This window comes from Polypterus senegalus, chromosome 1 (assembly GCF_016835505.1).
Source record: "Polypterus senegalus isolate Bchr_013 chromosome 1, ASM1683550v1, whole genome shotgun sequence".
NCBI classification, from domain to species: Eukaryota; Metazoa; Chordata; class Cladistia; order Polypteriformes; family Polypteridae; genus Polypterus; species Polypterus senegalus.
In genome coordinates, this window is record NC_053154.1 from 101,301,115 (window position 1) to 101,373,203 (window position 72,089).

General features: G+C 38.0%; 3 protein-coding genes across 3 annotated transcripts; 1 reads left to right on the plus strand and 2 right to left on the minus strand.

The window, feature by feature from the left end:
* Positions 1–2,375: 2,375 nt before the first annotated feature.
* Positions 2,376–19,184, minus strand: LOC120530106 (protein FAM180A). The gene is made up of 3 exons (XM_039754281.1): positions 19,003–19,184; positions 7,967–8,061; positions 2,376–3,396 (listed from the first exon to the last, which is right to left on the minus strand). Exons 1-3 carry the CDS (start codon positions 19,112–19,114, stop codon positions 3,061–3,063), a joined length of 543 nt encoding a protein of 180 aa, XP_039610215.1. The 5' UTR covers positions 19,115–19,184; the 3' UTR covers positions 2,376–3,060.
* A 1,301-nt stretch (positions 19,185–20,485) lies between these two features.
* ndufs3 (NADH:ubiquinone oxidoreductase core subunit S3) lies at positions 20,486–36,428 on the minus strand. Its single transcript, XM_039754292.1, has 7 exons — positions 36,322–36,428; positions 29,299–29,364; positions 28,611–28,708; positions 25,602–25,751; positions 24,683–24,808; positions 24,303–24,422; positions 20,486–20,753 (listed from the first exon to the last, which is right to left on the minus strand). The coding sequence occupies exons 1-7, from the start codon at positions 36,374–36,376 to the stop codon at positions 20,586–20,588; spliced, it is 783 nt and encodes a 260-aa protein (XP_039610226.1). The 5' UTR covers positions 36,377–36,428; the 3' UTR covers positions 20,486–20,585.
* Positions 36,429–63,009: 26,581 nt separating this feature from the next.
* kbtbd4 (kelch repeat and BTB (POZ) domain containing 4) lies at positions 63,010–71,661 on the plus strand. The gene is made up of 4 exons (XM_039754303.1): positions 63,010–63,210; positions 64,475–65,078; positions 65,389–65,492; positions 70,362–71,661. The coding sequence occupies exons 2-4, from the start codon at positions 64,475–64,477 to the stop codon at positions 71,220–71,222; spliced, it is 1,569 nt and encodes a 522-aa protein (XP_039610237.1). The 5' UTR covers positions 63,010–63,210; the 3' UTR covers positions 71,223–71,661.
* Positions 71,662–72,089: the final 428 nt, after the last annotated feature.

The following is a 72,089-nucleotide window of genomic DNA, read 5'->3' on the forward strand; positions in this document are numbered from 1 at the left end:
GAACGAGGAGATCGTTCCTCCCCCACACTATGCGACTCTTCAATTCCACCCGGGGAGGTAAACGTTAACATTATACAAAATTATTGTCTGTTATACCTGCATTTTTATCACTCTTTAATTTAATAATGTTCTTTATCAGTATGCTGCTGCTGGAGTGTGTGAATTTCCCCTTGGGATTAATAAATTATCTATCTATCTATCTATCTATCTATCTATCTATCTATCTATCTATCTATCTTAATGCCTCCTTATTAGCAGTAAGATGTAAATGACAAAGCAGCCAGCAGTTCCCCATCTAGCTTGTTTCTGTTTACATCTGTGTGTGTGTGTTCATCATGCACTGTTTGATTTAATAAAACACTTAAGAGAAAAATGTGACAGACTGAAAATTATCTGTTTTATGCTTTAAATCATTTGGATGATACCCTTGGAAAAGAAAAAATCTACAATATAAGAACCTTACATTGCAGACTAGCAAGCCATAAAACTAACTCAGGTCTGAGATTGGCAAGGATTGGTTTCTAATTAAGCAATTGGGTTGGAATGAAAACCTGTACCCACGACGGCTCTCCTGGACTGACATTGCCCACCCCTGTCCAATACTACTTGAAACTGTAAAAAATCATATTCTCACTTTGAGGATCTGTTCAAAACTTTTTTAAAAATATGGCAGGATAACATTTTAGAATAAGCTTCCATTTTGGGGAAAAGGATGCCCTTCTTTTTCCAGAGTAGCTTGGCTACTCTCTCTTTCTCTTGGGTGGGGGTTGAATTTTGATTTGTTAAATTTGACTTGACTGTATGGAATGTTTCTGATTAAAATCAATAAAAATATATAAAAACAGAGCTTCTTAAACTGCAAAAAATATTATATTTGAAAATGAGACATTATATGTAAATTTTTTTTAATAGAAATTCCGGTATTAATACAGAATGAAAACGAGACAATATATGTATTTATTTTAAGGAAATACAGTTAAGAACACAGAATGAAAACGACGTTAGCTGTAACTTTTTTAAATAGAAATATTGGTATGAAAATACAACAAAATCAAGTCGTTAGATGAAGATGAAGGCGCAATTCCAAAATGCTGTTGCCATATCATTTTTCTTCATTTCAGAATCATCTTTTTCCAGGATTGATAATTTTTCTTTCAGCTTAAACTGACACTGTTTCAAAGAAAACTTGGAGAAGTTCTATGAAACTCGAACAGTGCGGTGTCCACAACACAACTACCCACGAGGATGATCGGAGTACCACTGACTCAGAACTCAGCTATGTCGAGCCTACATGCTCGCCGAGCGTGCCCGGGACTGCTACAGACTCGAAATTTCACAACAGACTGTCTCTCTCTTTGAGACAACTTAGTGCAGGGTCCCCGAGACACGGAGCAGAAAGTGTAGGAGCAGGATTAAGTATTTTTTGCATTGCATTATTATCTTTGATGGCCATTTTTGTCTGGAAAAACGTTCATTATACCGATATCTACATTTCATTAAAACAAGATTTGCTTAACATGATGTTCTTTGAATGTTTGTCCAGGCCCACAAAAAGTATTTGTTATTCTGAAAATTTCGCTATTTGACTATTTGCTATAACAGGATTTAACCTGTATTGTGTTTACAAGAATCACTTTTGAATGCTTGGAAATCCCTGCAGTTCTTTTGTCTGGCACCTCCAGACTCACCAGTATGAGAAAACCCTCACACATATATACAGTTCAACTTGCCTTGATGACTAATTATGTAACAGGTCAAGCTTTTTGGGGTTCCCTCCATTTTTGCACTCTAGACCCAAAAAATCCTAATATTTTAGGCCATTTTAGGCCATATTCTGTGCAGAAAATTACACCCTTATGGTGAAGAGTAAACCAATAGTTTTCTTCAGCAAAACTGACCAGGTGGATTTGAAGTTGTGCATGCCACATTAATGTACCCCAGGGGCTCAACAGAATACAAGAGGACAAAGTTACTCCTTTTTACAAAAAAACTGAAAAAATAGTGATGAATAATATAGGCACGTGGAGTGTCGTTTCATGCTATTTTGAGGTTGCTGATCATGAATATAATATTTCTGATATTCTTTACTGGTGGTCCCAGCCCTCTAGGAGCCACTCCGAGAAGGTTAATAATGGCAAATTTCAAATATAAGCATGTGGGGTAACATTTTAAACTATTAAGGTCTGTGATTATGAATTTCATTTTATCCTTTACTAGGGAACTGTTCCTCTATGGACCTCTATTGGAGGGTGAAAACTGACAAAATCTATTAGAAATGAGAATACTTAGACTTTAAACATTTAAATTGAAAAACACATTAATATGTCAAATATTTGATGAAGCCATTCTTGTTTATTATGTATTTCTACCTCATGATATAATTTTTTACATTTCTTATGAATATCCCAAATTAGGTTCGCTTATGCTAATTCAGACTTTTTTAACATTTAAGGTTGATATTTGCCATGTCGACTGAAGGTAAGCTGGATATCTGATGACATTATTACTCTTAATATTAAATTGGCTGACTCTTTCATCCAAGGCAACTTACAGCATTTGAGATACAATTGGTTACATAAAGTGTGACATTTACTATATAAGATAGATATTTGGCATATAAGCAAGTATTTGTTGTATAAGCTAGATATTTGCCTATTGGCTATTTAAGTGTGTCGTTTTTCACATAAGCTTGATCTTTGCCATTATGGCAGGCAAAAAACAAACATCTGAAAAAAGACATTGTTACCTTCTGTAAATAAAGTGTTTTTACATTTGGCATCTTAAAAATTTATACAAAATAACAATTGAAATAAGAAAAACAGAGTACACCTTTTGGCAAATGGCACCCGATACAAAATCATCCACCACACTGCATCTTGGTCCAAGGGGCAGTTCATTAATCTATTATTGAAAGGAGAAAATTAATATAATTGCAATGATCTCTATTCTGAGCTGACAATTTTTTGACAGACATCCAGGAAGAAACTCAAAACCCTGCTATAGGCAGGCTAAAGGACAATCAACGGCGCAACGCTAAGGATTCTGCCATTACTCTCCAGATCAGTGCAGAGATTTCTTTTTTAAGTCCAGAAGAGTTGCATTCGCCAGTTGGACAAAGATGCCCACCCATGCCTGCTTCTCCTCCTCCGTGTGACTCAAGTGTAGCTGGTAGGCTGAGTAGACAGTTCCCAGCAGCAGCTGCTCAAATTTGTGCATATTCAGGGGGAACACCTCGAGACTCACCTCCATCCCCAAATCCTGGAGGGAAGCTTGGCTCTTTGGCACGTGGTCATTCATGAGTGCAGTGAAGGATCGACCACGCTCCATAGATGCCAACTCCTCATCCTGTAGTGAGATGACGTGATTGGCATCAATCTTGAGGCCGCCCAGCAGGAACTGAAAGATCATTGAATAGCTCTCAGTTGGGACAACAGCAGAACAAACATCAACCTAAAAGTGACATTCTTGAAGGCCTATATTAAAAGTAAATGACAACTCGCACACATAATAATTCCCATCACAGAGCTGTTGTTATACTGTACATTGACGTGACCAACATATTAAAGCTCACATGCAATGAATATGATACACAGACTGTATTGTAGTTCACTTTGCCCTAAAGAACTTTTTTTCCATCAGTTTAGACCACCCATTGTCCCTTCTCAGAGAACAGGCTGACAGGTCACAAATATCCCAGACAAACTTCACTCTGTCATTCCCACTGTGTTGGAAGCCTTTAACTGACCAATGAAGTGCTGCATCCAGTTTACATATGGCATGAGTGCATAGGGTGCATATGCATCTAACACAACATGTTATAAACAATAAAAGGCAATTTGTGGCAGTGTCTTGTTTTCCTAACATAATCGAGACACTTTAATGCACTCAAATGCTTCCGTTAGATCAGATTATCTTGGGGCATAACGTGAGTTACCACAGCTATGCTGATGACACGCAGCTGTATTTATCAATAGCACCTGATGACCCCGACTCTGTTGTTTCACTAACACAATGTCTGACTTGTGTTTCTGAATGGATGAGTAGTAATTTTCTAAACTAAATAAAGAAAAAACAGAAATTGTAGTGATTGGCAATAATGGATATAATGAGGTTATTAGAAATAAACTTGATGCATTAGGATTAAAAGTCAAAATGGAGGGTAACTATTGACTCTGACATGAATTTTAAATGACATATTAATCAGATTACTAGGACAGCATTTTTCCACTTAAGAAATACAGCAAAAGTTATAACATTGCAAGATGCTGAGAAATTAATCCACGCTTTTGTTTTCACTCGACTAGATTACTGTAACGCACTTCTCTCAGGACTACCCAAAAAATACATCAATCGATTGCAACTAGTACAGAATGCAGCTGCTAGAATCTAAACTAGAAAAAGAAAATCCAAACACATCTCTCCAGTTTTGATGTCACTACACTGGTTACCTGTGTCATTTACAATTGACTTTAAAATACTGCTTATGGTTTACAAAGCCTTAAATTATCTCGCTCCATCTTATATATCGGAATGTCTGACACCCTATATTCCAAATCGTAACCTCAGATCCTCAAATGAGTGTTTGCTTAGAATTCCAAGAGCTAAACTTAAAAGAAGTGATGTGGTGGCCTTCTGCTGTTATGCACCTAAAATCTGGAATAGCCTGCCAATAGGAATTCACCAGGCTAATACAGTGGAGCACTTTAAAAAACTGCTGAAAACACATTACTTTAACATGGCTATCTCATAGCTTCATCTTAGTTTAATCCTGATGCTCTGTATATTCAATTAATTATCATGATTATTCATGATTGCTCCAAAATCCGTACTAACCCCTACTCTCTCTTCTGTTCTTTTTCCGGTGTTCTGGAGTGGCAACATGTACCACCACCACCTGATCAAAGCACCGTGATGTCCCTACATTGATGGATTAAAAGCCAGACGTTCACATGACCGTCATCATCAAGTTCTTCCATGAGTGTTCTGGTGTATGAAATCTGTACATTTTGGTTTAAAGCAGGTTTTCTTTCCTTACACCCTACTTTTATAACAGTTGTTCACAGTACAAATTTGGTATTACAGCCTGGGAAAGGATGCTGAGCTGATACCTCAGGCTATTGATTACTTTACGGATGGACATCTGGGATATCAGTTGGGTTTACGGCCTGGGAAAGGAGAAACTGAAGCAATATCAAAGAACTTTATTACCTGGGGAGCAAAATTCATCCATCATATTGACAGCCAGCCAATCAGGTGCATGGAACATTCATGTGTTGTGAAACCACGTCATGAAACTTCATAATAAATATGCCTTGGTTTGAAAGCAACGTCAGACAGAGAAAAGCAAAGAGAAGAAGGAGAAGAAGAAAGTACAGAAGAAGAAGAGGAACTGATGAAGACGGCACTGGTCATCAGAAAGGCATCATGAACATCGATTGCTAAATCAAACGCCTCCCTGGGACATTCATCCTTGTCATCTCTACCTTTTTTCGTAAGCTTTTCCCAAAGACTATATATATTCAGACTTTCAAATCAGTACCTATTTTTCTAATATTCCAGTGGTATTATTATTATTCTTGTAATAAATACCATGCTGCTTTTAACTTTCTATGCTTTGTCTTAATGTCTAGAGTGATTCAAGTAATAAGTTAGATTTCTTTGAGCACCTGGTGACAGCCGGATTTTTGCCATTATTTCTGTGCTGCAGGGTTTATAAGGCTGAGAGTAAGGGCGCCACTCAAAAGTTAGGGACAGTATGATAAAGAAGGTATTATTGGCTGATAAATGGCCCATAGTCAAGAGTGCTGAGTCTCTGTATGTTTAAATGTATTCTTGTAGACCAAAAGTAATATTTATGTCTGAGATATCACTAAAACATCGTATGTTGTTCGTGCCGAAAATAAGTAAGTCTCTTGAAGTGCTGAGTGACAGGCTGTTGTGTGGATTAAAGTGCTAAGGGTTAATCAGTGTGTGTGTGTCATTCATGGGGCACTGTTGTGGTTAGGGTCTGTGTGTGTGTTTATCTATGTGTGTGTATTCATCTTAAAGTGAAACAGTAGACCAACATAAGCTTTGAGCTGCATAATTTGTATGAAAATGTGCTATATAAATAAACATTGTTGTTGTTGTAAGGGCACCTAGTGAGAATGAAGCTGTTTATATTAGCATACAAGTCATCTGTGGTGCCAAAATGAAGCTGACAATCGTCAGAACTGCTCTGGCTTAAGGCCACATAAACAAAGAGACAGAGAGAGCATAGATTTATGTTTTTCCACCTCCTGTTACACGCACACTCTGTCAGTGACTAGCAATCTGCTGCGTTGCCAGAGATTGGGTTTTTTTTTTATTTATTTATTTACTAGGGGGCTTCGCCAACCTGCTCGCGTATGTGGATTTCAATTTCACCAAAAAACATATCTTTTAATTCTGGTGGATACACCTCTTCACCTCTTCACAGTTATAATCATTAATATTAAAAGAAATATACATTTGAAATACATCAGTCTGTGTGTAATGAATGAATCTAATATACAAGTTTCATTTTTTGAATGGAATTATTGAAATAAATCAACTTTGTCATGATATTCTAATTTTATGACCGGCACCTGTATACAGAACTTTATCACCCCCAGGACACTAGATGGCCCAGGCTCAGATTCCTACATGGGCGCCCATGGGTATTGTAGTCTAAGAGGACAGCCCTGTTGGGTTCTGTGGGGGCCACCAGAGGGAGCTGCAGGATTGGGGACTTCCAACGTCTTGGGAATTCCACCTCACCTGGAAGTGCTTGCAGTCTACAAGGGTGGAAGAACGGAAGCAGTCCCAGGGTAGCCACAAATGAAAGCCTCTTTGCCCTTTTATCTTGTGTCTGTGCCTGTTGTGTTGGGTGTTTGTGGAGCTGGAGTGCCCCCTATTGTTCACGTCAGTTAACTACTCCTTACTTTTCAACTCAAAAAAAAAAAACCTTAAAAACCATAAAAAAATTATTTATACTGTGTTTATGATTTTGCAATTGCAATCAATTTAGCAAAGCTGTATACAATACAAAGCTCTGTTGTTTCACTCATCACTGCTTTGGGTTGTGATCATAGGGAACACACACAAGCACATTTGCTTTAGAAGATCCATCCATTTTCAGTACCCTTTTAATCCAGTTTATGCAGGTGGATGTGACAGCTGTCATATTCACACATATTTTATGAGTTTTTTCTTTTCACATCAAAATTTCATTTCTGTGGTTTCTTTTTTATTTTACCATAATTTGACAGATTATTGCTGCTTGCATCAGTACAGTCAAAGCTATTCAGTATTATAAGCCCTAATGCCAGATTTAGCTTCTCTGGTTTGCTCCACATCTCTGATTAAAGCCTTGCCTTCCTCATTTTGGTTCCATGTTCTTTCCTGATATCCCAGTTTTGACCTCCCGATTGCATTTTACTTTTAAATTAAAATTTGCACTTTCCCAGTAATACTTGGACGTGTTTTGTGTCTCAACAGCAGCAGAAAGAAGGAACCAGCCATGGGCAGAGTCAAGTGAAGTCAGTGACCAGGCATGGGAATCAAACTTGGGAGGCAGCGCTAGGATTGTTTATAATGTGGCCATTGGTTTAATACCAGCAATCAAATCAGCTTTATTCTGATAACTTCATGGTGATTTCAAGAAGTCCATGCTTGACATCAATATTTATATTCACAACTTCAGATAGGTTGCCAGAGATTAATAATTCTGTATGTGCAAATGAAAATAATTTAACCATGGTAATGAGTCCCCTTCTGTGATAAACAGTGATAGTAGAGGGGGAGGCAGAGAAAAAATAAGGAGGCAAGTGGTTTATTTTTGGGTTAGGCTACCTCCCCTCCATGACCCTAAATCTGGACTAACCAGGATTAGTAAATGGATGGATAGGTGAATATGCACTATGCAGAACATGGACAACAGCAGCTTCTCATACATACAGAGCAGTACCTCAAACATCAAGCGGGCGTCACTTGCATCTTTGTGAAATACCAAGGTGCTCTCAATGTCTCTGCTTTTCTTGAGAGAGAGGATTTCAGTGGGCTCTGTGAACAGAATCGTGACCATTATTACTGAGAGTGCTCTACAGGTCAAAGCACTGGACTATAAACTTCAATCCTTTCTTTTGACTCGCTGAGTGATCCTAAGCAGGTCACTTTACCTGCTCGTACTGCACTTTTAAAACACTGTGCATCATGTAAACCATTAGAACATTCTTTGATGCTATAAATTGTTGTTTAAAATAAGGGTGGTCATTATGGACTTCCACAGAGAAATTAATCCCAGCGAGGGGGCTCCTTCATATATTTATTTACCCAAAGACATTTACAAGCCATAAAGGTTCATTAATCTGCCAGGTTAAGATCCATGCTGAGATCACCCAGTGATGGGGGTCGCAGTCCAGCATGCTTTGGCCACATTTGATCTTTAAGAACCACAATGTTCACAGGGGTTTGTTGTTCTCAAATTCCTCATGAGAATTCCCTGCAAATTACTTGACTTCTTTAGATTCACTTTATCATAAAGACTAAATCTTCAGGATATTCATGCATTGTGCTTTTTATTCCCAACATCTTAAAATGTGGAAAAGCATTTCGGCACACAAGATGGTATCATATTTTCAGCGACACTCTTAATTGAGACACCTTTAATTGAACTCACTTCTAAATTTGGCCCTCTTACATTTCCCTTTTTCCTCACCACGCAGGAGCCGAGCGGAACATAAATTCTCGTAAGAATAGAATTCCTACCAAAGTGTCAAAAAATAAATTTACTATTCATGAACTCAGTTAGCTCAAATCGGTGTTGGGTGGATGTGCACTGGGAACTGGAATATGACTAAAATTGCTTTAGAAAGGCAGCCAAATCCCATAATTACTGATAATTTGCTGATACCTTGATATGTTCCTGTATATCAGTTTAGTTTTATGTGTACAGTACTGAAAATGACCTGAAAGTGTTACAATAATTTTAAAGACAGTGTGACGGTTAGTATTGGCATGGGTACTGCTGGTGTAATGTTTGCATCTTCTTCCTGTATCTGTATAGGTTTCCCACCTTTAGGCTCCCTGCCATCATATTGCAACAAAAATTGGGGGCAATTCTTAAAGCAGTAGCTGCAATGGGTGAATATGAAGGACTTCTTGGGTATTCAAGACTACAATAAAATTCATTAAGGACCAATCAGCCTGTAATTACAGCAAAGGAAAAAATTACTAAAGAACAAGTGTGATACTCATGGTCGAAAGTGTGGTGGTACCAGTGGCGGCTCGTAGCTAAAATTAGTCGGGGTGCTACTTCAGAAAATGTTTAGCCTTTGTTTTAAAATTGTGTAAAAGCAAACAAACATGTATAAAAAGAAAATTTATTCAGAAACTTGATAAAATCCTAAAACAACAAAATCAAACATTTTTACTTACTATAACCTAAATTGTTATGGTTCAAGCTTGATCTATTCATTTAAAAATGAAATCCATTCTTCTTGTTTTAATTTGCGCGAAAAGAATAATAATTTTCTCCTTGATCTCTGGATGACAACTGAGGAAAATTTTCTCAATTGAAAGCACTGCAAGTGCATTTAGTCTTTCCGAATTCATAGTGCTTCTTAGAAAAGTTTTTATTCTTTTCAATGTTGAAAAGCAGCGTTCTGCCTCAGAAAACAAAAGAATCAAATAGAATAGCTGGAAGCAGGATAATAATCTAATTGTACACTTTATAACATTCAAGAATATGGTACACGATTTTTAAGCACAACACACGCGGAGTAAAAAAAAAACTATCTTCCACCAGCACGCCAGGGTCGGCACTGCGGGAGCTACAGTGCTCTCTCTCCCTCGCAACCAAGAGTGCAGCTTCCGATGTGCGCATGCGCACAACTGCCAAACACCACGCCGCTGGAACTGTGAAGCGCATAGTTCCATACAAAGATTATTGTATCTTTTTCATAAACTGGGGGATGGCTACTAACATAAAGCTTAAGGATTATATATTGTACAAGTATAAAGAAAGAATTAAAGAAAAAAGGACTCATTATATTAAATGTTATCGATAATATCAAGTGGAAATAGGGCGTGCTGCAGTTCCAAAGTGCCTATACGCGAGCCGCCACTGGGTGGTACGTAATAGAGGGTCTTGGATTATTAAATCACACACAAGTACAGATAAGTCACAGAGTATTCGATTTTGTCTTAACCCTCAGAATGAGTCTTAACTGCTATTTAAATGCTAATGATAATTATTATATACTTGGCAGACACCCTTATCCAAAGCAACTTACAAAAGTGGATATGTTACAGATTTTTAATGTTGGAGCATAGCAAGTCACAAGCAGGGACTAAACTGGGAACCTTAGGGGCTACAGACCGCCAACCTATCCATTGTTTGATTATTGACAGTAATGAGACTCATAAAGCAAGTTTATTTTTGTGAATGTCATTCAGACAACAGCTTTCAGCTTAAGGCCATGTCTCATTTTTAGTTGCAGGCATCTTTTACATAATCCCAATCATGTAGTCTGAAATACCCAATGACGTAGTCACATCATTCTGCAACTTTCCCCAAAAAAATCAAACAAGTTTGATTTTGCCTTAAGTAATAGGGACAAACTTTATGTAAGTTAGAGAAGAGGACCATGGATAATCGTTCAAAAGTGCAATACATACAACACAGCAATGGTGAGTTAGGAAGGTATTTTAGACCTGTCAAATAGAAGATAGACTTATCTGTCTAATGTCTAGTGTTGTACCTACCATGATAGAATGGGAAAAAAGAGAAAAATGGCAGAGATTAGAGGTGAATGTGCTGCCTGACGGAGCTGGTGCCTTGTATAGCCTTCACCAGCTCCATCAGGCGGCAAGTTATTGGTTTCCAGAAAAAGGGACAAATTTTTGATACTTTGGAAATTTGAAACTGTGCTACTGGGTCAGCATGTAGTCACCTAATTTGACATCACAGCGATTTTTAGTCATGTAAACTGACATCCTAAAATGACAAGCTCGTCAAGTTTGACATCCATCTGAATAAAAGTACCGTAATGTGACATCAGTTTGATAGGTTCAGTGCAGAAAGAAGAAACAAAGGGACCTACATTTGCTTGACAGGCAAGCCTATTGATTATAAAGTTGGATTTTAAACCACCTGGCCAGTAGTTCAGTCCATGCCTACCCTCATATTTCCCTCACAGTGTGGCTCTGTTCCAATTTTAAAAAATAAACAAATACAAGTACAATTAACTGGCAAAATAAAACACCCCAACCAAAAAAAGGGAAACACTTTCTACTGAAATCAGGTGTTGGAATGCAAGGCCCCCAAAAACAGGCCTGGAGCTCACAGTTGGCCTTAAAGCTCCAGCTAATCCTGAGCCTAAAAATAAAGAAGCAGGCTTGTGGAGTGCACAAATAAAAAGATGCCAAAGCCTATAAACCTAAAAAAAATGGTAGAGGGGAACCACAAAACCCCTAGCTCAAAGAACCCAACAGAGAATCTAATAATGATAATAAAAAAGGTTATTCATAAACATTTCAATTCCAGGGCAGCACGGTGGTGCAGTGGTAGCACTGCTGCCTCGCAGTTAGGAGACCCGGGTTCGCTTCCAGGGTCCTCCCTGCGTGGAGTTTGCATGTTCTCCCCGTGTCTGCGTGGGTTTCCTCCCACAATCCAAAGACATGCAGGTTAGGTGGATTGGCGATTCTAAATTGGCCTGGGTGTGTTTGTGTGTGTCCTGTGGTGGATTGGCACCCTACCCAGGACTGGTTCCTGCCTTGTGCCCTATGTTGGCTGGGATTGGCTCCAGCAGAACCCTGTGTTTGGATTCAGCGGGTTGGAAAATGGATGGATGTGTAGTGTCAGATGTAATATCTGATTCTGAAGGGTGATATTTCATGGTGATGGTCAATTTATCTAATACTAAAGTGATTTTGATTAATACACTCCATAGCTCCATATGCACAAATCGTTCAACTTAAAATCTTCAATCGAGTGTATTTATCTTGTTTAGAATTGTACAAAATTGTTTCAAGGGCAAGATTCAGCCAACATTGTAATCGAGCTCCAGCCTCACTGAGCCACATGTTCTGGGGTGTGCACCAAATTAACAGCATTTTGGACAAAAATCTTAGAATGCCTATCCGACAGTCTTGGTGTCACAGTCCCTCCTAATCCAATTAACAGCCGTGTTTGGTGTACTTCAAGATGGGCTTAAAATGGAGAAGGACAAACAAACTGTGATTGGCTTTACCTCACTACTAGCATGTACTGTAGACTTAGCTTATTCAACTGGAAGAATCTCACCCCATCCCACCACTTTTAAGTCAGTGGGTAACTGATGCTCTATATTATTTGAAATTGGGAAAATTCTCACTTAGATGATCTGTTCAAAACTTTTTAAAAATATGACAGGATCTAAGCAATAAGCTTCCATTTCGGGGAAAAGGATACTCTTCCTTTCTTGTTGTTTTTATAGAGTAGCTTTGGCTGTTGGCTCTCCTCTCTTTCTCTTGGGTGGGGGCTGAATTTTGCTTTTTTAAATTTGACTTGATTGTATGGAATGTTACCTGCTTCTAATTACAATCAATAAAAATACATTTAAAAAATTGTGATATATTTTAATGTCTGGTGCCACTTGAAGGTTTTCTTATCACTGACAATGTTGGGTCTGTTGTTAGTGTTTTGTCCTGTGTTCCTAGAGGAGTGACCTACAAGATTGTGCCATCCAGTTCACCGACACATCGGGATAAAAGGTCACCTAAGACCTCATTTCCTTATCTGATGTACAGATACAATATCTTAAAAGAGAAAAGCTCTAATCGCTACTCTGTTCTCTGCTTCTTTCTTGGTTTTGACTTCAGTTTTTGTCTGGTTCCGTCACAATTTTTATTCCTTTCATTGTGAGTTTTACACGTATCTCCCAGTTTGCCTTTGAAAAGGTCCACCTGTCTCTACAGAGTCAGCACAAAGCGTAAAAACATGAAAATAATTCAGCAATTAACCTCCCATCATGCTTAAAACCCTGGATAAAATGTCCAGACAGACCCAGCTGCTCATCATGGTGGCTACAATAGCTTTAAGATGACGTTCCAATGACTCGGTGAGAGAGCTTATGGTTGGGGTCCATTTGACAGGAGCTTCTCTGTTGAGAACTGCTCATTTTGCTGAAGTTCACAGGAATCATAGTGATGGTGATATCAGAAAGTAAGTCAGCGGAAAAGGGACAATGAAAGCAATGTGATATGTGCTCATCCTGTGGTTAAACAATTTTATTCTTATTTTATATTTTATTTTGGAAAACCATAACAATGCAATAGCATTCTACTAATTAAACAAATACTGTATCATACAGATATGATTGTTTACTTTGCATTAAATACAAAGTAAACAAATGAAAAATAGAAAACAAAAAATAAAACAAAGCAAATTGAGATTCAACCACCAACCATAAGAAAGAGGAGAAAAGACAAACTGTAGGTAAAAAGGAGAAACGCCTGTCTTTTTTTCTTGAAATGATAAAATAATTAATAACTGCAGGCCCAACATGGTTACTCTAAAATAGCATTTAAGAATTCTTGCCATGTTTTAAAAATGTTTTGGATATGTCTCCTAAGAGAGAATTAGATTTTTTCTAATATGAGATAATATAAAACAACGCTTACCCACTGAGTTAAAGGTGAGTAGGGATTCTTCTGTTTAAGCAGGATCTATCTGTGTGCTAGCAGTGTGGTGTAGGCCGTTACAATCGATTTCTCCCTATGCACTTTGATGGCATCCAGGATAACACCAAATATGGCTACTAATGGATTAGGAGTAATTGCGACACCAAGACTGATTGAGAAGTATGCTAAGATTTTTATCCAAAATCATGATCATTTAGTGCATTCCCCAAAACATATGGCCTAGTGATGCGGGAGCTAGGTCACAGGTTCGGTCTTGCCCTGTACATTTTGGACAATGTTAAGCAAAATAAATGTGATCAATGAAAAACCTTTATTTAAAATCTGGAATGCTTGGCGCATAGAGAATTAAGAGTGCATATTCTTTGGACAACTGAGTAGTATGTTAAGATTTTTATTCAAGATGTTATTAATTTAGTGTATTCACCAATGGCGATGCTCACAGGTTGGGATAACTGAATTCCATTCCTTTTCTAAGATGCCAATTGAAAGGTCCTTTTCCTACCATTTCTTATGATTTTTAAAGTATATTTGCTGTGAAAAATGCTTTGACGAAATTCGCTGACCAACAGTAATAAGGAAGATTTAGAGTCGGATTTAATTTCCACCGCAAGTCAGGCCAATGTGGACTTATGAATTTCTGCAGATTTTGAAGATTTTATTGTGTGTATATTTGCTGCCCAATAGTGAAACTGAAAGTTAAGTAGTGCCAGGATGCCTTCTGCTTCAGATCTTTATAGAATCATCTTTTAAATGTGAGCCATTTTAAATACCAGATGAATGATAATATAATTGAATCTAATTATTTAAAAACTGCAGTGGGCTGGCGCCGTGCCCAGGGCTTGTTTCCTGCCTTGTGCCCTGTGTTGGCTGGGATTGGCTCCAGCAGACCCCCGTGACCCTGTAGTTAGGATATAGTGGGTTGGATAATGGATGGATGGATGGATTATTTAAAAAACATCATGTGTATACAAGGATTCTCTGAAAGATATAACATCTTAGGATGTTTTTAATTAATTAATTAAACTAGCCAACCCACGGCGTAGTATATGCCGCATAATTATTTATTGATGGGTGAACACTTCCTGAAAGACACAGTTGTCCAAAAGGGGTGGGTTTGAGGATACAACTGTGAGTGAATGAAAAGATGGAACTCTGGAGAGAGCAACATACAATTGATGAGCATCAACAACATTTTTTCTGAGGTCCTCAGAAATCTCCTTTGTTCATGCCATGATACACTTCCACAAACGTGTTGTGAAGAGCAGACTTTGATAGATCCCTGTTCTTTAAATAACACAGGGTGCCCACTCACACCTGATTGTCATCCCATTGATTGAAAATACCTGACACTAATTTCACCTTCAAACTAACTGCTAATCCTAGAGGTTCACATACTTTTGCCACTCATAAATACAGTAGTGTGAAAAACTATTTGCCCCCTTCCTGATTTCTTATTCTTTTGCATGTTTGTCACACAAAATGTTTCTGATCATCAAACACATTTAACCATTAGTCAAATATAACACAAGTAAACACAAAATGCAGCTTTTAAATGATGGTTTTTATTATTTAGGGAGAAAAAAAATCCAAACCTACGTGGCCCTATGAGAAAAAGTAATTGCCTCCTGAACCTAATAACTGGTTGGGCCACCCTTAGCAGCAATAACTGCAATCAAGCGTTTGCGATAACTTGAAATGAGTCTTTTACAGCCCTCTGGAGGAATTTTGGCCCACTCATCTTTGCAGAAATGTTGTAATTCAGCTTTATTTGAGGGTTTTCTAGCATGAACTGCCTTTTTAAGGTCATGCCATAGCATCTCAATTGGATTCAGGTCAGGACTTTGACTAGGCCACTCCAAAGTCTTCATTTTGTTTTTCTTCAGCAATTCAGAGGTGGATTTGGGTCATTGTCCTGTTGCAGCACCCAAGATCGCCTCAGCTTGAGTTGACGAACAGATGGCCGGACATTCTCCTTCAGGATTTTTTGGTAAGACAGTAGAATTCATGGTTCCATCTATCACAGCAAGCCTTCCAGGTCCTGAAGCAGCAAAACATCCCCAGACCATCATACTACCACCACCATATTTTACTGTTGGTATGATGTTCTTTTTCTGAAATGCTGTGTTCCTTTTACGCCAGATGTAACGGGACATTTGCCTTCCAAAAAGTTCAACTTTTGTCTCATCAGTCCACAAGGTACTTTCCCAAAAGTCTTGGCAATCATTGAGATGTTTCTTAGCAAAATTGAGACGAGCCCTAATGTTCTTTTTGCTTAACAGTGGTTTGCGTCTTGGAAATCTGCCATGCAGACCGTTTTTACCCAGTCTCTTTCTTATGGTGGAGTCGTGAACACTGACCTTAATTGAGGCAAGTGAGGCCTGCAGTTCTTTAGACGTTGTCCTGGGGTCTTTTGTGACCTCTCGGATGAGTCGTCTCTGCGCTCTTGGGGTCATTTTGGTCAGCCGGCCACTCCTGGGAAGGTTCACCACTGTTCCATGCTTTTGCCATTTGTGGATAATGGCTCTCACTGTGGTTCGCTGGAGTCCCAAAGCTTTAGAAATGGCTTTATAACCTTTACCAGACTGATAGATCTCAATTACTTCTGTTCTCATTTGTTCCTGAATTTCTTTGGATCTTGGCATGATATCTAGCTTTTGAGGTGCTTTTGGTCTACTTCTCTGTGTCAGGCAGCTCCTATTTAAGTGATTTCTTGATTGAAACAGGTGTGGCAGTAAGCAGGCCTGGGGGTGGCTACGGAAATTGAACTCAGGTGTGATACACCACAGTTAGGTTATTTTTTACAAGGGGCAATTACTTTTCACAGAGGGCCATGTAGGTTTGGATTTTTTCTCCTAAATAATAAAACCATCATTTAAAAACTGCATTTTGTGTTTACTTGTGTTATATTTGACTAATGGTTAAATGTGTTTGATGATCAGAAACATTTTGTGTGACAAACATGCAAAAGAATAAGAAATCAGGAAGGGGGCAAATAGTTTTTCACACCACTGTATGAAATATTCAATCATTTTCCTCAATAAATAAATGACCAAGTATAATATTTTTGTCTCATTTGTTTAACTGGTTTCTCTTTATCTACTTTTAGGACTTGAGTGAAAATCTGATGATGTCTTAGGTCATATTTATGCAGAAATATAGAAAATTTTAAAGGATGCACAAACTTTCAAGCACCACTGTGTGTGTGTGTATATATATTATATGTATATATGTATATATATATATATATATATATATATATATATATACACACACATATTGTCCCAAACTTTATGGTGCCCTGAAATTTTGAGACCATGTATAAAACGTTATCATTTCTACATGGTCTCACCTAAATGTATGCAAATAACCTTAAAGTCTGCAATGTGCACTTTAATACCATCTGAATTGTTTGATTTCTAATTTTAAACAATGCAGCATAGGTGTAAATCAAGGAAAAATTTATCTTGGTCCCAAACATTATGAAGGCCACTGTATACAGGTTTATATATATTTGGGTTGAGGGGCAGTGACTGGGATAGTCATGACTTATGGCATTCATCACTGACATGCTCTTCACACCTTTCACTGACCCCTTACACCCTGTGAATGGAGTCACTAAGAATTAAGTGTAAGTCTGTAATGTGTACTTTAATCATGTCTGAATTGTTTGATTGGTAATTTTAAACTGTAAAGCAGAGGGTTAAAATCAACAAAAAATGTGTCTTTGTCCACATATTATGTTAGGTATTGTATATTTCAAAAGCACTGAAGGACGGATACAAAGCGTTTGTATCCATCCTTGAAGGCTATTCAGTGGAATTTTATAAAATGCATTCACCTCAGTTAATGCCATTGTAGTTCTCAGTGTTTATTGAAGCTAATGAAAATAAAGTTCTACTAAAACATTGCGCCAACTGTCAATGACTGTTTTTCCAAAGAAAAATAACTACTTGTTTCAGCATGCATCATATAAAAAAGTTTCATTTTGGATTAATATTTTAGGTAAGAGAATAGAGAATGTGCTTCCCTGTGTTATACCAAATGATCAAACAGGGTTTATTATTGTGTGGAAATAATAATGCCCTCATCACCTAGCATTAATTAGTTTAGCCACCAGTTGTAATATGAGCTTTTGGGCAATAATGATTTAGCTCTGACATACGAGAAGCAAGGTTGAAGATAACAGACTTGTATTTGTAAATTGATAGAGGGCAATAAGTTATTATGGATAAAAAATAGCCAATTCTTCAATAACTATGGTGCTCTTATGAAAAGAAAGAAAATGTATTAATTTTTTTATAGAAATCTTTATATGGTCCTTAAAAAAATTGTGTAATTACTACCATAGTTTTAGATGTTACAGTTTCAGCTGCTGGTAACATAAGTCTGAATTTAAATACACAATTAAGTTCCCATAAATACCTAGAAGCTAATTAAATTCCTAAGCATGAAGCCTCTGCCAATCATATCTAGTACATTTTTTATATATATATATATATATATATATATATATATATATATATATAATTTAGATTCATATAGATTCACAACCATTATAAATGAAATTGAGAAATCACTTTCAGTACTACCCCGTTAAGCATACATAGCGTTACAATCGATGTCCCTCTGGGTTCAAAACAAAGTTACAATTCTTAGTTTCCCCCAGGGAGAAAAATAAACCTAGTGACTTAATTTACTAGGCAAAAAAAAAAAAAAAAAATCAATCTACTTAACCTGGTGGGGGTCCAGACTAAACTTTTTTAGTGCTTATTCTCCATCACCCTCTACAGTTTAACACTGCCGAGATAACATGATCAATATTTTTCAAAATATACAAGGCAGTTGAAGAATGGACAGAATTGTAAAAGTTCACCTCATCTTAAAAAAAGGGATCTTTTACAAACTAATTTGGCTTTAGTTTTATAACGACACAAAATGCTTCACAAATGATAGTCAATTCCTTATGAATCCTGATTCATAAAATAAAGCTTTCAAAAATAAAATTTTGATGAGCTGTGTCATGTCTTGTAATGATCTTAAAACCTAAAATAATTGCACTAGGTTTTCTTAATGCCTCTGCTTACTTATTGAAAATTTCTGGGTATGCACATAATGTGCTTAAATATCAAGATCTTACCTATAAGCATAAAAACATGTTTATGTAGTTGCACTAGGAATAGCTACAGAAAGGCAGTTAGCAGATGTGAAACTCTACTGTCCAAGTAAACAAGTGGATGTCTAAGGAACTGAAAACATTAGACTGTCCTCACTGACTACCATGTCTATCCAAGATACCCCCTTTCACTTGGCAACACTCACCTGTATCTATGTGGATCACCGTGAAGCCCCCAAACACTACGCCAAGTCCTAGACATATAGAAAGAAATACACTGGTGGCTGCCATTCTCTTGATCAATAGTATTCCCGTCATATTTTGCCACGCACATATGTTTCTGTTTATGACCTACATTCCTGAGAAGTATTCAGGAAGAGATAATGGAAACATCCTGACGGAGCCAAACTCATGACTGCCAGTGTTCCACACACTTCTCCAGATGTAATGCATGCTGCTTTGCTTTTGTAAGGTTAAAGTTATTTTTCTAGATTTTGACCTGTTGGTGGTGCCACTTCATCTCAAATGAGATGTCGATAAATAGCAGGCAGCCTGAATTATGCTCCCTTCCAGTTCTAAATGTTTTTTTGTAAACATTGTGTCGAAAGATAAGAAGATTCTTGACAGTAACTAAAGTGGAACAGTACTGGGGTCCACCTTCACTTGCAGGCTATTAGGTAACAGTCACCCCAAGAAGCACCCTTTCTGTATAAATAAAAAGTCTACTTACTTCTAACGCTCATACAAATAACAAACCCAGAAAAAGAATGGTAGTGAAAAGAAACCTGTGGAAAATATACATATTCCAGACTTAATTTTTACAGAAATATTTACAATGCTTATTTATTTAATTAGAAGTTTTCAATTCAGGATTTCACAACTTTACAATATTAGACTATAATCTGTTACACCAAACCTATGATTCCTAATCTTCTTGGGGGTTGAAAATCACCAAAAGATAATCATCAAGGGCCAGCACCCAAGAGAGGTCAATTCAAAAAGACATCGTAAATAAACTGGTCAAAAGAAGGTGGCGTGAGCATTTGGTCTGAGAGAGGTTCTAATGAAGGGTAGCAGTTTGACACGGTGTAGGAAGACAGCAAAGGAGGCATCATCAGGGAGCCTGGATTTTATATCCCCTATATCTAAGTGAAAAACTGGATCTTTTATTTACCTGCTAATGAAGGTTAAGGGATAGTCCCCATGTAACAAGGCAGAAATAGGAGGTAGCTGAGCTCTGCAATTCCACAGCAAGTACTTCAAGCTCAAGAAAGGACCAGAGAAAAACCAAGAAAACACAGAAAGGCAAGGAGGGCCACTGAGGTCAAGGAGAAAGCAGACATGCTACTCCCTACAATAGTTAGCAATTCTAGCAACTGTAGAAAAATGACCATACCAAGGATATCATAAATTAAGTGTTTTGTGATTTTCTACTACTATGTTGTTACATTTTATTGAAATTTGTCTGGAGTTTCCAACTCTGCAAAGTTTATAACTTCTAAGAATTTCTAATGTACTTGTTTTTTTTTGGCATGCATTTGAATATATTTTAATTATATCTTTAACTTTTATAGTAAATATATATTAACATACATTAATCAGATAGAACCAGGTATACTACATCTTTCAATACCAATTTGTTGTTTTTCTATTTAAACCCAATGCAGTAATAAAAAACTATTCACATAGTTTGAATTTTATACATTTTTATTTTATTTACATAAATAGGAGTCTAAGAGTCACTCAAGCAGATAATTTCAGTACAAGAGCACTATAAGAGCATTTACTTTTACTTGGCTTCAGGTTTTTTGTCACCAGATTCCAACCTGGCTGTGTCTTTTGGTTCTCTGTATGCTGGAAAGGCCTCCCAAGGGCTGTTCAGATCAAACTTGCGGAACTCCTGTGATAGTTCCACTGGTTCTGCTACTACTCGCTTCACCTCATCATCGTAGCGTACCTAAAGGCAAAAGAAAGGCAGACACAGAACTGTCTCTGTAACCGAGCATTTTACTAAAAGCTACCACAAACAGATGGCATTAACAACTTGCACCAGGACTGGACTTGTAAAACATCAACCTTCTGAAGCTCACTTATGGTTGCTAAAAGCATTTATGCTATAAACAGGCCTTCTAATAGCATTAAAACAGTGATCAGCACATTAAAGGCATTTAAGAATTCATTCTGAAAATCTTCACATATTTTCAAAGGAGAAAAAACAATTTCCTAGCTGAACCTATTTCATGCAATTTTACTATATCCTTTCAAGTTTCATCTTGACTCTCAAGAAACTGTAATACAGAAGTCCTCAATTAGGTCCTACAGAGCTATAGTGGCTGCAGGCTTTTGCCTCAACCAAATTCTTAATTAGAATCCATGATATGATAAAGTGAAAAGTATTCTTACAATTATCAGTACAATGTAGAACCCTTATGTGTTTACTTTAAACAGCTGCATTTAGGTATTGTTTCTTATTTACCAGTTAATAATGAGATGTACAGTAAAAAGGCACCACCAGCTCTCCTCCTAAATTGGTTCCTTTTAAAACCGTATATATGCACCATGACATATCTGTACTAATAAAATGTACAGGGAAAAAAAAAAGAGGAAAGACCCAGAAGTACAAATGTGTTCCGACACACAAAACATATATGATAAAATGTTTCCAGAAAAGAAAAAATGTACCATGTGATAAAGATGCATCTTGGATGAACAACAGTAATAACACTAACACCCTCTGCAGTTCGCATACAAGGAGATGGTGGGAGCGGAGGATGCCATCATCTATATGCTACACAGATCCCTCTCCCATTTGGACAGAGGCAGTGGTGCTGTAAGAATTATGTTTCTGGACTTCTCTAGTGCCTTCAACACAATCCAAACTCTGCTCCTTAGGGACAAGCTGACAGAGATGGGAGTAGATTCATACCTGGTGGTATGGATCGTGGACTATCTTATAGACAGACTTCAGTATGTGCGTCTCGGGAACTGCAGGTCTGACATTGTGGTCAGCAACACAGGATCGCCGCAGGGGACTGTACTTTCTCCGGTCCTGTTCAGCCTATATACATCGGACTTCCAATGCAACTCTGAGTCATGCCACGTGCAAAAGTTCGCTGATGACACTGCTATCGTGGGCTTCATCAGGAATGGGCAGGAGGAGGAGTATAGGAACCTAATCAAGGACTTTGTTAAATGGTGGGACTCAAACCACTTACACCTAAACACCAGCAAAACCAAGGAGCAGGTGGTGGATTTTAGGAGACCCAGGCTCCTCCTGGACGCCGTGATAATCAGAGGTGACTGTGTGCAGAGGGTACAGACTTATAAATACCTGGGAGTGCAGCTGGATGATAAATTGGACAGGACTACCAATACTGATGCTCTGTGTAAAAGAGGACAGAGCCGACTATACTTCCTTAGAAGACTGGCATCCTTCAACATATGCAATAAGATGCTGCAAATGTTCTATCAGACGGTTGTGGCGAGTGCCCTCTTCTATGCGGTGGTGTGCTGGGGAGGCAGCATAAAGAAGGACGTCTCACGCCTGGACAAACTGTTGAGGAAGGCAGGCTCTATTGTAGACATGGAGCTGGAAAGTTTGACATCCATGCAAGAGTGACGGGCACTGAGCAGGCACTTGTCAATCATGGAGACTCCACTGCATCCACTGAACAGTATCATCTCCAGACAGAGGAGCAGCTTCAGCGACAGACTGCTGTCACTGTCCTGCTCCACTGACAGACTGAGGAGATTGTTCCTTCCCCACATTACGTGACTCTTCCATTCCACCCAGCGGGGTAAACGTTAACATTATACAAAGTTATTGTCTGTTTTACCTACATTTTTATCACTCTTTAATATTGTTTTTTTTATCAGTATGCTGCTGCTGGAGTATGTGAATTTCTCCTTGGGATTAATAAAGTATCTATCTATCAAGTCATATAAGAACATAATAAATTAGACACTGAAGAGACCACCATGCACCTAAGCTGTCCCAATATCTTATCCAGATACTTCTTAAAGGTTTATCAATATTTCTGCTTCAATTACATGTCTCAGCAGTTTGTTCAACAACTCCCTGTGCTGAAGATGTGCTTCCTGATTTCATATTAAAAAGGACTAATAGGAAACTGATTAGAACCTGCAGCCAATGTAGCCCTCCAGGACTATAACCAAATGCCCAAACTGTAATACAACAATTTAACTGCCTAGCAGCTCCACAATGTCACATTGATCTTTAGTATATTTACTGCATCCTCGCACCAGTAAGTTCACCATCTAACACACAAAGCTCTGTCCCATTGTCTACAGAATGATACAGATCCACCTGCTTATCAGTAAACTCTTTCTAAAGATGTTTTGCCACAGTTAAAGAAAATATTAAGACAAACTGTGTTTTACTGGTAGCGACCATTTTACTCCTATTAACCGCTGAATTTTGCATACAGCATGGCTTTCAAAGTAAGCTAGCTTAGCCCAAACTCATTGTACACAGGCCAATGAAATACACTGTGGTGCTCTCGTAAACACTACCTGTGGCATAGAAATTATTTTACTATGTAATTTAGTTTGAGGCAACAGAAAATTACTCAATTTCAAAACAAAAAATTACTGCATTTAATTTTAATAATACTGAGAATAATTAAATACTAATTCTTCACAACCTATATATTTTGTACTGTTCTATAACTTTCAGACTTGTGTACTTTAGTTTGCAAACTATTCATGCCTAATGTGTTAAACGCAAGTACAGTCAGAATTATCAAAAAGAATGCCACTTGAATGTTTATTTTAATTATTGACCAAAAACCATTTAATCTTTCCATTTAGCGAGAACTAATAATAAATACAAGCTAGCCCTCAACACTTCCCAAAGGATATGATTGTCGATGAAATTTTTTACATTCTGAAATCACATTTTTGTGGGTTTTTTTGTTCATATAAAATTAATTTTTGTTTCTTGTGAATACAATAAATAAAGGCAGATGGGAAGAACAAGTGGACTTTGTTCACCAATAGGTATGTCTGCAGAACAATATATCTCACTAACAGAAATTGCCAGTCAGAAATGTTAAATGTTACCAATAGCTAACAAACCAAGCATTTTGGATGGCAATAAAGAGAGACTACTTTTCTAAAATTAGAAACTGTCAGCAACTAAATGCAGATGCATACTTTAATAGTGACTATAAACAGCCTTGCAGCAAACACCCCGATTTCCAACTGCAAAATATACAAAAAAATTGCAGCAAACAATCTTAGCCTTTCGGTCATAATTCAAAAATCATTAAAGGTAACATATCCATACAATATCTAACACAAAGTTGTAATCAGACTTTAAAACTTGACTTGGCTATTTTGCTGACAGTGGCATATAAAAACAGCTAAAAGCTATACATGTCTAAACAACGTATTGCATGTTAGCTCTGGATAAAACTATTATGACTTACCCCCCCAGCACAAATTTAACATACAACATAAGTTCCAGAAGATTAGCACAACTTACTTCAACATATCCAGACAATGGGAAGTCTTTTCTGAAAGGATGCCCTTCAAAACCATAGTCTGTGAGGATCCTTCTCAGGTCAGGATGATTGGCAAAGAAAACTCCATACATGTCCCATACCTGTCAAAAGTCATGAATACAGACAAGAAACAGGATTAAAAAAAAAAAAACAAAACAAAAAAAAAGAAACAGGCATCTAAATTGGTGTAAAAAATACTCTCAACATTAGCTACTAATAGGACTAAAGTGAAATTGCAACAAGCCAGAAGACATTAAACTTGTTTTAAATACAAGACTTATTTTACTCAAACTATTGTCTAAAGAAAATAGCAATATTTGTCTATGTATCATTGGTTAGTGCTCCTTTAGTCGCAGCTTACCTCTCTTTCATACCAGTTAGCAGCCTGAAAGACTGACACAGAAGAGTCCACTGGAGTCAGTTCATCAGTATAAGTCTTCACACGAATTCTCGAGTTGTAACGCAAAGAAAGAAGATTGTACACAATCTACAAAAATAAAACAAATACGTTTTTAGTAGCTCTTTATTGACACTCAAATTTTACCTACAAAAGGAATGTAATTTTCATTAAAATATAAAATGTGTTTTTTGGGTTTTTTTGCTTACTTTAAGATGAGAACATTACAATTACTTGTTTACATCCTTTTGGATAGAATAAGGACAAAATGCAACCAGTTTGGGTTATGAATAACTAAAAAATGCAGTTGTGGTTAACGCATAATTTACTTGTTTTGCATGAACTTTCAAATACCAAACAATCTGTATATGTGTGATGGACTGGTGCTCCTTCCAGGGCCATTTCCTATCTTCTTCCCTCTAGTGCTACAAGGATAGGCTCTGGACCACCCTCAGCAATTAACCTTAAGTGGGGTTGAGAATGAATTCAAAATTTGTATGTTTAATGTACTGCATTTTAGACATGTGCTTTTACTAAACATTTGATATTCAGCATCTTAATAAGCATGTATTCTTTTGGTGCCCTGACCGCACATGGCAAAATCTAATATATGCATACTTCTAATTCTTAGCCTTTGCTAATATTCCTATATTTCAAGTGCATACTTGTACATAAACATACATCTGTAACAATTTCTTCAAGGAATGTGCAACTGACAAGAAACAACTGCTTGTTTAAATCTTCCCCTAACACAATAACATTACTTTTATAGCATTTATTGAAACAGAGACAACAACCGTCTTTTCCAAATAAATGACTCTACAAGTCACCGTTATTTTAGAGTAATCAGATGAATCATTGCAAGTCAGCAAAGAGAAAGTACCTCAAACCTGTTCTGGCGAGATGGGATGTCAACAGCAGTTAGGTCTGTCAAGTTTTTAAACTGAGCATTCGTGTGGTCACATAGAAAAGTGAGAACTGGTATTATACCATCAGGGTGAATCATTACTTCCAGCTCATTAAAGCAGCTCACCTGAACACAAAATAAAGAATATGTTAACTTGTTTTAAGCTTACTTGTATGAACTGAAGGATATATCTGATACAAAAGTTAGAGGGTTACAATGAAAACTGAAAAAAGAATTTTGTCAATGATTTACAGAGAACAGATTTACAAAAGTACTTTACAGCACCCATACTACATGAAACAGAATGAGAAAATTAATCATGGGATATACTAATTCCTTGCTTTGCATGAATCCTGCACATCAGAATTTTTTTATCTTTTATAAATGAAAAGTTTAGATTCCTACAGTTTAATTATTTTACAATTGCCTAAGGCGACCGGACCACACATTGGAAACAAATCTATATAATCTTTAATACCTAATAATTTCATGCCTGAAAATCTGCTGATATCAAGCCAGCTAGACATGAGATTATAAAATAATACACTATAGACAACATTACTTGCTTATGAAAACAGCTACTTTTTAACTTGAGACATATAATAATACGATTTTATGAAAAAGAACACTACTACTATTCCTCTTCTATTGCTTGTGTATCAAGAACCTACTAATAATAATAATAATAATAATTATTATTTGCATTTATATAGCGCTTTTCTCACTACTCAAAGCGCTCAGCAATTGCAGGTTATGGACCTTGCTCAAGGGCCCAACAGAGCAGAGTCCCTTTTGGCATTTACAGGATATGAACCAGCAAAATTCCGATTGACAGTGCTAGCCTCAGAGCCACCACTCCGCTGCACTACTAAACTACTGCAGGTTCCAAAAATAGTTTAGTCAGGAGTAAACAAGAAAGATGTATTTCACAAATAGACAGTACGGTTTAAAAAGAACAGTTACCAGTTATTAATGTCAAGGAAACAATATCTTCACGGGAATAATTTCTTAACATATAAAAGCTTTGAACTACTACAGCAAAGAGGTCTGAATATATTACTGAGTAATCTAATGAGTCTATAATATAAATGCAGACTGGAATAATACTTTTGAATACCATTCGCAATTCTGCAACATTTTCGCATACTTTTAACTGTATGAAAACATTCACAAAGTATGGCACGCATGAAGTATTTACTATATAAAGTTAGGATTCTGAATAAAAGTATACATTTCAAGTGAAAACAAATTACATGCCTATAAAGGTACTCATGCAGTCCATATTCCATTTCTATTTAGAGAAACTGGACTTTGGGAAACACCAAACACAGTGACTTTTTGCACCAGCAAAAACATTAACTGTTTTGTTTGAAGGAAAAACTACATCTGCTAAAATTATGACTATGGTAATTTGGAACTGCTACTAGAAAGTAGGAATTGGTATATACAGTATATATCAAGTATATTAGAATTAAAGTATTTTCAAAAAGAAAAGCTATAAATATAATAGTTTTTCAAGCATGCACATCGGAGGATCACCTTCCAGACACATCTGAGGTATGTAATGCCCTGTCCGAACAAAAGGGGGCCCTGTTGCTAACAGTCTGGTCTCCTTTTGTTTCCCTCACAGTGCTAAGACGACAACCAATGAGGGCAATTGAGACAGATATGCCCCACTGAGACAGTATAAAAGTGGACATCCCTGAAAGGTGTAGTTGATTTTTGGACCAGAGTAATGATGTGTGTAGTTTCTCCAAACCCTAACCTATTAATTAATGTGCCAATTCCAGGCAGATTTTCAAAGCAAATGTCTCTATTTCTGTTGCTGTGCCTTCTAGCACCTTTTTTTGTTTCTGAACAGTTTATGAAATTAAACGGGTAGACCAAATTACCACCCTGACTTTTCTTAGAGAAAGTGCCAAATCTGTCATACAGAACTCTGTATTAAAATGCTATATTGAACTGTACTGCCTATAGTCATTATAGAAAAATCACCAAAAAAAAAAAAATCAGCTCAATGAACAATCCTGTGGAGCTGCAGCCATGACAACTACTGAGCAGAATGAAAACAAACCTAAAGTTTTAAACTCAAAACACAAAAAATAGTTCAATGAATTTAAAAAATAAACTGGCAAATATAAGCTTGAATTGTTTCTTTGTTTTTAATCCAATTAAAGCACACAATACTAGAACAGCTGCAGGCTGAAAGACAGCAGTATTAAATTAAACCATGTGTTCTTATTCATAATCACATCTGTGACTAATTGGAAAATTGTGATAAGCTTTGCCATCACGTGTAAGAACTTTCAGCTACTGAAAGACTGTAATTAATTAAAATGGAGGAACTTGAATGAGCCAGGTTTTCTCTTGCACATCTTGCCAAAAAAGTTTAGGTTTATGCGTAAAACATCCTCCAAGAGCAAATTCTCCCAACCATCCAAGAACAGTTTGGTGACGACCAATGACTTTTGTAGCATGATGGAGCACCGTGCCATAAGGCAAAAGTGATAACTAAGTGGCCCGGGGAACAAAACATCGAAATTTTGGGTCCATGGCCAGGAAACACCCCAGACCTTAATCCTATTGAGAACTTTTGGTCAATCCTCAAGAGGCGGATGAAGAAACAAAAACCCACAAATCCTGACAAACTCCATGCCATCAGTCAGGATTTAGCCCAGAAGCTGATTGACAGCATGTTAGGGAGATTTGCAGAGGTCTTGAAAAAGATTGGTCAACGCTGCAAATATTGACTCTTTGCATAAACTTAATGCAATTGTCAATAAAATCTTTTGAAACGTTTGTATTTATACTTCAGTATACCATAGAGACATCTGACAAAAAGTTATAAAAACACTGAAGCAGCAAACTTTGTGAAAACCAATACTTGTGTCATTCTCAAAACTTTGGGCCACAACTGTACTGTATTAAAGAATACACACATTCAATGATTACATATTTTGTACATTTAAAATTATCTGTACTCACCTGCACTTGCTGAACATACTTTGGGAGTATCTCTGCTATGTACTCTCCAAAAGCAGACAACTGTTTGTGGGCTACATCATCCCTGGGTCTGACAGTGGCTAAAAACAAGATGACAGCATTATGAACCAAAATAAGCCACATGGGCACTAAATTTCAAAGTAACACTGCCAGAGAAAGTTGGATGAATCGCACTGGATTATATTATAGTCTTAAAAGCAGAGATATAGATGAGGTAACTTGGCTCAGGAACACATAATAATAAAGCTATTTTGAGGTGTGGAAACTCAAATGAGATTGTGCTGCATTCAGATCCTTAAATAAATTACATAGCCTCGCCTGGAGAAAAGCCTCTCTTTATCATTCACTGCTTTTGTCTCTCACAAAGATCTTCTGTAAAGGGCATCTCAACTGTGAAGGTTAGGATTAGACTATCAGCAATTTTACTAAATTTTGCAAGGAATTCGACATGCAAGTGATAGAAAACAAAAGCACAACTGGAAAAATTTAACTTCTCACATTGCTGTATACTATATCTAGATCCCTGCCTTTAAGGCTAAACTTTCAATAATATGAAAATAGAGATGCCACTACACAGCATTATACTGGAAGGCTGACATGTGATTATAAATGTCAAAACTCACTTTTAAAATATAAAACCCATAGGTAAAATAAAGAAGAAAGTACTCACGCCTGGTTTCTGCTGCTGCGGTGCACTCATATCGGGCCTGAAACAGTACTTTAGAACATCTAGAAACTAATATGAGAAAAAAAAAGGCCAAAACATATTAACTACTTTCTATTTGAGAAAATCGGTAAAAATGATTAAAGAACAAATTTCTTAAACTGCCAGCATAAAGTGCACCTTTGGCAAATACCTAATACTGTATAAATTAATTATTAAATGTTGTAAATACACATACAAATAACTATATTGTATGATGTATGTGTTTAGATAGTTTCTGAATATTAAAATTGTGCATTAAACAAAATTATTACAACATGAATACATTCAAATGAACCCACTCGTACTTTCCCAGTTTAAATAATGACTCAGATTTCAACAATCTGTGTATTTTAACACATCAAAATGTGTTTGTTACTTGAGAAAAATGTCAAACTTAAATGTTAAATTATACTTACATTACATTTTTTTCATTTTGTTCCTACCATACTAAACTTAAAAAAGCCCAGTGTTTAAGATTAACTGAATCTAGCATCTATACTGTAAGAATTAACATAATTTTCCTAGTTCACAGGGCTTGTAGAAAGGTCAGTAGCATATGACAGAATTAGTTGCTCTTTGCCAGAATATTAGGAGAAATCAGCTGCTTTACGTCAAAGAGGCTAAACTTAACTACTTTTCTGCTAGCTGCTTATTTATGCAGCTCTGCTGTAACAAAGAGATAGTATTTTAAAAGGTATACATTGATATGTATCATTAAACTTCAAAACAAAAAAGACCCTGTACAATTCTTCCGTTTACAGTGCCCATTAAACATCATTGTGGTTGAATGTGCGAGTATACCAATTTTGCCAGTGAGTTTGCAGTGTACCTACACTGAGTAGGGAGGAGGGGCAAATCTTACAGATTCAAACAGACTTGCTACAAACAAATGAAAATACACATGGCCAAAAACAATACAACTCTTCAGAATGCCAATTAAACGTTGCAGTGCATCTTATCCAGTTCAGCAGATCAGACTGTATGTCAATATTGCTTTTATTATTGTACCCAGAAAAAACAAAAAAAAAAAATCTGAGCATGTTTCACTGAACTTAGTATTGCTACACTTGTTGCATGTGCCCTTCAGAACTAATATTAACATTTTCTTAATTAAACCTAATGCTCTCAATAATCTTGCCCCCTTCTTATATTTTTAACTGTCTCACCCCTTACACCCTCAATTTAATATCAGATGCTCAAAAACATCTTTGCTATTATTCCAAGAGTAAACCATACAAGAATTAGCGAGGAGGCCTTTTGCACATAAAATTGCAATCAGAAATATTCCACCCCCTCACTGCAAAATATATTATAATGATATGAATCAAGATTAATGAAAATATGACAAAAATCCTTATTAATTAACAAAAAACATTTGACAGATTTTAGTGTTATTTTTAGATCATAAATTGACTCAAGTTAGAGTTCAAATAATAAAGGTAACTTTTTTCATAAATGTGCATGTGCACTATTATTCAACCCCCAGCTTCCATACGTTGTGGAGCAATCTTTAGCTTCATAACTTCTAATAACTGTTTTCAGTAAGTGCTGACGAGCTCCTCACGTCTCTCTGTTGGGATCTTTGCCCATTCTTTATGAGCAAAGGCCTCCGGCTCATTGGTGTTTGATTATATCCATGCTGCAACTGCCTTCTTTAAATCCCACCAAAGATTTTCAATGGGATTTAAATCTGAGGACTGAGAATGCCACTCCAGGACATTCCAGAATCTCTTTCTCAACCAAGCTTTGGTTAACTGGTATTTGTTTAATCATAAGCCTGGCGTTTCTCATGCCAGACACACCCCTGGTTCATTTGTCCAAATAGTTCCAATTTAGTTTCATCAGTCCACAGAACTGTTTCCCAAAACTCTGCAAGCCTATCCAAATTTCTCCTAGCATATTCTAGTCGACTTTGATGTTCTATGTGGTCAAGAGTGGAGTACATCTTGGGAGTGCGGCCATAAAATCCTTGTTTATTCAGTGTTCATCTTATAGCTCCCACTGAAGCACTTGTCCAGGCCTTCACCAGCTCATTTCGTTGAGGTTCTGCAGTAACAGGGGGTTTCTTAGTTGTCCTAACTAAGTTGTTAAGGCCTCTTAATGAAATGTTCGGCTTTCTCCCTCAGCCAGGCAGGTTTGCAGATGTGCAATAAGTTTTAAACTTCTTTATAATGCCACCAATGGTGCCTCTTCAAATGTTCCAATTTTTTGGGAGATCTTAAACTCAATGCCCTTCAAGCGCAACAAAATAATTTCCCTTCTCAGCTTTTGTAAAAACTTCTTAGTCATACCCATGATTGCAATTCAACTTTATGGGTGAGGTTTATATATGCATCACAGTTAAAGCCAATTAAGAATCATTATTCCTTTCCTTCCTAAAGGCTTAATTATATTTTAGTTCCACTTCAGGCCTTAAAAACTTGCAGGAGGTCTTAAAAAAAGCAATATTATAGGGGGGTTGAATAACTGTGACATGGTTATAGGAGTTAATAAAATATCCTGTTACTCATGAATACTAGACCATACATTTTCTTTTATGTTTTTACATATAAATTAACTGATCTGAATTATCTAGCTCTTTAAAAAAAAAAATAATAATAAAATCTAATTAGTAATTCCTTACAATCTTTGTGGGATTGAATACTTCTGATTGCAACTGTATCCACCAAAAATCTGTATTTCTCTGTACACTAGGCTAATATCATGAAGCATTTTAAAAGCTTCCAAAATGCCATTTCTTTAATTTGCCTTTTTGACCTTTTCCCCCACAGATTGTAATTGATTTTCCTGCTTTCTGTTTTGATGCCTTGTGCCACTTAATCAGAGTCCTATGTGGCAGTTGAAGATGGAAGGAATTAGGATGCTCAAATTATTGTTCAAAACCACTGTTTCTAATCTTTTTGGACTTTATCACATTTATGTTTTGTAGGAGGCCCAGTAGGGGACTGGTAATTCTTTTGGCCTTGCAATCTTTAAAGGTTTATGTTCTACATCAGGCATGTCAAACATGCGGCCCGCATGACAGATCCTAGTTAGCTCTGAACTTGTACAAAATGATTACTATCGTTTGTGACTGAATCATTCTGCATCTTCGGTGTTATTTATTGACTTTTCTTACTTCTGTCTTCTGACAAATGAACGTTTTTCCATGGCATTATGATAGCGGAAACGTCATCTGCTAGAATAGCCACGAACCTTGACCAAAGTTAATGAGCCGCAATGTCACAACTGAAGGGGATAGGCTGCAGCAGCGGTTTTAGGCATGTGCAAACTGTGCAACTGCACAGGGCCGCCAAGCCAATATATGTCTATACTAATAAAAGGCAAAGCCCTCACTGACTCACTCATCACTAATTCTCCAACTTCCCCCGTGTGGGTGGAAGGCTGAAATTTGGCAAGCTCATTCCTTACAGCTTACTTACAAAAGTTGGGCGGGCTTCATTTCGAAATTATACGCGTAATGGTCATAACTGGAACCTATTTTTCTCCATATACTGTAATGGAGTTCAGCTCGATGGCCATGGGGGGGTGGAATTTCGTGTGACATCATCACGCCTCCCACGTAATCACGTGAACTGACTGTGAGCGCAGTACGTAGAAAACAAGGAAGAGATCCAAAAAGCGCTGAAGAAAACATGCATTATACAATTGAGAAGGCAGTGAAACAATAAGAAGCGAGCGAGAGACACATACAAGCATATTCATAAGTGCAGCTACTGCGGAAACAAAGAACGGTGTAAACCTAAAGTTTAAATTAAGTTCATAGACAGGCTGCCGCTGACATTTGTCATGCCCACGACTAATGCGGGATACAAGTTTAATGAGAGGACGCAGGATATAAACGAGAGTTTTGATCACTTTGTAACTAAGTTAAAATTGCTGGTAAAGGGCTGTGCTTATGCAAATTCCGAGAGACTGTGTTTTTGATTGACAGTTGAGGCGGGTGGGGGAGTGACGTCATCCTCTCCCCTCCCATTCACCTAATTTTGCTCTGAGCTGAGCTCCGCAGCTAATGCGGCCTTGGGGAAGCAACTTTGTCACACTGCCACCAAATACTCACAGAAAAATCCACAAGTTAATACACACGCTGTCTCTACAGTTTCTCCACACTGAATCCTCCAGACACTACTTACAAAAGGTTACATTGACAATCATGTTACATTATTTTTAAAATGTTTCCTTTTCTTAGCACAAGTACAGCTGAGAAAGCTTTGATGCATGTGCTCCATAACGTGTTAAAAAATAACGCATTTAATCACACTTTGCATTCCAAGCAAAGGGGAATTTCTCTCAATTCATGATTTCCTGGTACACCGATTACATTGATGCACACATCAGAGCTACAAAAATATGAGAGTCGGAAGAAAGCGCGTTGCTAGGACTGATTGGAGGAAAATTTCATTTCAAAAGACTACCCAACGGAAGCCTTGATAAAAGCATGGTTTTGTGCAAACTGTGCAAAAAGGAGTTTGCATAACACCGAGGCATTTCAACCTTACGGTACCATCTAAAGGTAAAACATGTTACAGCGAACACAGAAACCGTGTATGCTGTTAGCACTAGCAGTACGAATTTGAGTACCAACAAAAGGTGTCGGCAGCCCAAACCTGATGAAATGACTGGCTTCAGGACCAAAATTAGTAAATCAACATCGGTCAAACTTACAAATTTTCTCGCAAAATGAATTGCTTTGGACTGTAGACCACTACCAGTGCTGGAAGATAAGGGGTTAGAAAATGTGCTACAGTTAGCGTTAGGTCATCCAACTTTTCAACTGCCGTGCCGGGAGACTATTTCAAGTAAAATATAACAGCTTTATGACGCTGAAAAGCAAGCAAAATTAGATGCATTACAGAAAGTGGACTTTTTGGCTCTTATTGGGGATATTTGGACTTCCGTGACCATTAGTAATTTTAATTACATCTAATTACAAAATGTTCAATGATCACACTGTTTTAGCCTAATTTACAAAATAATTTTCGCTAAGGTTACTCAGAGTTTAAAGGTGAAACTGGTCAGATTACCTTTTATGTTTCTGCCTTATTTTTATAAGAAGAAAAACTGCTCTTTATGTTGAAATTTTTGTTATTATTAAAGACAATACCATTCTGAAAATGTACTTAAAGTACTTAAAATACCACTTTATTTTTAAGTCTGCCCAATTTTAGCCAGGGATGATATTTTTGTTTCTGTTTTGAATTGAAATGCAGTTTAAATGCATTTTTTTTCAGAAATTAAAAGAGCTTGAGTTTGAGTTGATAAGATACTATATTGACATTGGCGGGTGATAAGGAGCCACAGATTCTTTCTCTGCCCCGGGCTGCCACGAGCCTAGAGCCGCCCCTGCTAGGTTACACTACTGGCTGGGCTGCTGAGACAGGCCACTGGGCAGAACTGACCATCACAAGTACTAATAGCTCACATATTTTCACTTTTTTTGCTCTAGTTTTATGTAATTTTGTGCTAGTATTTTAACGAACAGTTAGTGCAGGCTATAGCTGAAGATCTGAAGTGGACGCGAGAAGTTGGCGAGTTGTTTATTAACATATTTTTGTGATTTTGAGTTTGTAAAATTAGTGTAGGTCAGGGGGCTTTTTGCATATCGGCTTATTTTACAATATAAACTTTGAAGTAAACTTAAGTAAAATCTGATTTTTGGAGAATTTGTTTTCCAACTTGAATTACTGAGCAATGAATTCAGTGAGAATTTTCATGATTTCAGTTCACACGAACAGGACTTTGCACTGTTCTCTTACAGCGTTGAGAATACGCCTGAGAATATCCAAATGGAATTGATTGAACTGCAGTCAGATTCTATTCTAAAGGCAAGATATAACGAAGTTGGTGTGCCAGGCTTGTATGCTTACCTGCCACCCTCCTATGTGCAGATCCGTAAGTTGGCATCGAGAGTACGGTCTATGTTCGGAAGCACTTACCTTTGTGAGCAATAGTTTTCGTTAATGAAAGCTACCAAAACCCCACATCGCTCAAGACTTACTGTCGAGCACCTTTCATCCTTCATAAAAGTTGCAGCTGCACAAGATTTCAAGGTGGATATCGACGAACTGGCTACTAACAAGAGATGCAAAGTGTCGAGACAAAAGAAATAAATCTCACACTGTAAGACTCCTATATAAACAATGAATATAATATAATAATACAGTATAAGGTATAGTAGATTGTTAATTTCATTCTGTGCAGCAGTTTTACAGTGACTTCAGCCGGTTGCACCCGCAGGGAATAGAAAAACGCAAACGAACGAAAATGGGAGATACTTCTCTGTGAAAATATAAAACAAGTTTAAAGACACAAATTGCCCATGACAATTTACACCCTTTAGAGTCTTATTTAAGCACTGATTATTAAGTTTTTTAGTTAATTCCATAAGCGCATTCGCACTGCGACGGATAAAAATAAAATGGAACTAATATATAGAGTATCGCCCTTAAGTGTAATTTATCAAGTTTTAAGTACACATGTCAGTTTACAACTTTAAAACGACCGTATCTTCATGTTGCCACGAAAGGTACATGAATAAAAAAGGTGCGCAAGCAAATCACTAGCTACAGAAAATTAAACTACTGAAATTGAACCTCGTTGATGCTTTTAATTTTGAGCAGCATATACTGCAATAGTGAGGACCATTTGTACAATGAAAACGTCAGCTGTGCTGTAAAACCGTACTGGAGAAAGCTGAATGCTGCCGGCATGCTCATTAAATAACTTATTTCCATTCCGTCTCTACATTGAGGCATATAATGTACTGTGAAGATTCGGCATACGTTCATACAGTCGGATAGTATCAAATAAGTATAAAAAAATGTATAGTGGCGAAAGGTCATTCGTGTCCCGTGTCAGTGCTACAGACTACCAGTTAATCCTAAGTCTCTACTGAACCCGGACGAATAAAGGCATTGTCTGCCCTTCTCCAAGTAAAACCTACATCTGCTAAAATTACTTGATATAAAATAAAACATCCCAACTCACCATGGCCAGTCCTGCTCAGTCCCTGACGAGCAAATCTTAACAAGCACGACGCCATCTTACACAGGAAACGAGTCACAGCCGCGATGACGTCACGACGATTACTGCCGGAAGTCTACGAGTTGGTAACAAGACGTAAAATTACTGGATGAGGCGGTTGAGTAATATTCAACGCAGATCCTTAAATAAAATTGTATTTGTAAAATACTCCAAATGTTATTCTTATTTCAGGCAATCACGCAGTGATATTTTTATTGAACCGATTTTCAATAAGCACTCTCAGAGGCAACTTTACATCAAAAACTTACCGCTGTCGCAGCAATAATGGGCGATGCATTTAGTAAAGATCAATGCAATTTGGATGGCTTGTTGTGAAATGTGAAAAAAAAAAAACATGTAAATTACTTTATGTAGCACTCTATTGTTGCTAAGTGGACGTTATCGTTTTATGAATACACGTTAATTCCTCTGGTATTTGTTTTAACGAACGGCCTGTGTTAGCGGCCATCTGTTAATCGGGTGTGTCAGAATATCATGTCACATATATATATATATATATATATATATATATATATATATATATATATATATATATATATATATATATATATATATATATATATTAATTTTATTTATTTAACCAGGGGCTAATATTATTGGTAGGCAGTGTGTTGTAGTGGTAAAGATTTTAGATTTCAAATATTGAGATTGTGGATTCAAAATCTGATACTGACACTGTGTGACCTTGAGAAAGTGTCTTCTCCTGCCTGTACTCCGACTGAAAAAAGAAATGTAACTAGTTATATTTCAAATGTTTCAAGTCACTTTGGATAAAGGTGTTAGTCAAATAATAATATTAAGTCACTGAAGCTGCTTATTCTTGAACACGCTATTCATATTTGTCCATGAATAATACATTCTTGCGTAGGGTCAGTTCCTGCTTTTATCTGTTTTTCCAAGTGACTTGGCTTTTGTTGATAGTCATTGCAAAACACAATTTATTCTGTTGAAGTAAAACAGCTAAACAATAGGAATAATATGAAATTTGAATATACATATATGTACATGTATATTATCATTATTAGATGTTTACAATTTTCATTTTTTTATACCATTGACTCCTTTTTTTCATGTTTTTTGTCAGTTGTTTGTAATTTCTCTTTAAAGTCTGCAGATGTGATTGTATATGCAAAGCAGTACTTTAAATGAATATACATAATTGCCAGTGCCCTATGTGTTACACTGACGTATTAACATGATAAGTGAGGAGCAGGGAACACTAGCTTTGTGTCGTGACAGTATTTCTGTGGCTTCCCCATTAGAAATTCAAGCACCATGATCTAAGAGTGATGTTTCTCCCTTGGAGTTTGCAGCACTACAATCAAAAAACAGAGTTATGTAGAGGGATGGGTGTCTCCATCTCCTTTTCTCCCTTAATGTTTTAAGCTCTGTGATTGGAGCATGTGTGTGAGACATGGGGGAATGGTTTACAGTGTAGAGACCTGGGGCTTGAGGTCAACAGAGCAGAAAGGATAACCAAGATGAAACCCAGTATGCACCTGAGAGTGCTAGCAGTCAAAAATAAAAAACAATGCTTGATAGCCATTGAACTTTGCACCTTCCATAATCTTTGCTCAAATTTCTCTTTCCATTTAACAATGTGATCACATCTCTTTTTTCCTGTCCAGGACACCACCCTGTTTTCTGTCATTCGTTCACCCTGGTTAGTGGTGCTATTTTTGTGGCCCTTCAATCACTTCTGCTGTGTCCTATATTTGCATAAAGAACGTTCTTAGTGCACCACATAGCATGTATGTTAACTTAATATTAACAAATACAATGTTTATCGACATATAAAAAACATGTATTGGCTAATTTTCACTTTTGTATAATGTCATCAATTTTTAATCAAGTCCTAAAAGGATTTTGGAGTATTTGGTTTTTCTATTGTAGGAACATATATTACCCTTGAATACTGATATATCGAAATGTCCTTTCTTAATGGATACCTATTTCTTAGATATACCATCCTGCCAAATTTGAGCTTTTTAACTAAACAGGAAATAGCATTTTTTTTGATGAGTGAGCAAGCGAGTGAATGGGTCAGTCAACTTTGCATTCTATATAGAAATAAAACAAATCATATCTGTATTTCTGTGGCTGTGATTTTTGCAGTGTTATTGTTTTGGCCACTGCTTTTACTTCTTGTATTTACCATTACCGTTATACAGTTATGCTTTGTGCGGTGAAATTTTTAACCTTGTTACCTCATGACATCTCACGCAACATCAGTGATAGTTATTAGCACATGCCTTTGTCTTTCAAAACAGAAAGGAGGTGATTTTTTTCCAACATTAATGTCAGAAAAACCACTGCAGTAAGGATCCAATTGTGGCTTCTTGTTCCATGTTGCATTATTTCAATGTATTTATTTATCCATCTATTAATTTCCTAGACTTACATATAATCCAAATTTAGGGCCACAGTTAAATCGATTCTTCATTAGTAGCATTAGGAGCAAGGCAGGAGAAACCTTGGATGGGGCAACACTCTGTCACAAAACACATTTACATCAGGCCAGGTAAGAGCCACTAATTTTAGTATATGTTTTAAACATTTGTATATAAAGACGCTTTTATATATATATTTGCTGTACAAACAGATGTGTAAAAAGTACCTCTGCTGGTTATCTTACATCTTGTCTAGTCTTTTGTTTATATGCCTTGTTCCTATGTCAGAGGACCATTTTTGCATTTTTCTTTAGCATTCAGTACCATCCAGCCTCACATACTGATTGAGAAATTGAATACTTTGAATGTTAGCCCATATATATTGCATTAGGGATTCAGGACTCTCTTTTAAATCTCTTGCAGATATTCAAAGGACATGATGCTTTTTCAAAGGAAATCCTTTTAAGCACATGGGCTCTTCAAGGTTCTTTCCTGTCTTCTTTACTATTTACACTCTGTACCAGTGACCATTGTTTCATTATCAAATTTACTTATAACATTATGGTAGTAGGGCACATATCTGGAGAAGATGAAAACTATTAGTTCAGTCAACTGCAATGTTAGTAATAAAAACTGCCTTTCTCCGAATGTGAGAAATTTAAAAAAAGCTGTGATTATATGAAAAGTGACTTCTTTGAGCTTGGTCTTATCTGAGATTTAAAATAGCAGAGTGGAGTAATATTTTGTGGTAAGATGAGTCAACATTTCACATTTTAGAAAAAACAGCAGTCATGTTCTCCAGGCTATAAAAGGAAAAGAACCATCCAGTCTGTTATAAGGATTGATTATAAAAGGCAGTATCTGTCATGGTATGGGTGTGTATTAGTGCCCTTGGTATGGGTAACTACTTGCACCATTAATGCACAAAGATATGTACAAATTTTGGAGCAACATATGCTGTCATTTAGATGCCATCTGTTATAGTAACAACCATGCTTTTTCCAGCAGGACAACATCAAGCATCAGATTTTTTTTTTTTGCATAGCAGCAAAAGAAGAAAGTGCAGATACTTGATTGGTCTGCCTGCTGTCCTGGTGTGTAATGTATAAAGCTGTGCATAGAATTCACACTAAAATATGGCATACAGACAAAAAATTCAGATGCACAAAACCATGCCTAAGCCAACTTTCATGCAGTTTCGCTCCATAAACCCCGGTCAGCGTGAAAAGTAACGCACGTGTACACGCCTGCCACCCCACCCTGACTCCTCCCAGAATTACGCATCTTTAAATATGCAAGTCAATATAAATAGCCTCTTATGTTCCAAGTAATGGCAAAAGAACACAAAAAAAAATTAAGTGAATGTGAACTTGAGATTCTACTGGGTGAAGTGAAGGCAAGGAGAAACATACTTTTTGGTGCCTTAGATAGTGGTATGAGCATCAAAAGGGAATGGATGGAGTAGCTGTCAAAGTTCAAGTTCAGAAAGTGCCTAAAATAAAAAAAGATGTGGTCAGATGTCAACGATGAGGTGAAAAGGCAAGTCGTAGCCCACTGTCAGAGTGTCATACAAAAGAGTATTAGGGCACAGAGAAAATTTTAAAAAATTAGGGACGCAGTGAAGAAAAAAGGTAGATATGTAGACTTTAATCTCAAAATTTCCACTTTAATCTCATAGTTTATTTTATCATTAAAGTAGAATGTCGTAAACTTCATCTTAAAATCAATGTTTCATTTATTACAGTTTCTCAGATCTAATTCTCTAAATGTGCATTCTGTGTTCTATGTGTGTGAATTACTACATGTTTCTTAAACTGACTTTCTCTTTCGTAGAGAGAGGAGTGCTCAGGATTGCCACACAGAATACATAACATTAATAACATTACAGCTATCCAAAATTTTTAGAATAATGAGATGTATACTTGATATCATTTTCATAATGAAATGCTTTAAAGCATGTATTAAACGTGGGGGCATGGTGGCGCAGCAGTAGTGATGAGCTGGCGCCACATTCAAGAATTGTTCTTGCCTCCTGCAAGATGCTTGCTGGCACATGTGTGACCCTGAAATGGAGTAATTTATTGCAGCAGTACTGTCTCTGTCAAATGTACCAACCCCCAATACCTATCCTTCTGTTTTTTTTCTCCACATAGACAATCGCCACACAATGAGTTCTGTAATAAATGTAAAATCACCTGTAAGCTTAAATGCCAATTTTTCCAAACTTGTATGGAACATTGAAAAATCTTCGTTATACGTGTTTAAGTATTCCGTCCATCTAAGTTAACGCCAGTCCTATCATCCTATCAAGCACAAGGCAGTAACAATCCCTGGATGGGGCACCAGCTCATCACTACCGCTGTACCACTGTGCCCTCATGTGTTTAATTATTAACAGTATACATTATTTAAGTGAAGGTAACCATTTATCTGTAAAATGTAACATACATACTTTAATGGATTTCATCATAAAAATAACATCAGGTATACATCCTAGTATTCTGACAGCACATAGCCCCAAGAGGATATCTCTTGGAAATCTAAATTGACCAGTCATCATCACCTGCAAACATGCACTCTCTTCTATTGAATTGAACTGAATTCCTTTATTGTCATTGTATGGTAGAATGAGTTTCAGTATGAAAATCCTCCATAAGCTTATTTTCCTGTAAAATGAAAAAATAAAGATAATAATAATGCAATACGAAAGCATAAGTACAAACATGTACATACAGTGCAGATGGTCCTTAAAGTGTCTCAGGTTGTGCAATGTTACAGTTGTAGTGCAACTTTACAATGTGGTAATTGTAATTATAAATACAAGCAGTTCTACTGGGAGCACTTGATGGACTGATTGAGGGCGTTTATAGCTCTTGAGATGAAACTGTTTCTGAGCCTCACGGTCAATGCAGGAAAGGCTCTGAAGCGTTAGCCAGACTGGAGAAGTTCAAATCGACTTTGGCATGGCTGTGTGGAATCCATGCAGATGCTGGTGGCTTTTCTTAGGCAGTTTGTGCTATAGATGTCCTCCAGGGCTAGAAGTTGTTTCCCAATAATCCTGTGCGCTCTCGACACAACCCACTGTAGAGCTTTCTGATGAACTGCTGTGCAGCTATGATACCACACACACATACAATGGGTTAAAATACTCTGAGTGGTACACTGAGAATAATATTGTATTTGGATTAGTTTGTTCATTCTGTGCTCCATTATATTGTTACAGAATTATTACAATCAAGTGAATTCAATTTGTAAATGATTAATTTTGGTGTATTTGATAAATCCTGCATCAATGATGCAAATCTGAAAAATGGCAGACAATACAGAAACAGTAGTACTACTTTGACGCTGGGTTTTGATAGTTTGTAAAATCGAGCAGAAAAGTCCATAAGGAAGGGGGGAGAATGTGTGTGGCTTTTTATACATCACGATGTGAGTGTGAAAACGGGTGTACACGACATTTTTGTGTATATGCACCATTTATTAATGAGGCCCCAGATCTGTGTGTTACATTACAAAGCACAAAATATGACCCCAAAATTCCGCATATAATTGCACAGTTGAAAACCAGAATAATGGATGAAAAATTCTGCTTGTTAACCATAACCAACTTGTGTCTTCACTTCCCAAATTGTTAATACATGTTTTTAAGAAATGTTGATGTTACACAGTGGAAAACATTTGACTGTCCCAACATTTTTGGAGCCTGTTCCATCAAATTTTACATGAGTGTAATGTTTTCTATATAGTAAAGAGTAAATAGCATCTACTAATCTCTTCTTTTTATTTTTATTAGCCTTTCCCATGTTTTCACAACTTTTTTGGAATTGGTGTTTTACATAAATGATGTTTGACTTTAAGTCTTGTTAGCACCTGTATTTACAGATGCTTATTGGCTTATTGCAAAGTCCCTGCCTGTTTCAAAGAAACCACAATCGTTCCTGTGCCTAAGAAGCAAAATAGTTTGTCTAAATGAATGTATGCCAGTGGCTCTGACATCTGTAATAATAATATTAATACTGAACGTCTGAATTATCAGCATCTCAATACTGTTATAAATTCTCTCTTTGAACCATTACCATTTCCTTACTGTGCCAACAGGTCATTTGAGGATGTAGTAAAAATAGCTCTCCACTACATCTTGCAGCATTTAGACATCTCTTCAACTTATGACAGGATCTCATTTGTAGATTTAAGTTCCACATTTAACATAGCCAGAGTCTCCCCATAGCAAACTTCTCAGTATGAATGCAGACTATGCCACATGTCTATGGACAGGGCTGGAATAAGCCCTAAGCACTTAAAAGATACCCTGACAGAATTTATGAAATGCTATTGTTAGGAAAACAAATCATGAAGAAAGCTTTCCTTTTAATCAGGGAGTGTGCTCAGGTAAGGTAATTTACTATCATATAGATAGATAGATAGATAGATAGATAGATAGATAGATAGATAGATAGATAGATAGATAGATAGATAGATAGATAGATAGATAGATAGATAGATAGATAGATAGATAGATAGATAGATACTTTATTAATCCCAAGGGGAAATTCACATAATCCAGCAGCAGTATACTGATACAAAAAACAATATTAAATTAAAGAGTAATAAAAAATGCATGTAAAAGCAGACAAATAACTTTGAGTAATAGCATTTACTCCCCCGGGTGGAATTGAAGAGTCGCATAGTGTGGGGGGAAATGATCTCCTCAGTCTGTCAGTGGAGCAAGACAGTGACAAAAGTCTGTCACTGAAGCTACTCCTCTGCCTGGAGATGACACTGTTCAGTGGATGCAGTGGATTCTTCATGATTGACCGGAGTTTGCTTAATGCCCTTCATTCTGCTACAGATGTTAAACTGTCCAACTTTATTCCTACAATACAGCCTGCCTTCTTAACAAGTTTGTCCAGGCGTGAGGCGTCCTTTATCTCTATGCTGCCCCCAACACCCCCCCCCCAACAGCACACCACCGCGTATAATTATGTGTGTCCTTTTAAAATTATAACGAGTAGTGTTGTTATTTCAGGATGCACAATAAAGAAGTACTTGAACAAAAATGGCCTGCATGGAAGAGTTGCAAAAGAAAAAAGGCTTTACTGTACCAACACAACAAAATAGCCCACTTACAATATGCCAAACAGCATCTAGACAAGCCTTAAAACATCTAGAACAAAGTTGTTTTGAGTGATCACAACAAAATTGAACTTTATGGTCACAACCATAAATTCTGTGTTTAGAGAAAATGCAGGACAAAAAGTAGACCATCCTTACTGTGAAACATGGAGGTGGATCTCTGACGTCCTAGGGGTGTGTGAGCTACAGCGGCACAGGTAACTTAGTGAAAATTGATGGCAAGATATATGCAGCAAAATATTGAAGGACAACTTGGCATTCATCAGTCCAGAAGCTGTGCATGGGACGCACTTGGATCTTCCAACATGACAGTTATCCAAAACACAAGGCCAAATTGACCCTTCAGTGGCTACAGCAGAAATAAGTGAAGGTGCTGGAGTGGCCATCACAGTCTCCTGGCCTTAATTTTATTGATCCACTTTGGGGAGATCTCAAATGTACAGTTAATGTAAGGCAACCCAACAATTTACAGGACTTGGAGGCTTTTTGCCAAGAAGAATGGCCAGCTCTACCACCTGAGAAAATCAAGGGCCTCATCCACAACTATCACAAAAGACTGCATGCCATCATTGATGCTAAAGGGGGCAATAAACAGTAGTAAGAACTAAGGGTATGCAAACGTTTGAAGAGGGACCATCTTATTATTTTGCTTATTACTATCCAGCCATCCATTATCCAACCTGCTATATCCTAACTACAGGGTCACAGGGGTCTGTTGGAGCCAACCTATTACTGTGTTTTGTTTAATGGTTGTATGGTTCTGTGATGCCTTACAGTTTAATTTGGATTCCATTAAAATTAAATGAGAGATGTTTTTGACTTTTCTTTAAAGTATGGTGCTCACTTTACAAATTCTGCCAGGGTATGTAAACTTATGAAGACAACTGTCTATAAGCTGCACTCACTATCAGTGGATGACAGATTGAGACAGCCGACATTACCAAGACAAGAGTGATCATGTGAGACTTGTTGGACCATGTGGCCCAGATTCTAATTTTGTTGTGTTCCCAATATTAATATATATCATTAACATCTATATTGCTATTTTATTATTATTTTTATTATACTGTATATATGTGTAATTGTTTCATTTAATGTGGGAGACCCCTTTTTTTGGAACTTGGTTCATCTGCACCATAATGGTCCATGCTAAATCTGACCATGGACAATTTCTGTGGTGCCCCCTTCCCTTGATGTCCTAAATATGTGCTTATTTTGCTTAATGGTTAATCCAGCCCTGTCTCTGGATTTCTGACTTTCTAAGGAACAGACATCAGAGAGTGAAGATGGGGCAGGGAAACTGTCAGGGCTCCTGACTCTGAACACAGTGTCCCCTCAGGGCTGTGTTCTGTCTCTTCTAATTTTCTTTCTCTGCACCAATGAATGCACTTCTAGTGACCAATCTGTTAAACTGCTGAAGATTTAAAAATGACACCATCCTTGTAGCCTGATCATGGATAGGTTGTCAGACATTGTGGTGTAATGGTTAAGGCTTTGACTTAAGTCTTTCAAACCCTGAGGTCTTGGGTTCAAATCCTTCTAGCAACACTGTGTAACCATGGGTAAATCACTTTGCATGCATGTGCTCAGAAACAAAATAAATGTAACTGTACTTCAAATATTAAGTCACCTTGGCAAAAGGAATCAGTCAAATATCAGAGGCAGGTGGATTGGCTGACCAGTTAGAGCACCCTCAGCAATCTTAACTTTAATTCCTTGAAAACAGTATAAATGATTGTGGATTTTAGCAGAAACTTTTCACATCCTACACCACTACTTACAAGTGGTATCACTGCAAGTGTGAACAGGGTGGAATAATTTATGCTTAAAGGATGAAAACATAACTGCTCTTATCATAAAAGCTCAACAACATATTTTTTCTCTGTTAACATAAAAGAGTTTTACATGTGCCAGTCAGCACTGGTACAGTTTTAGAGCGCTATTATTGAAATCATCCTCATTTTCTCCATAACAGTCTGATATGGTGTGACACTAGAGGGCACAGTCGCTCCTCAAACCCCACAGACAAACATCCAAGACACCAAGTAAAAGCACCAGGGAATACTTTAATTTCTTTTTTTCCTTAATAAATTGTGCATTCAAAGCACCACCACCACAATACACAAATTGATTATCAATAATACAATAATTCTCCTCCTCTCCTCCAAGCAGCTCTGTCACACTGCCTCCCAACTCTGGCTCCCCACTTGGTCTCCAGTTAGTCCTTTATATAGTTCTTGAACCGGAAGTGCTCCTGTCCTTCTGTCATTGTGATTCAATAGTATTTCCGGGTCAGAATAATACTTGTATTTTTTTTTTTAAATGGGAAACCAAAATCCACTCGTCTCCCAGCAACATCACACGGTGGCACCCACGGTACCCAGCAGGGTTGTGAAGCCAAACTCCATCTCCCATGATACCCTGTGGGAATCTGGGGCACCTCTATGCTGCAGGGAAGACGCTATCTAGCGTCCTGAATGTGTCGGCTGGGATGAGCTGCCGAAAAAGAAACTGCAGCATATTATTCATACAGTAGAAAAGAATGTAGGACTGAAACTGGACTATATTGAGGTCTGATATATATCATAGGTCAGGAAAAGCACTGGAATTATAATTAAAGATTACAACAATCTCTTTCAGTTACTACTGTTCAGAAAATGTTTCCGGTTGATAAAAGTAAGAACAAGTAGACATAGAGATTTTCTTTCCTATTGCAGCCACCATTGTTTTAAACACATTCTTTGATTCATCTCTGTCTTTTCCTTATTTCTCCTCCAAATTAAATTATGTTTATTTTGTGTTTACTTTATAAGGACATACTTGACATATTACCAGGCAGGAGTACAATTGTACATTACAATATTTTTATGTCTTATTGTTTTGTGCTATATACTGTAAATCTACTACTGTATACTGTATATAGTATTGTGTTATATATTGAATATTGTTTTCTTTTGTTGTATTTTTCTTGTTATGTGTATTGATGTAACACCAAGAGAAATTCCTAGCAAGTATGTTGCTTAGGAACAAATAAAGTTTAAGTTAAAATGGCAGAAATCTGCATGTTCATCCCTCTTTGTTCTGGGGGAAGAGACAGAAATAGTGACTTAATATAAATACTTAGGAATTTATCCAACCTGCTATATCCTAACTACAGGGTCACGGGGGTCTGCTGGAGCCAATCCCAGCCAACACAGGGCGCAAGGCAGGAAACAAACCTCGGGCAGGGCACCAGCCCACCGCAGGACACACACACACACACACACACACCAAGCACACACTAGGGACAATTTAGAATCGCCAGTGCATCTAACCTGCATGTCTTTGGACTTGGGGAGGAAACTGGAGCACTCGGAGGACCCGGGAAGCAAACCCAGGTCTCCTAACTGCGAGGCAGCAGTGCTACCACTGCACCACCGGGGCGGCCACCTAAATTCCAATTACTGCTTATTTCTTTTCTGTAAACTCAGACTATTTAAAATAGACATAGATCTCATGTTGTCCTTTTATTGCAATGCCATCTATTCTATCATCACTTTCAGCTTCATATTCTCCAGCCGGATACTAAACATGCAGCCAAAAGTACTGGAGCTGAGGTGGATAATTTGATAAGTGTGTCAGAGGGCAATGTCGAAGAAACAGGAAATCAGACAACCACTACATGCAGCTCTTACCTTTAGTAATCAGGGAGGACAGTTGTTTTAAAGACCCACACAAAGTGCTTTCTTCCCAATGCCATCATTTTTTAGGTACATAGAGTTTTTCATATGTATTGTGTAATTATTCTTGGCAAAAACCTACTGTCAAATTGTTGTACTTGAAAGCAACATATTGTTTTTAAATGATTTAAATATTTCACAAGTGTGTAACCTGTAACTTGTCTATGTGGTTTATTTCTGTTGCTTTTGGATGCAGCTGAGAAGGCAAAATTCTAGCTTTCTTGTGTAATCATGACTTATTAAAAACTTTAAACTTTAACTAAAATGCACATCCATAGAATATGGGTGGAAAAGTGGAGTATCTGGAGAAAACCTCACTCAGACATGGGGAGAATGTGTAAACTCCACACACACCGTGACATGCTTATAAGGCAGCAGATCTCACAACCATTCTTAGCATTTCCAGAGGTAATGATATTTTTTAGGGCTTTCTTGCAGAATCTATTATGGAAGCTATGGGGGCCGTACCACTCCCCAAACCCAGACACACAGGCACAGTGACACAAGTCCAAGCAAATGCTTTTTATTTTCTTGTGGGGCAGCACAGTACACAAGTAAACACCACATAATACTGCTCAGTCCCTTCCCTTCTTCGTTTCTTTCTTTTCTCTGTCTTTCTCTTCTGCTGCTTCCACTCCTCTCCACGCAAGCTTTGTCCACCACTTCCTGACTCTGGCTCCTCAATCGGAATGAGGTGACCTTCTTTATAGTGCACCCGGAAGTGCTCCATGTACACTCTGATTCCCTTCCGGCAACACTCCAGAGTGTGGTGAAAGTGCTACATAGACAACTGGAAGTGCCCCAGGTGCACCCGGAACCTCTTCTGGCAGCACTTTCAAGTATGGCGTAGTGCTGCAGTCCGGGACTGTCCAGGTGCCCCCTGGCGATGTCCACAGGGGCCAGCAGGGTTGAGCTTCCAAGCTCCAAGCCCATGACCCTGTTGCAATCCAGGGGGTCGCCCTCTCATGTTCTGGGGAAGGTATTGCCATGAACCTGTCCTCTCCCCTGGTCCTTCCATCACAGGGGCGTCCCAGCTGTCTGCCACACTATAAATGAAAACTTGTTGCTTCTCATAAGTATTTGCATTGTGGTCTTGTGGGACTGTTGGGGGACATAGAATGTGTTACATCCTTTCTGAACAACTGATTAAGGTTACATTGCCGTTTACTAAATGAAGGTCCATTATCAGCCTAGACATTATAGGAACATGATGTGACTTTCTTTTCAGTTCATCCATGCTGCAGCCACAAACCCAGAAAAATTCCTGAGCCTCACTACATTGCTAAGTTGTATGGTCAAATGTCCCTTTGTTTTTTCTGCTTTAGCTTTTGCCTTTCTTTGTATCATTTCTCTTGGCTTATTAGTTATATGGTAATGAAATCCTTATTGACACATACATTTGTAAGAATCTTTAATGAGGTGCAGGCCTGTTTTACAATGCTTCACAAAGATGTTTTACTAAGGTCTCCTTAAAACTCTATGTGCCTTTTCATTTCCCTTTTTCTGTTTTTATAGACATCTCTTAAAATGTCAGATTGAATATCCACCCCCTCACTAAATTTCATGTACTCCCACCTGAAAAAAACAAGGACGACTACTATTGAAAACTCTACATGAGATATCATCCTTTTTAAAAACAAACTTCATGAATGCAGTAACAACTTTTCTAGCAGTTAAAACAATATGGCTAAATCTTCAAAATTTAAAGGGGTAAACTGATACCTTAAAGTAGGGTTTGCAGGTCAGTGGATGTGGAGATAGACGTCTCACTGGCTTCATCGCCCCATATCTAAAACCAGATTAACATGGCATTGCACCCTAGGATATATTGTTACACTTGTAGAACTAGTACTTCATTCTTTATGCTTTCCTTTTTATATGTGTCTGCTCCTAAGTGCTTTTTAATCATCTTGTACAGAATCTTGCATTAGGCTTGCAAGTATTGATTTCCTAGCAAGCAATATATAATAATGTGGTCTGCTCAATGTGTACAGTAGTACAGTATTCTTAATGAACAGTCTTTTTTTATTTGTCTATCTCTTTTAAAAAGCTGCTTTTAGCTCTTGCATTGCATTGTCTTGATTTGTTCTGAAAGCTTTCCGGACGATGGAAGCAAGGTAGTATGTACAGGCCTATATTAATGCTTAAAGTGCTAATTTAATACTAGGGAGTCTGGCTCTGTCACTTTCTCTGTTTTTGTATTCTTAAGTAAAATGGTTGCAAATATGTGCTTCCCTGAGGTATAGATAGAATTTACACTGTCTCTCTGTACTCAGAATTTAATGTTTCAATAGGGTATTAATTCTCTGTCCTATCAGACTGTTTAATGATTTTTTACTACCAGACATCAGGTCATTTCCTAAAGGGCTAAGCTAAAAAGATGATCAAGGTCATTAGTAAGAGTCTGGACACAAAAGATCATTAAGTCATTTACAAATATCTTTTAGAACAAAATCAAAGCTGAAATCAAATTCTAAATGAAATAAGAGTCTAAACAAGAATCATTTATTAAATTATTTATTTACTTGAGTACTAGTCTCCAACAAGGTATTTACTTTAAAAAATTAAGGGTTGGGAACTGCTTAATGTGTGCTGACATCTTTTAAAGTGTGGCCAGCATGATGACATGTGTCTTACAAAGAGCATGTCACATGCCCAGCTATAAACAAAATATGGCCCAATGATGTCCTGAAATAATGACAAAAAAATAAACAAATTAAATTAAAAAGGAATAGCACATAGAAACAAAATTAAGCATAAAAAATGATAAGCATTTCTGACACTGATGAGCATTCTAAGGATTTTGATCAGTGACTCATTCAGATTCCATACTTAACTGATACCATTTACTTGTATTTTGTCCCTACTGTAAAGGTCCATCTGTTACTAAACCGTTGGAATCTTCTACAGGTACATTTACTAATATATAAATATATATTGTAACCAGTAGGGGGTGCCACCGATCCCCAAACTCCAGACACCAACACAACCAACACAGTCCTGGGTTCAAATAAAGGTTTTTATTTATTAACCACAGTACCTTTACAAATGAACAAGATCTGCTGTTACAGCCACAACCACTGTGCTTTTCCCTGTTTCCACTCCTCCAGGTAAGTGTTGCTTTCTGCCTCCCAATTCTGACTCAACTGGAGGAGTCTGGACGGCTTCCTTTTATGTTGAACCCAGGAGAACACATAGCGCCACAGCACTGAATGGTGGAGTCACTTCTGGGTCCTGCAGAAGCCCCACGAAATAGCCATTTTTTTTTCCCTTGTGGCACCCAAAGACCCCAACAGGGTTGTCGCTCAGGACTACGAATCCTGGGTCAATGTCCTGGGTCAATATATATACAGTGCATCCGGAAAGTATTCAGAGCGCATCACTTTTTCCACATTTTGTTATATTACAGCCTTATTCCAAAATGGATTCAATTCATTTTTTTCCTCAGAATTCTACACACAACACCCCATTACAACGTGAAAAACGTTTACTTGAGGTTTTTGCAAATTTATTAAAAATAAAAAAACTGAGAAATCACATGTACGTAAGTATTCACAGCTTTTGCTCGATACTTTGTCGATGCACCTTTGGAAGCAATTACAGCCTCAAGTCTTTTTGAATATGATGCCACAAGCTTGGCACACCTATCCTTGGCCAGTTTCACCCATTCCTCTTTGCAGCACCTCTCAAGCTCCATCAGGTTGGCTGGGAAGCGTCGGTGCACAGCCATTTTAAGATCTCTCCAGAGATGTTCAATCGGATTTAAGTCTGGGCTCTGGCAGGGCCACTCAAGGACATTCACAGAGTTGTCCTGAAGCCACTCCTTTGATATCTTGGCTGTGTGCTTAGAGTCGTTGTCCTGCTGAAAGATGAACCCTCGCCCCAGTCTGAGGTCAAGAGCGCTCTGGAGCAGGTTTTCATCCAGGATGTCTCTGTACATTGCTGCAGTCATCTTTCCCTTTATCCTGACTAGTCTCCCAGTTCCTGCCACTGAAAAACATCCCCACAGCATAATGCTGCCACCACCATGCTTCACTGTAGGGATGGTATTGGCCTGGTGATGAGCGGTGCCTGATTTCCTCTAAACGTGATGCCTGGCATTCACACCAAAGAGTTTCATCTTTGTCTCATCAGACCAGAGAATTTTGTTTCTCATGGTCTGAGAGTCCTTCAGATGCCTTTTGGCAAACTCCAGGCGGGGTGCCATGTGCCTTTTACTAAGGAGTGGCTTCCGTCTGGCCACTCTACCATACAGGCCTGATTGGTGGATTGCTGCCAAGATGGTTATCCTTCTGGAAGGTTCACCTCTCTCCACAGAGGACCTCTGGAGTGACCATCAGGTTCTTGGACACCTCTCTGACTAAGGCCCATCTCCCCTAGCTCAGTTTAGATGGCCGGCCAGCTCTAGGAAGAGTCCTGGTGGTTTCGAACTTCTTCCACTTACAGATGATGGAGGCCACTGTGCTCATTGGGACCTTCAAAGCAGCAGAAATTTTTCTGTAACCTTCCCCAGATTTGTGCCTCGAGACAATCCTGTCTCGGAGCTCTACAGACAATTCCTTTGACTTCATGCTTGGTTTGTACTCTGACATGAACTGTCAACTGTGGGACCTTATATAGACAGGTGTGTGCCTTTCCAAATCATGTCCAATCAACTGAATTTACCACAGGTGGACTCCAATTAAGCTGCAGAAAAATCTCAAGGATGATCAGGGGAAACAGGATGCACCTGAGCTCAATTTTGAGCTTCATGACAAAGGCTGTGAATACTTACGTACATGTGCTTTCTGAATTTTTTTATTTTTAATAAATTTGCAAAAATCTCAAGTAAACTTTTTTCACATTGTCATTATGTGGTGTTGTGTGTAGAATTATGAGGAAAAAATAAATTTAATCCATTTTGGAATAAGGCTGTAACATAAAAAAATGTTGAATAAGTGATGCGCTGTGAATACTTTCCGGATGCACTGTATATATATATATATATATATATATATATATATATATATATATATATATATATATACAGTGGTGTGAAAACTATTTGCCCCTTCCAGATTTCTTATTCTTTTGCATGTTTGTCACACAAAATGTTTCTGATCATCAAACACATTTAACCATTAGTCAAATATAACACAAGTAAACACAAAATGCAGTTTTAAATGATGGTTTTATTATTTAGGGAGAAAAAATCCAAACCTACTTGGCCCTGTGTGAAAAAGTAATTGCCCCTTGTTAAAAATAACCTAACTGTGGTGTATCACACCTGAGTTCAATTTCCGTAGCCACCCCAGGCCTGATTACTGCCACACCTGTTTCAATCAAGAAATCACTTAAATAGGAGCTGCCTGACACAGAGAAGTAGACCAAAAGCACCTCAAAAGCTAGACATCATGCCAAGATCCAAAGAAATTCAGGAACAAATGAGAACAGAAGTAATTGAGATCTATCAGTCTGGTAAAGGTTATAAAGCCATTTCTAAAGCTTTGGGACTCCAGCGAACCACAGTGAGAGCCATTATCCACAAATGGCAAAAACATGGAATAGTGGTGAACCTTCCCAGGAGTGGCCGGCCAACCAAAATTACCCCAAGAGCGCAGAGACGACTCATCCGAGAGGTCACAAAAGACCCCAGGACAACGTCTAAAGAACTGCAGGCCTCACTTGCCTCAATTAAGTTCAGTGTTCACGACTCCACCATAAGAAAGAGACTGGGCAAAATGACCTGCATGGCAGATTTCCAAGACGCAAACCACTGTTAAGCAAAAGAACATTAGGGCTCGTCTCAATTTTGCTAAGAAACATCTCAATGATTGCCAAGACTTTTGGGAAAATACCTTGTGGACTGATGAGACAAAAGTTGAACTTTTGGAAGGCAAATGTCCCGTTATATCTGGCGTAAAAGGAACACAGCATTTCAGAAAAGAACATCATACCAACAGTAAAATATGGTGGTGGTAGTGTGATGGTCTGGGGTTGTTTTGCTGCTTCAGGACCTGGAAGGCTTGCTGTGATAGATGGAACCATGAATTCTACTGTCTACCAAAAATCCTAAAGGAGAATGTCCGGCCATCTGTTCGTCAACTCAAGCTGAAGCGATCTTGGGTGCTGCAACAGGACAATGACCCAAAACACAACAGCAAATCCACCTCTGAATGGCTGAAGAAAAACAAAATGAAGACTTTGGAGTGGCCTAGTCAAAGTCCTGACCTGAATCCAATTGAGATGCTATGGCATGACCTTAAAAAGGCGGTTCATGCTAGAAAACCCTCAAATAAAGCTGAATTACAACAATTCTGCAAAGATGAGTGGGCCAAAATTCCTCCAGAGCACTGTAAAAGACTCATTGCAAGTTATCGCAAACGCTTGATTGCAGTTTTTGCTGCTAAGGTTGGCCCAACCTGTTATTAGGTTCAGGGGGCAATTACTTTTTCACACAGGGCCATGTAGGTTTGGATTTTTTTTTCTCCCTAAATAATAAAAACCATCATTTAAAAACTGCATTTTGTGTTTGCTTGTGTTATATTTGACTAATGGTTAAATGTGTTTGATGATCAGAAACATTTTGTGTGACAAACATGCAAAAGAATAAGAAATCAGGAAGGGGCAAATAGTTTTTCACACCACTATGTTTTATATATATATATATATATATATATATATATATATATATATATATATATATATATATATATATATATATATATATATATATATGGCTAGTAATACACGAAGGGAGAAAATGAATCAAGTATTTTAAAATAGTTTTTTATTCCTAAACATTCAACACCCTACCGGGTGTCATTATCAGAGGAAAAAGATTAGACATGCTGGTGTCAAAGGCAATATATAGCAAATGAGGGGGTGGGGGTTGAGCAATAAGGTGAGGTTCAAAGGCTGTTAGTCATAAAGTCATTTTTATTATTTAGGTGTTCTTTTTTTTTTTTAGCCTGCCTAAACTGGGTTCATTACCAAATTTTGTTAGTGGTGTTTTTAATTAAGAGCCACTGACGATGATACCTGGTGGGTTTTCAAAGCTTAGGAATAAAACAACTATTTTAAGATACGTGATTCATTTTCTTCCTTTGTGGATTACTAGCTACAAAAATATGCAAACCGTATCACAGACTTTCGCTTCCATGTATATATTGTGCATATTTACCCCATCCAACTTTTCGGAGTGTTGATAACTTTTGAATGATAGATAGATAGAAAAGATAAGGCAGCTGTTACATACTGCTATTATTTTTCAAATTAGAAATTACATAAATAGGGAACTTGCTGACTAGACTGAGAGAAGGTTGACAGTGCATGCAGAACTGAAACAGGACAGCTGCAGCCTAGGTTGTGGAATGACTGGTTGCACAAACAATATAAAGGTAAAGAGGTTGTTACCTGGCCTAATGGTCAGCTGGGTACACTGAAAACAAAATAAGAGAGCATCTTGGAGGCTGGCAGAATGCATTGACAAAAAAAAAAACCTTCCGGATGATACTCAAAAACAAATGACCAGCTAAACAAGAAGACTAGGACAGCCATAGCTCAACATATTTTCTTTTTTTTAATTTTTGCAACACATCCCCACTCCCATGTCTGCTGTGGTTGTTTTTATGTCTTGTCTTGTCTTATGTTGTCTTGTTATCTCTACTTTAGTCACAGTCACTTAGTGTTCTCTGCACTCGACACTGCTGAGAGTTACATTAATCTATCTAAGTATGTTCAAGACTTCTTATTCTAGTATCCTATCCTTCATTTGTGGTCAAAGAAAGTACATATAAATCTTTATTACTGTCTTATGTAAAATGTACTGCACTTGGGCAGTTTCATACAATAAATTAAAAAAAAACTATGACTACCAATTGGATTGTTTAATGTGCTCAGCCTGGAGGGCACATTTATCTTCATCTGAAAAAAACTAAGAGATAGTGTTTGTGGACCTGTGTCAGATGACATTCACTCTGGTGGGTAACTTGAAGCATTTACTCTCGAGTACCAACATATACTATATAAACAGTTTTCTCCTTAATAGTATGATATGATTTTACCCATTTAATAGGTCCAATAATTTTTAGCACATTCAGCTCTTCCTTGCAAAGCCATTCATTCTTTAGCTTTCCTCTCATTTTAAAGTACTGTAATGATGTGTCAGGCATAAACGACTGGTGTTATCTGTTGTATAGTATGGATCTACTGCTTTCATGGAAAACACAAAAGACATCAGAACGTTTTATTACAAGTCCTTCATTTCGCTGTTCAAGACACTAAGCAATACATTATGTATCTAACAGACATTTAAACCATGAACAGAAGCTGTAACTATGTCATGTAGTGCCTCTCATGGTGTGTGAACATTGCTATTCAACATCCATTCACTGGGATATTATCTTATTTGTTGCCAGCGAATGTTATTTTGACAGAGTCGTATTGGAGAAACAGATGCCATACAGGTCAAAACTTTCTATTAAATAGTACACACCAAATATCAGGATCATCTGCAACAGTGAAAACTCCAGATTCTGGCTTTAAAGCCAGAGTTTCAAAGAAAAAGCAATATCTGAAACAGGCAAATATAAGTAAAAAAAAATGTTAAAATGGGCAAAACCTTGGGTTTGCCTGGAAATTCTCCATCCAATTATTGTGTTCTTATGCCCATTATTACCTTTTCTTTTCACTGTTGCAGGTGAAACTGGTATATGGTGTGAACTATTTGGCAGAAGCAGCAAACGGAGGACCTGTACTCACTATGTACTTAAACTCTTGCTTGGTTTTACATCTGGGCCTTCTGTTTCTTTTTCTATCCTAGTTATATCCAGTTTGCCGTCTTCTCTCAAGACAGTAATGGACACCTTTGCATGAAATCTTCCATTTCTTTCCAATCTGTCGCATGTCATACCTTTAATTTCACAAAACAACACTAGACTAACATGATTCTTGAGAAAGCTGTTTTCATTTTGTCCATTTTTCAACCCAGAATTGAACTCTAGAAATACCCATACCTTGTAACCCATGGAAAGACAATTCATTTGCTTAACTGAACAGAATAACAGATTTCAGTTGTACTAACACAATTAGAAAGGTTTCTCTAATAACCAATTAGCAGTTAAACATGATTAATTAAGGAGGATCTAAGAGAGTCTGTTAGGACAATGACAATGTAGGTTTGCATTTATAAGTGTAAAATAAGTTATAAATCAGTAATTTCAAGCTGTAATAGCCATTTGCAACATTAGTAATGTCTTGGAAATATGTTAAATCAATTTAGCTGTGCCTTGATTTAAGAAAATGTATCAATTTTTATCAAAAACAAGAACATTCCTGGATGATTACAAATTTTGAATACTAGTGTATACTGTATGTACAAATAGTCAATCAAATAATTGACACATTACTATGGATAGTGAAGGTGAAGTGGAAGTTAAATGCTTAGAAAACACATTTCGATTATTGGCTTTTCTATGTTGTGATCCACACCTGTAGTAACTAGCTTTGGATAGTAATACAAAGATTTAAATTGCAAGCTCAACCAGCCATAAGAAGGTCCTTTCCAGGGTTGCTGGAATGCATTTTTTGTGACAGAGCAAGTGGGTTGACACTTCAAGAAGACCTTAAAGTAGAGATGTTCCTCCTCTAAGTGGAGAGTAGCCAAATGAAGAGGTCTGGACATCTCATGAAGATGTCATATAGGCATCTGGTGTGGAAGCTATAACTAGCACAGACTTTTATAAAAAGACCCAAGAGCAGACCCAGAATAGGCTGGGGAAATAATATGTCTCAGCTGGCCTGGGAAAACCTAACAATTTTCCAGAAAGAGGAAAACATTTATACTAAAGGTAGGGATGTATAGTCTGACCTTCCCAGCGTATTAGAACTGTCTGCTTTTCCAAGCAAAAGAAAATGTCAGATTGATTTCATGAAGGAAACAAAATCTTTCAGGGTGGAGCATTGAGTAGTAATGCCACCTCATAAATCCAGTGCCCAGGGTTTGAAAACTAGACCCAATCATTGTCCATGTGGGGCGTCCGTGTATATTCACCTGCACTCCAGAATGACCCAATGTGGCTGTGTTTATGTATGTGTGGGTCCTGCAAATGACTAGTTTCCTGTCCAGAGCCATTTCCCTCCTTGCGTCAAGTTCTGAGGGAGTAGGCTGCAATGTCCAGTAACATTGACTTGGACTGAGGGGTTTTGGCAATGTTATGTCACGGAAACTCATTTTCTTGGACTCCATTGCACAAATTTTACTCAGCATGCATTCTGTATTCCCTCAAATAAAAAAAAAACATCCAACTCTTCAAGTGAAGACTGGGAAGAACAAAGTTCTGTGACCTAAGCGACTGATTTTAAATGGGGAAGGATTACTGTGACAACCAAAGTGAAACCTGTTTTCAAGATACTGTATCTCAGAAGTCATTTTTGCTTAGTTTATAATCAGTGAAATTGTTTATTTACATTATTTAAAACTAGCCAGTTTAGTAAATCTGATGAAGACCATGGAGCGGCTGCTGCTTTACCACCTGAGGCCACAGGTCCGCCATGCCCTCGACCCTCTGCAGTTCGCATACCAAGAGAAGGTGGGAGCGAAGGATGCCATCATGTATATGCTACACCGACCCCTCTCCCACTTGGACAGAGGCAGTGGTGTTGTAAGAATTATGTTTCTGGACTTCTCTAGTGCCTTCAACACCATCCAACCTCTGCTCCTTAGGGACAAGCAGACAGAGATGGGAATAGACTCACACCTGGTGGTATGGATCGTGGGCTATCTTACAGACAGACCTCAGTAAGTCCGTCTTGGGAACTGCAGGTCTGACATTGTGGTCAGCAACACAGGAGCGCCACAGGGGACTGTGCTTTCTCCGGTCCTGTTCAGCCTATATACATCGGACTTCCAATACAACTCGGAGTCTTGCCACATGCAAAAGTTCGCTGATGACACTGCTATCGTGGGCTGCATCAGGAGTGGGCAGGAGGAGGAGGAGTATAGGAACCTAATCAAGGACTTTGTTAAATGGTGCGACTCAAACCCCTTACACCTGAACACCAGCAAAACCAAGGAGCTGGTGGTGGATTTTAGGAGATCCAGGACCCTCCTGGACCCCGTGATAATCAGAGGCAACTGTGTGCAGAGGGTACAGACCTATAAATAACTGGGAGTGCAGCTGGATGATAAATTGGACTGGACTGCCAATACAGATGCTCTGTGCAAGAGAGGACAGAGCTAACTATACTTCCTTAGAAGACTGGCGTCCTTCAACATCTGGAATAAGATGCTGCAGATGTTCTATCAGACGGTTGTGGTGAGTGCCCTCTACTACATGGTGGTGTGCATAAAGAAGGACGCCTCACACCTGGACAAACTGGTGAGAAGGGCAGGCTCTATTGTAGGCATGGAGCTGGACAGTTTGACATCCATGGCAGAGTGACGGGCACTGAGTAGGCTCCTGTCAATAATGGAGAATCCACTAGATCCACTGAATAGTATCATCTCCAAACAGAGGAGCAGCTTCAGCGACAGACTGCTGTCCACTGTCCTGCTCCACTGACAGACTGAGGAGATTGTTCCTCCCCCACACTATGCGGCTCTTCAATTCCACCTGGGGGGTAAACGTTAACATTATACAAAGTTATTGTCTGTTATGCCTGCATTTTTATAACTCTTTAATTTAATATTTTTTTATCAGTATACTGCTGCTGGAGTGTGTGAATTTCCCCTTAATAAAGTACCTATCTATCTATCTATCTATCTAAATGATCAGCCCTCCATTGCTCCTTTGGGCTGGAGTAATGACTCCTTGCACATCTGTAAATTAGGTTACTTTACGTTTGTACATTAATTACATTTTTACATAAGTACGTTTTATATGCTGATCAGAACCAGGATTGGCATTAAAAAGAAAAAGAAAATTAAATTAAAAAACTGTGCAGCAGATTCACGTGTCCTGTCTTTTTGGTTAAAGAGAACAGAGACATTGCCTCTAAAATGCTAGAGAAATAAGGTGGGATTACAAGAACACTTATTAAGAGTCATTTAGCTGGGTAACACAACATCAACAAGGCGGGTGTCAGAAGATCAAGTGTTTTAGAGCTTCAGGCAACTGAAGTCAAATGCTGGTGTGGAGCTTCCATATTCTTACCTTGTCAGTGTGTGTGCAGTGTGATCAACACACTTTTTCCTGGATTAGATTTACCTTCGCTATCAGGAAAAGCTCACGTGACACTGAATTGGATAATACTGGCTCACAGGTAGAGGGATGGATGAAATCTGGAAATGGTTTTGGGTGAGAAGCCTCTTGAAATGCGAATGCAATCATGTATACCATAAACTGAAAACAAAAGACAATATATATATTTCTAACAGTATAACAGACTTGTAATTTTAGATTTAAAAGGCAATCAAAAAAATCAGCAGAAAAGTGGTGACATGGTTAGTACTGCTGCTTTCCATTCCTAAGAGACTAGAGTTCAAATCCTGGGCTGTTTATTGGTTGTTGGGACTTTAAACATTTTTCCCCATATACCCACAAGCATGCATGTTAGGCTGCTTTGTCATTTAAAACCGGTTCTGAATGAGTAGTTATGGCTACTTGTACGAGTATACAGTTAGTTCTAGACTCTCTGTGAGCCTGAACTGGAAAAGCAGGTTAACACCTCACTCCACAATGCTGCTCACTCTATAGTACTTATCTGTGTGGCCTGTACATTTGCCCATTTTTTTCTACATTTACATTTTTTCACTTAGCAGACACTTTTTATATGGCGGTAGCTTACTATGGAGGTAGCCATCTCTCAGCTATTTTCCCCTTTTACTGATACTATAAACTGTACTCCAGATCCCAAATCTTAGCTTCAAGATTCTCCAAAAACTCACTGCTTTGCTACATTGGATGGTAGGTTTTATCCTCATCCTGCTTCTGACACCAATGTAGTGCCAGTGTTGAGATGGACTCTCTGCTCTTAACATGCCTATTTTAGTCATGGCTGCTAGGTTGATACACTACATGGAATTTTGTTTGTGGTTTTGCAAAATTGCCATTTTTATTGGTGCAACTGCAGCAGGGCTCTGAAGCGACTCATTTACATGATGGAATTACAGCTCATACTATGGGTAACTCATCTCATCCCTAGCTGAAGCAACTTGTCAGTGCAGTTACAATATTATGCCTGCTTAATAATTATATATTAGTTGCTAATAAATACTAATATGAATAATTTGTGAAATTAGTGAAAAATCCTAACATACCTTTGTGTAGGCTATATATATATATATATATATATATATATATATATATATATATATATATATATATATATATATATATACACATTCAAGTGGTTTATACTTTGTAATGGCACTGACCAGTTGCATTAGCCAATGAAGAGTCACCAATAATATGAGTTGGAATTCCATCTAGTGCAGCATTGGCGGGCAGTCCTTTTAAGGCTAGAGAGCAACCTCAAAAAGCCAGGTAAAGACCAAAGGATCCATTCTGGAACTTGGAGTTGGCATTACAATATATAAGGAAAGTGTCAATTGAAAACGAACTAGCCCAAAAAATGGAATTGAAAGAAATTGTTCCTAAATTCACAAGGATGAAATCAATAAAAATTTGAATGAATGGGTGCCCCCTGTGTACAGTTTGCATGTGTTCCCCAAATCCACATGGGTCAGGTATTCCGGTTTCCTCCTACGGTCCAAAAACATTCAGGTTAGGTGGCTTGTCAATGCTAAAATGGCCCTCAATGTATGGGAATTTGAGTGTGGTTACTATGAGATGGGTTAGCATCATGTCCATGGCTTATTCCTTCCTTTTGCCTAATGCTTGCTGGGATAGATTCCAGCTTCCCATTGACCCTACTCTGGAAAAAAAGTGAGTTTAGAAAATAGATGGATGTATTTTTATAATTATAAAGAACTTTAAAAAAACATTATTTACTTTTTAAAACTGGTAATGTGTTTGTAAAAGGAAACTTCTGTCAACCGATGAACCTACTTATTATGTAATGCTGTTATATTTATAAATTATACACCTGTTTACACATTTTGTAAATAAATTATAAACAGAGCTGAACAGCTAAATCAAATGTACATCCATTTGGCTAACATCTGAAGCAAACTGCATCACTTACTAAGAATTGTGAAATTCATTAAAATAACTATATACCTATAGTGCACATTAAAAGCATATATGAATGTGACTCTATACAGTAATTCGGTTTAATAAACAATTTAAGATACCAGCTTATAAATAAATATTATAACCACCTTAATAAAAGAATGTTGATATGTCCATCTGGATGCTATGTCTCTGTCATTCCAACAGATGGTGCATCCCAAACCTTAACACTACTTTTATGTATCCCATTCCAAATGGCATACAACAGAAATACAGTATATGCATTGCACGGTGCACCACAAAAGTTAATGCAGAGGTCTACATTGATTACTTAGATTTCAATCTGCCTTAGATGGATAGCACAGTGTGTAGGCAATAATATATAAAATGATAAAAGTACAATAATCCTACATTCTATGACATAAGAAATCCATCAAAGTGTATTAAGATTGGCTAGTAATGGGTTGCCATTTAAAGTTTCGCCTAGGGCACCACAAATGCTGCAGCCTGCCCAGGCTACGCTCGTGTTGTGCTACGGTCTTTCACTGGGTAACTTACACACTTCTACAAATTCAAAAAATCCTACAAACAAGTTTCTCTACGTTCGAACAATGGTAGCCGGCAGGCAGTACAGTACTTGACGGACAAAAAAATGTTTGATTGCAGTTACTAAACGGCTTGGATCGCCAGACCTTCTGTATATACTGGACGGAAAAGCAGTTTCTAAGAAAAGACGCACGTCATTTGTCCAGGTGGGGTAAGAATCTAAAACAGGGGTCGATGTATACCTTCAGCGGAAATTAAAAAATACGAACTTCATGCAAAACTTGCGGCTAATTGTTGCTTTGCCTTGGTCATAGTGATGCTAGAGACCTTGATGGAAAGTGAAAGCAGTTGTTTTTATGGTAATCCCAAAAGTGTTCAAGCTCGAGGACAGCTTGAAAGTAGCTGCACAGTTTGGAAATGTTTTCTTTTTTGGACCGTTTCCCGTGGCCCATAACAACGGGAAGTTAAGGGGACCAGTCTCTATAGGCGCCTAAGAGTTTGTCTTTGTTGTTTATTAGTCTCCAGGCAACAAGCTGAAGCGTTATTTAGTGTGTGTCTCACTCGTTGTTATTCGATGTTCTCTACAATACATGCACTACATTCTTGTATAAGCGATTAGCTACAAAATATATGTAATACATACGCAACCTCCATTCTTACCCAAAAAACACTAGGTGCACAAATATGCGTCCGGCCCACAAGTCGGTAGACTTCGTTTTCTCGTCGGACCATTTGATTTTGTAACACTAGCGGTGGATTTTTAAGCCGAAGTTGTACGTTCATTATCTGTTCCGCCGTGCCATCGGTGTTGCTGTTTTTGGTATTCTATTCAAGGTGCATCCACCTCGATTATAAGAAAAGATCTGTGCATACCATATTTAAAGTGAACGTAGAGAGACGAGGCAGAGATTGCACGAAAATAAACAAGGTAACATTTGCGAAATGCGGAACAGTTTACACGTGAGGAATAGCAGGCCTGCTGGTACAATCTTTGTGAGTGGCATGTCCATCCATCCATCCATCCATTTTCATAACCCACGTATCCACCGCAGGGTTGCTGGAGCGTATCCCAGCAAGCATAGCGCGCAAGGCTGGAACAATACCTGGACAGGGCGCTAGTCTATCGCAGACGAATCAGGGCCATTTTATCATGGCTAATTCACCTAACTTGCATGTCTTTGGATTGTGGCATGGACTTGTACACAAATCACTGCACAGTAAAGGGAAATGGAGATAATATATTAATACAAGAGGACTGTCGCAGGGCCTGTGGTGCGCTTGTCTGCCAGGCCAATAAAGAGCAGCTATCTTGATGTCTGCTTTGTCTAGTGGAGTTGAAGGAGCAGTGTAGTCAGTGTTTTATGCTGATGACATTGTGTTGTGGGGCACCAAAAAGGTGGAAGCGGCCAGGAAGCAGTAAAAAAGTGCAGGAGAAGTTGGATGTGTCAGAAATGAGAATGTTAAGATGGATGTGTGGATTTACAGAATAAGAACTGACACAATCAGAAGTACAATGAAAGTGGGAGAGGGATTTAGGAATGTAGGCTGAAGTGGTGGGGACATTTAATGAGGAGAGACAATGAATATGTGGTTAAAAGAGTGATTGGAAATGTAGGTACAGCTAAATAGAGGGCAGGGAAGCTCAAAGCGGAGGTGGATAGATAAAGTAAAAAAAAAGTTTGAGAGGAAAAGGATGAGACTAAGGAAGGAGGTGCAGGGCTGAGATATATGGAGAAGATTGATCAGGCACATTGACCCCACATAAAAGTGCATAAAAATGAAGAGGAAGAAGAAAAATGATGGGTAGTCTAGTTCAATTCAACCAAGGCTATGAAAAATGTAAATTGTAACCCAACTACAAAAACTAAGTGGATCTCGACTCCTTATCTAAATTAGTCCTTGCTCCATTTGCAGATCCCAAAGCTTTTTAAAAAAAATTGGTCTGCTTCATTAACACAGTTAATGGTCTAAATACTTTAGCAATGATGTAGATTTCTTTACGAGATAGGTCAGTAAGGGAGTACTTTATGTATCATCAACTTTCATGATGTGCAGCAAAAATAAAACAACCATGCACTCTATGTGAGTAAAGTCTTGTGTTTTTGAGCCACCACTGAGAACTTTGGTGAAGAGTGAAATTCTGTAAGTAAACTGCTCTCAAACCATTACTCTTTTTTTTTTTTTTTTTGTAGATGGAGTCAAATGATGATGCTGGTGTGTTGAATGTTGGAGGCTCAGCTGATGAGAATTATTTTCTTGGCTACACCTTCACAGATCGTTCTCACTCTGGTCGCGTGGTGAAAAGCATTATGGACTTGTGTCTGGAAGATGGGCTTTTTGCAGATGTTATTGTTTTAGTTGATGGAAAAGAATTCCGGTTGCATCGACTTGTTTTGTCTGCACAGAGCTGTTTTTTTCGGTCAATGTTCACCAGCAACCTAAAAGAAGCAAACAATCGCAGCATTGAGCTGAAGGATGTTAGCTCCTCAGTGTTCCAGCTGCTTGTGGACTACATCTACCATGGAACCATCAAACTGCGAGTGGAGGAACTGCTAGACATTTATGAGATGGCTGACATGTACCAGCTGACTGCCCTATTTGAAGAGTGTTCTCGTTTTTTGGCACGCACTGTAGAAGTGAAGAGTTGCCTACAAGTCATGTGGCTGGCTGACCAGCACAGTGATCAGGAGCTGTACACTGCAGCCAAACATTGTGCTAAAATGCATCTGATGCAGCTCCAGCAGACCGAGGAGTTTCTTTCCTTACCACTACGACTCTTAACAGATATCATCAAAGGTTTGGCCTCTCATAGTGTAGAATCAGAGCAGCATGCAATGATGTATGGTGGCTGCCAACAACCTAGTTAATTTTTTCAAGCAGCCTCATTTTTGGTAAGGGTGGTATTATGAGACCTGATCCTTTTTGTTATTTCATCCCAGGTTTGTCATTGTTCACATAACTTGATACAAACTGCTGGGGGAATGCAGTCTATATTTGCAACATCTGTTGCCAAGCAGCTTTCTCAGTATTCAGTTCCTTCAGGAAAGAGAAGATAAAGTGTTATACTTGGCTTTGCTGCTGATGGTGGTCTCATTTACATCTGCAGATGGCGTTCCAAGTTCTCAAAATCCCACATCTGCTATAGAAGTCTGGGTGAATCATAGCAGTGATAGGCAGGACTTCTCTGAGATGCTCCTCAACAGTCTTAAGGTAAAGTAGCATGGGAAGCCAGTTTTTACAAAGCAATACTGGTCAGAATACAAAGGCAAAGAGTAATGGAATGCATACAGCCAGTGACGTGCAGTGAGGTTCACGGGTGGTGAGGTGCTGACTCCTTCAGAGTGAGATTTACAAATATATGAACCCACAAGAGTATCTTGTTCACTATTCAACTGGCAGCATGCACATTTACTACTGGTTATGTTTCATATCTCATCAGCATTCTTTACACACACACACATAGGTAAGCTACATATTTGGATAAGAAAGAATGTTACATTTATAGCGGCAAGAGAGAGAGTGGAGAGAGCGCATTTGCTCTGCACCCTCCATGTGTTCTAAATTTGCCGTTGCAATTCCACAATTCATACTCATTCAGTACAAATGAAAGTATAGAGTAGTGTATAAAAAATCAGATTTCAATTTTGACCTTATTTGAAATATTTAGTTGTTTTTAAAAACTTTTAATTCAGATGCTTTAATCAATTTTAATACTTGACTGCTCAACAAAAGGATAATAAGAAAAACAAAAGAAAATTTTATTTAAGGTCAAAATTAAGTTTTTAAATATTGGATTGTTTTTTTCTTAGTCTGATCCGTTTTTTATAGAATTGAAAACCGTTTATTGTCTTACCTTTATTTGTAAATGAAGTCCATGCGCCTATCCTTCTCTGCGAAAATCTCTGTCACTTTCTTGTAAAAGTCCTCCTGATTTTCCTTTAGTTTTAAATGCGTCTCCGACTCAATGGAGATTATCGCCAAGAAGAACAGCACAAACAAGCACCTGTTGGGCTCACATCTGCCCCCTTCGGTGCAGTACAGTACTGGCTGCCTCACCTTGTGCCTTTTCACGGCGGTTTTAAGTCTGATAAGCAAGATTAAATATGTCACATACATTCCTTTGGTACTGTGTCTCTCTGGAAAATCCTTGGGTACCGATGGTTTGACTTTGTGTCGAATGAGCGGTTGCTTATGGAGTCCTGAATGAGGCATATTATCTGCATTGTGAAGGAGCGTCAGTTACGGCACTACGGCCATGTGGCACGATTCCCCAAGGATGATCTGACTCATAAGATCCTCATTGTTGGGGACCCGAGTGGCTGGACCAGGCCAAGGGGTCACCCACATAACACCTGGCTGCGGCAGATAGAGGGTCTGGGAGGGTGGGACTGGACTGCGTGTCTGCCTGGGGGGTTGCAAACCGGGATCCTGACTTGTTTCATTGTGTAGTGGGTGCGACAACACACTGTACCAGTGCATGCTCCACAACAACAACAAATACATTCATTACAGAAATTAGTAGGTGGTAGGTAGTCCGGGTATATAATAAACATGTCTGCAAACATTATATTGTCGACATACAGAGAGACAGCAACAGGCACGCGCCAATTGCATACATTAACCCAGTGTGTGAGGCCTAGCGCAGCCCGAGGTGAGGTAAGGCTTGTTGCTGTTGCACCTCACGTTTCTCCCATGTATTTGAACAGGAAATGTGCAAATTTAGTGATTTTTACTATAAAAATTGATCAGAATTACTGGAATCATCCAGAAAAAAAAATTGTATAGCACGGATCAGTGGACACATTTATTTGGTGTTACCATTATTAGTTTTTTTACTTTTCATGATGACACCTGCCTCCCCTGACTGCACGTCCCTGCTTACAGCACAGTGACTACAATACACAACAAAACTGTTTTTCATTATAAAACACTGCCATAGCCTATATCTGATTAAATCTTATACCAGTAATGTCTGTTCCTGTCTTAGACTTTGTATTTCCCTCACCTCTTAAGATGGCTGAGGGGCTAGGTACCAATCACTAATAAAGAGGTATTATCTGTATTGCTTTCTGGTTTCCTGTATATTCTGTACTACAGCTTTAGCATTAAAAGGAACAACAGCACTCCACAACAGCAGCAACATTTAATGATAGTTGTATTTCCCCTGACAACTTTCCATACACGGTATGCCTGTGTCTTTTTTTTTTTCCATTTTGGTTCAGTAGCTTGGATGGTGAAGTGGATTTAAAGTATGACATTGTAGTTTCTTGGCAGACATTGTATTGCCTTGTTTGGTAAAAATGTATAAGCCAAAAGCTTTGTTCTAAGAAGGTAGGGATTATAAGAAAAAACATCAAAAGTTAGCCCTCTGTTACCCAGCTCTTTCTTTAGGTTAAACATCTACTTCAGGGACAGTACTCTGGGCCCAAATAAAAAGTTGCTTGGCACATGCTAAATAGATGGTGCGGCTGGCTGTTGTCCAGTTCATAATGTTTATGCTTTTATTCTTTCTTCTTATATTTACTCAGTTCTTTTGTACTTGAAAGCAGAGTAACTGCGGTCATCTCCATATCAAAATGACCTATGTTATGGTATGTATTGCACCATGGTGATGCCTCATTGAGCCAGTGTACTGGGATGGAATCCAGCATCTGGGGCCTCATTTATAAAACTTTGTGCAGATACAAGCATGAAAATAAGAGCACACCAAAAAAAACAGGAAAATGCATACATTAAAAAAAAATCAAATTTATAAAACCTGGAATACACACATTTCTTTGCAATTTACTATTTATAAATCCCAATTACCTTGTAAATATGTGTATATGAATATGCCCCCAAGGGTGACCTGAAATACCCATGTATGGTGGATGCTAATCAACTTCATACATGTATAATCACAATGTTGTGGACGTTTATTGGCTGTTAGTGCAGCCTTTCCCGCCTGATGCGTCAAGATCCCACCATCTGCATTCAAAGATATTTGGCTGTGCCCTGAAACTAAGAGTGCAAGATCATGAATGGTAATATAGAGCCTCTTCTCTGCAATCTGGGGGTCTAGGAAAGGCGTAAGGCAACATTGCTGAGCCGGTAGCCACTGTCACCTGGCGCATTTGTTTACATGAGTGCTGTTACAATGAATGGTACAGCATTATGAAACCGTGAGGGTTTAGTGAGTTACCTTACCAACAAGCCAGATAAAACGTACAGCACCATCAGTAAGTCAATTGCCAGTGCATCTTTGCCTCAAAAATAAATGAATCATGATTTGACCCGGTTGACTGAGACACAATGTTTGCCAGTCACATTTTAAATGACTTGTGCATTAATAGAAAGTAACTGCTTAATGTTATTAAAAGCAGCTTTGCTCTCTCAATATGAGTGCAGTAAATTGCTTCAAATATGTTAGGATTACTGGATAAAACTGCATATTCTGTTTTTATGTGTGTACACCTACACTTATATAAGACTGGATGAAGTACCTCACCGGCCAGATAATGGCATCCAGCACAGCAGGCATGATGGACTGAAGCATAGTTGAGATATTCCTGACCTTTCGGCCACTTCCTTGAGAAGTGACAACAGATAGCCAATATAAGCTGACAAAAAACTAAAAATGTTTGTCAGTGAAAATACGTAGTAATGGTGCTCTTATAAGGGAACTGAAATGCAGTCTGTGCATAATAGTCGGCGTTTTTAGGTGTAATATGTTTGTCACTTGAATGCACGTTATAATAAAGGTTCACCAATGTGAATTATATACATGTGAGTCGTCATTTAGCTGGTTTGGCTGCATTTCCCTGCTTGGTCATTGGTTTGTCCAAAATGTTGCTTACGCACTAGTCAGACTTGCCGTAAATATATGCATACTTCCTCATCAAGTTTTCTTTTATAAATCCCAACATTTGTTTTTGAATTTGTGTAAGCGTATTTCGAGCCTCTTTTTGTGCATACGCAAGCTTTATAAATGAGGCCCCTGGACTTTTGTTTATGTGGAGCCTGCATGTTCTTTAACGTGTTAGTGTAGGCTTTTCTATCACTTCCCCAAAGACATGCATGTTAGGTTAAGCAACATTTTTAAACTGGCCCTGTGTGAGCTTGGGTAGATAGATGCATGAGTGTTTGATGCAGCCAAGTGTGGCTCTATTACTCTGCAAACCTGAAATAGATTAAGCAGGTTGAGAATGTTATATGTCATAAGTCTGAGAAGCTGCTGTTTCCAAGCAACTGGTCATTCTATGCCCAAACTGTGGTTTATTTTAAAGATTTTACCTCATCAGACCCCATTATTTAGCACAGGGGTACGGTGCCTAAATATTCATGTTTCCCCCACCTTTTTTCACATTTTTCTTTATTGAGCAACATTGAATCACTGTGGATTTAATTTGGCTTTTTTGATAGTGATCAACAGAAAAAGACCCAAACAGATCCATGAAAGTGACCTTAATAATAGCAGGGTAGATACTTTTTATAGGCACTGTATATTTTGAACAACTGTAACTGTTTTGGTGTAGTCTTATACAGGGTGGCCCACGAAAAAGTAGCCCGCCTCCCTGGCGACAAAAGGCACTCTTCCATAAAGAAAGAAAGAACTTGAAATGCAAAAATCTTTACTCATTCTTTACAGAAAGTGCTGAAAATGATTCTTTGTGGAATGGAATACATGTCACTCAGCTCGTACTCACACGTTTGCACTACGTCTACACAGCTTTCGTGATGAGGGTAGTCAATCGGCGCGCCACTCTGGCAGGAAGGCGGGCTACTTTTTCGTGGGCCACCCTGTAGAATATGTTTAGCTTCAGTAAATGCTATTTGGATTTGCAGCTCTTTACTGACTTGAAATCTAACAAAGAGATATTTTCATAGGGTCAGTGCCCACAATATCCACTGAGCAGTCACGTCTGGCCTTTACCAATTCTAGTCTCAACCTGGCGGGCTACCAAGGCAAATGGACATTTGTTAAGTCAAATAGTTATGACCTTTCAGGGACTTGAGTAACAGTGTGCAATTTGCATGCATGTTTCTACTCAGACAGGAGCCTGATGTTTTTTAAATATTTTATTTATTTATTTTAATTAGGAGATCGGAGAAAATGTGCACATCTACCTGATTGGGAGGGATGAGAGCCGCACACATTCTTTAGCTGTGTCTCTACACTGTGCTGAAGATGACGCCATCAGTGTTAGTGGGCAGAACAGCCTATGCCACCAGATCACTGCGGCTTGTAAACATGGGGGTGACCTCTATGTGGTTGGAGGTTCCATTCCTCGACGTATGTGGAAATGCAACATGCAGACCATGGACTGGGAGCGATGTGCCCCTTTGCCACGAGACAGGGTGCAGCATACACTCGTGTCTGTTCTGGGAGATGATGCAATTTATTCTCTTGGAGGAAAGACACTACAGGACACTCTCTCCAATGCTGTCATCTACTATACAGTTCATGAAAATATATGGACAGAAACTAGCCAACTGGATACTGCTGTGTCAGGTGCTGCTGGAGTAAATATGGCCGGCACCATCTACCTCTTAGGTGGAGAAGAGAATGATATGGACTTCTTTACCAAACCCTCTAGACTGATCCAGTGCTTTGACACTGTTTCTCAGAGGTGCCATGTCAAGCCATACCTTCTGCCATTTGCTGGCTGTATGCATGCCACAGCACACAAGGACCTGATCTTCATTGTGGCAGAGGGTGACTCTCTGGTCTGCTATAATCCCCTGCTGGACAGCTTCACACGTCTGCGTTTTCCTGAAACCTGGAGCTGCATACCTTCCATCTGGAAGGTTGCAAGCTGCAATGGCTGCATTTATGTTTTCAGAGACAAGTGCAAGAAGGGAGATGCCAACACACTAAAATTCAACCCTGCCACTTCAGTAGTCACTGTGATCAAGGGAATAAAGATCCTTTTGACGAACTGGCAGTTTGTCTTAGCCTGAGTACACTCAGTCAGTTCCACATTGGAGTGGACCTGAGGACAATTGGGTTAATTGGCACAATGAACAGTAAGCATTTGAGTTGTACGCCAGCTGTTATGGAAGTGTGACGATGTATTTATGCTATAGAAGCCAAGTGCCATGTTTGCTTCATATCTTTCTTTTTTTTTTCTGTTGCTCTGCTTTTTCATAATGGGCAGTTTTGTTGTGGTGTTGCATATCTACAAGTGGGAGTAACCCAAAGACCCCAGCCTGGGTATTTGTAAGATGTGTGTGTTTTTATAGCCACTATGTAATCCACATTAACTAAGCAGCATTTAAAAGGTGTTATTAACAATAGTATCAAGAAATGTACAACTAATTTAAAAAGTCATTTTATGTAATTTGGTTTTGCTATTTTACTACAATACTGCTTTAGCAATAAACTGACACGTAACACATACTGCAGTGTGAAAGGTGATTTTCAATTAATATGAGGAGTTGGTTCATATACACCAAAGCCAGTCTGTTTTAGCTTAATCTTGATTACTGCGCCTTTAAGTGTCCTCAATTGCTGCTGAAACATAATTGGAGTTCTGCTGCCCTACATGCAGATTTTTTTTTTGTTTTAAGTTCTTCTACATTACCTGAATATTTGGATAGGTCTAAATCTTCTTTTGGCTGCTCCCGTTAGGGGTTGCCACAGTGGATCATCTTGTTCCATATCTTGGATAGGTCTAAACCTGAACAGCTTAATTAAAGTGGGTAAGGTATTTTAAACATTGCATTTTATTTACACGGGAACTGAATTATTTAAAAGGACTCCAATCAGCATCACACTCCCTCAACTTTTATCCTATAATTTAGTTAAACATTTTCTGAGATTTCAAA

Bases quoted from the DNA above. Each gene is read 5' to 3' on its own strand.
- ndufs3 (XM_039754292.1), bottom strand. From the start codon at position 36,376: ATGGCGTCGTGCTTGTTAAGATTTGCTCGTCAGGGACTGAGCAGGACT. The intron at 29,365-36,321 runs GTGAGTTGGGAT...TTCTCATATTAG, and splicing joins ACTGAGCAGGACTGGCCATG to TTTCTAGATGTTCTAAAGTA. The intron at 28,709-29,298 runs GTGAGTACTTTC...TCTTGTTTTTAG, and splicing joins CGCAGCAGCAGAAACCAGGC to CCACTGTCAGACCCAGGGAT.
- kbtbd4 (XM_039754303.1), top strand. From the start codon at position 64,475: ATGGAGTCAAATGATGATGCTGGTGTGTTGAATGTTGGAGGCTCAGCT. The intron at 65,079-65,388 runs GTTTGGCCTCTC...TTACATCTGCAG, and splicing joins CTTAACAGATATCATCAAAG to ATGGCGTTCCAAGTTCTCAA. The intron at 65,493-70,361 runs GTAAAGTAGCAT...TATTTTAATTAG, and splicing joins TGCTCCTCAACAGTCTTAAG to GAGATCGGAGAAAATGTGCA.
- LOC120530106 (XM_039754281.1), bottom strand. From the start codon at position 19,114: ATGACGGGAATACTATTGATCAAGAGAATGGCAGCCACCAGTGTATTT. The intron at 8,062-19,002 runs GTGAGTGTTGCC...TTCTGTTCACAG, and splicing joins GGTGATCCACATAGATACAG to AGCCCACTGAAATCCTCTCT. The intron at 3,397-7,966 runs GTACTGCTCTGT...ATGATCTTTCAG, and splicing joins ACGCCCGCTTGATGTTTGAG to TTCCTGCTGGGCGGCCTCAA.